The sequence below is a fragment of the Lactuca sativa genome, chromosome 2 (assembly GCF_002870075.4).
Source record: "Lactuca sativa cultivar Salinas chromosome 2, Lsat_Salinas_v11, whole genome shotgun sequence".
Classification (NCBI taxonomy): Eukaryota; Viridiplantae; Streptophyta; class Magnoliopsida; order Asterales; family Asteraceae; genus Lactuca; species Lactuca sativa.
The window spans coordinates 226239123-226310186 of NC_056624.2; the positions used below are offsets into that span (position 1 = coordinate 226239123).

Consider the following 71064-nt stretch of genomic DNA (forward strand, 5'->3'; position numbering starts at 1 on the left):
AATTACATGAGATTATATGTATCTAATAAGATATGATTTATATGGACAATATTCGTTTTCACATTCTTGTTTAACGGTTGTTCTTGTACATTTAGTCACATATGATTTCTATACACTAGATTCATTTTCGCATTTTCAATTTAATAGTTTTCGTTTTCCACATTAATCATATGTGTTAAATATATACAATCACATATAATTAAATACATAAGAAAAAATATTGAATCAAAAATGCAAAAACAACTATTATCAATATAAATAATATATGATTTGATACATATAATCACACGTGATTAAGTACATGAGTACAACTATTGAACTGAGAAAGAAATAATGAATCTTGTCCACATAAATCATATGTTTTTAGGTACATATAATCACATGTGATTATATGTATATAATCACATATGATTTATATGGACAATATTCATTTTTGCGTTTCTAATTCAATTGTGTATTTAATCATATACGATTTATGTGAAAAAGATTTGTTTTCACGTTCTTGTTTCAATAAATCATATGTGATGAATATATATATATATATATATATATATATATATATATATATATATATATATATATATATATATATATATATATATAATCACATGTAAATATACACGAGAACAACTATTCAATCAAGAACATTAAAAGAAATTTACGTCCACATTAATCATATGCGATTGAATACTTATAATCACATGTGATTAAATATATGAGAAAAAATATTGAAACGAAAACTCAAAAATGAATATTGTACATATAAATCATATGTGATTGGATACATATAATCACATGTGATTATATTTATCTAATCACATATGATTAAAGTTGACAAAAAATAATTATTGAATCGAGAACACGATAATGACATATGTGATTAAATATATCTAATCACATTTGATTAAATATATCTAATCACATGTGATTATATGTATCTAATCACATGATTTATATGGACAAAAAAGAATATTGTCAATATAAATCATATGTGATTAAATGCACATAATCACATATGATTATATACACATAATCACGGGTGGTGGTGTGTAATGATGTTTGGTGGTGGTAGTTGGTGGTGGTGGATAAGGGTGGTGGGGGTGACATATGGGGTGGTGATTATAGTAGGTGGCAAGTGGTGGTGGCGGGCGGTGGTGATGGGTGGTGGAGAAGGATGGGGGTGGTGGTGGCGAGTGGTTGTGATGGGTGGTGAAGGTGGGTGGTGGTGGCTGTTGGTTGTGATGGGTGGTGAAGATGGGTGGTGGTGATGGGTGATGGTCAATGGTTGTCAGTGGTTAGTGGTTTTGATGGGTGATGGTGGAGGTGATGTTGGCGGGTGGTGGTGATGGGTGGTGGGTTGTGGTTGGTGGTAGTGACTGGTGTTGGTCATAATGGTGGGTGGTGGTTGTGGTGGATGGTGGTGATGGTGGTGGGTGGTGGTTTTGGTGGGTGGTAGGTGTGGGTGATGGTTACAGGTGGTGGTGGTCAATGGTTGTAGCGGGTGGTGGTTATGGGTGGTGGTGGTCGGTGATGATGGATGGTGGTGGTGGGTGGTGGGTAGTGGTGGCGGGTGATGGTGATGGGTGGTGGTAGAGGCAGGTGGTGGTTATAATGGTGGGTAGTGGCTATGTGGTAGTGATGGTGGGTGGGTGGTGGTTGTGGTGGTGATGATGATGATGATGGGTGATTGTTTCGGTGGTCGTGGGTGGGGGTGATGGTGGCGGGTGGTGGTGATCGATGGTGATGGGTAAGGGGTGGTGGTAGTGGCAGGTGGTGGTCACAGCGGTGGGTGGATGGTAACGATGGGTGGTGGAGGTGGATAGTGGTGGTGGGTGGGTGGTAGTGGCGTGTGGTGGTGATGGTGGTAGGTGGGGTTGGCGGTGGCGGGTGGTGGTGATGCGTAGTGGTGGTGGGTGATGTTCGTGGTTGGCGATGGCGGATGGTGATGATGATGTTGGGTGGTGGTTTTCGTGGGTGGTAGGTGGGGTGGTGGAGGTAGGTGGCGGTGACGTGTGGTGGTGCTGGATGACATTGTTTGGGTTGTGAGTGGTGTTGGTTAGTGGATTTTTTAATATTTTTTTCTTATTTCTTGGTTTATATAAATATTATATGATGATTTTAATTTAAAAAAAATTGTGTGGTCAAAATTTACTCTCAAATGTTCTCGCAATAAGAAATGTTCTCGATTGAACGCTATATATATATATATATATATATATATATATATATATATATATATATATATATATATATATATATATATATATATATATATATAAACGAAATCAGCAATTGATAAACAAAAATATCCACACTTATGCTTTATATATGTAATATCCCGAATCCCAATTATGAGTTTTAAAGCTTTTATATTCATAATTATAGACCTATTCGACGAGTTGGCTACCCCAACTCGTCATGTAGAGACTGATCAGGCCGCGTGACCTATGGAACCTACTCAACGAGTTGGAGGACCCCAACTCGACGAGTAGAGGCTGTGCATGAAAACCCTAATTTTTAGGGTTTGCACCCTATTTAAAGGACCTTAAGTCCTCCTTCCATCCTCCTTACCACCTTTTCACGTCCAGAAGCAATCCTTAATCGAGCTAACCCCTATTTTGAGTCTGTATGAGGCTAAAAGTGTGTGTTTGGTGCATTTCATGAAGAGATTTGAAGATTTAGACGCTTGAAACGCGAAGGGGCTAATAGATCCAGCATCTACATCGTTTTGGCATTCATTTGAAGATAAAAAGTCATTACCTTGATCATTTTTCTTGTTATATCTCTTCATTCAAGAGTTTAGGGTCATTTCTAGCTTATTCTTGAAGAATTTCTGGTTTTGAGCACGATTTGAAGTTGTAACTTCAGATCTGGACTCCTCTAGGCCCTCATGAACATAAAGCCTCAAGCTTTATGAAGCTTTGGCCCTTCTCCATGCCCTAAACCTCTTCCTAAGGTTAGTTTTAGTGTTTTACTCCCTTTGAAGGCTTGCATTCACGTAAAGATGGCAACTTTACGTGGTAACTGTCGGGTTATGAGCAAAACATCAATCCTATGGTGTACATGCAAACCCTAAAGCTTTGGATCTAGGTTTTTCTATTTGTACATGCAATAATCATCCAAAGCTCTCAAACCCTAATACTAGCATACTAAAATCGAAATTAACATCTAATAAACAAGTTAGAAAGTTACCTTTGATTGTAGCTTGATGATCTTTGATCTTTTGAGAACCTAGCACCTCAAATGTGATGCCTCTAATGAATCACAAACACCAAAACAATTAGAGAATCTTAGAGAGAGAGAGAGAGAGAGGGGAGAGCTAATTTCGGCTCTTGGAATCCTTCTAGGGTTTTGGTAGCCGAAAAAGTGAAGCCAAGGGGTTCCTTATATAGGTGAGCTACTAGGGTTTCAGTCAAAACCCTAACTAGATTGCTTAGGCCTTAAGCAGTCCACGGGATCCTTCCAGAAGGCCTCCTATGGACGATTTCTATGTGGGCTTCCCCATAGAATTCGTTCATCCCTTCTTTAGGGTTCCTCTTCCCATATTGCAATTATCACATAATAACAATATCAGTCCCCTTAATTTAATTAATCTCTTTTTACCACAAAATTAATTCTTGACCATTATTAATTAAATAATATGATTGCTCTTTTAATATATTAATAAATCATATTGATCCTCTGTTTCCATTATTCTTCCAATCAAGTTGCTTTGGTGAAGGCAACCCAAAAGGACCATGCCACAACCAGGTCAAGTACATACCAAATATAGTTATGGCTTAGACACCTAATCCAACAGTCTTCCACTTGGATAAGTCTAATAACTATAAATTCAAGTATGACTTCAAAATCTGATTAGCAATCATAGCTCTCAATAGCCGCTGTCGAACTCTGACACGTCCTTTAGATAAGGGATCGTATAGCCCTCCGTTCTCAAGATATCATGTGGACAATTACATGGAACATAGTTGTCCAACAGTTTTTTTCTCAATCTCTGATTTGTTTGACATAGAACTTAATTGAACACATCAACTCAGTCCTGACCGGGCCCGGTACATAAGTTAAAACAAAATCATTGAGGGTCCCAAGATATCGCTTTTATCCTCATGGGATAAAAGGAACAGATAAATTTCGACTTATATGCTTGTAGTATTTACTCATCAAATCGTACGCAATAATGCGTTTTATAACATCAAGTTACTGATGCGTTTACGCATTATCAATGCACAACCGACTCGTAAACAACAACTCATATATCTAGATTTAAAGACTATATGATATTATCGTCTCACAATCACTCGTGATTAAGTTCCATGAAGTGATTCATGTGAGCGCAGGTTTAATCCAATACTCAAATCATATTTCATAAGCACTCATTAGCGTTGCAGCAAACCTTTGATATGTCTAAACTCTTAGACAATCTACAAGCCAATTCATTATGGTCTTCTTTCATACTTACTTCCAATGTATGATCGACTGTGGATAGTTTAAATAATCTTATTATTTAGGAAGTCAAAACATGCAAAGTGAAACAATAGTAAACAATTGACACAGGACAGTAACATTACTTATAAATAAAACACCTTTATTTAATCATCAAAATGTCAATTACAATTTATCTATTACAAGTTTCTAAAGGCTATTAATCATTAAAACTAATATCGTCCTTCAGCCCACTGCTCCTAGCGTGCTACAAGTGCTTAACCCTACTCAGTCCCTTCATAAGCAGATCTGATGGGTTCTCCTATGACGATACCCTCTTAACTACAAGGAGTCCCTCTTCTACTCGACGTCTAATGAAGTGATATTTTTGGTCGATATGCCTGGATCTGCCATGATCCCTCGGTTCCTTGGTCAAGGCAACCGCACCTTCATTATCGCAGAAAATCTCCATAGGCTCCTTTATGGCAGGTACAACTCCAAGGTCTCCGATGAAGTTCTTTGTCCATATTGCCTCCTTTGACACTTCTCTCTCTGCTATGTACTATGATTTGCACGTTCAATCAGCTACGGTCTCCTGCTTGGAACTTTTCCAAGTTACTGCTCCTATATTCAGGGTAATGACCCATCCCGACTGCGAGTGGAAATTATCCTGGTCAGTCTGAAAACTAGTGTCACTATACCCTCACACTCTCAAGTCATCACTCCCACCGAGGATAAGGAACCATTCCTTAGTCCTTGGTAGGTACTTGAGAATATTCTTCACTACGGTCCAATGAGCTCTACCAAGGTTCCCTTAATATCTTCTTACCATGCTCAAAGCGAAGGCCACATCAGGGCGAGTACATGTCATATAGGGCTGGCAATTCTCGACACGACACGCGACACGACCCGCGACACGACACGAAATAAATGGGTTTGGGTTGAGTTTTTCAACCCGCCAACCCGCTAACCCGTCAACCCGCCAATCCGTTTATTAAACGGGTCATATATGGGTTTCTCAAAAAATAAACGGGTTGACCCACCAACCCGTTTATATTCTTAATAAAAAATTATTATATTTTTAAATGTATTTATGTATCAAGTATTAATATTTAATAAGTATTATATAATATATACAATTTATTCATAGACCATTTGATTGTTTTGACATTATTACTCGTGGTGGATGGTCTAAGGTCATAACTCGTAACCTATAAGACTAAGTCTGTAACATGTTTCTATGAATGTTTTTAATTTTCATTTGGATGTTTAAGACTTAAATATCTAAAATTTAGACCCACGAACCCAAATCTGACCCACGAACCCGCCAACTTGTGAACCCGTATAAATAAACGGGTTGGTGGGTCATATATGGGTTTAAGTTCCAAACCCGCCAACCCGTGACCTGTATATTTAAATGGGTCGTGTTTGGGTTGGCATATTTTGACCCGTCAACCCGCCAACCCGCGACACGCCAACCCGAACACGACACGATTGCCAGGCCTAATGTCATAGCATACATGATTGAGCCAAGTGCGAAAGTATAAGGTACTCTGCTCTTCTCTGCTATCTCGGCATCGGTACTCGGGCTTTGAGTCTTACTCAAATTGGTATTGCTTTGGATTGGTAACTCCCCTTTCTTGGAATTCTCCATGTTGAAACGTTTCAACACTTTATCCAAGTAAGTACTTTGACTAAGTCCTATTTGTCTTTTATTCCTATTTCTCAATACCCTTATCCCAATAATATAAGCAGCTTCTCCGAGGTCCTTCATAGTGAAGCACTTCCCAAGCCAAGACTTAACCTCCTGCAAGGTTGGAACGTTATTTCTTATGAGAAGTATGTCGTCCACATACAAAACGAGAAAGTTAACTATACTCACACTGGCTTTTACATATACACAGGACTCATCTTCTCTTCTCGAAAAACCAAACTCTTTAACTTTCTCATCGAAACAAAGATTCCATCTGCGAGATGCTTGTTTCAATCCATAAATGGATTTCTCAAGCTTACACACTCTATTAGGGTGCTCTGCATTGACAAAACCCTCTGGCTGACTCATGTAAACATCTTCAGCCAACTTCCCATTAAGGAAAACGGTTTTGACATCCATCTGCCATATTTCATAATCATGAAATGCAACTATGGCTAGCATAACCCTTATAGATTTAATCTTTGCTACTGGTGAGAAGGTCTCATCATAGTCAACTCCGGGAGTTTGAGTAAAGCCCTTCGCAACCAATCATGCTATATACGTGTCTACTTTCCCATCCATGTCGGTCTTCTTCTTGAAGATCCACTTGCACCCAACCGTCTTACGACCTGGCACATTGTCAACCAAGTTCCAAACTTGATTGTCATACATGGACTGAATCTTGCTGTCCATAGCCTCTTTCCATTTTCCATGGCTTCCTTGTAGTTGTTAGGTTCATCCAAATTTGTTAGTGTATTATCACTAATAAACGTATCACCCTCGTTAGTTATTTGGAGACCATATAATACAGGTGGAACACTAACTCTACTGGAACGTCTAAGAGTTAAGGCCTCGACAATCTGTTCAACAGTAGTTTCCTCCTCGGGTTGAGCGCCGGTGTTAGAGGTTCCTTTATCACTTGATTCTTGAAGCTCTTCAAGATTAATTTGCCTCCCACTGTCCTCTTGGCATATGAGTTCTCGCTCTCTGAAAACCTTTCTCCTCACAATGAAGACAACATTGTCACTCGGTCTATAAAAGAGATATCCACATGACTTCTATGAATAGCCGATGAAAATACCCCGCTCACTACAAGGTTCGAGATTGTCGTGAGTCTCTCGTCTTACGAAAGCCTCGCAACCCCAAACCTTGATATGTGCCAACAAGGGAACCTTCCATGTCCACATCTTGTGAGGTGTTTTGGCAACCTTCTTAGTTGGGCCTAGATTAAGGATATGGGCGGCAATCTCTAAGGCGTACCCCCAAAATGAGATAGGTAACGAAGCTTGAATCATCATGGAATGAACCATGTCCAGCAAGGTTCGATTGCGCCTCTCAGCCACACCATTCAACTGTGATGTCCTAGGTGGCGTCAATTGCAAAACAATTATGCATTCCTTGAGGTAGTCATGGAACTCAACACTAAGGTACTCACCACCTCGATCAGATTGGAGCATCTTAATTTTCCTGCCTAGGTGATTCTCCACTTCTTGTTTAAACTCTTTGAACTTTTCAAAGGTTTATGACTTGTGCTTGATTAAGTAGACATACCCATATCTGCTATAATCATCGGTGAAAGTCACATAGAAGCGGTCCGCATCCCTTGTGGTGGATCTAAAGGACCCACATACATCGGTATGTATGAGATCCAATAAACACTCACCCCTTTCACAAGTACCAATGAAGGGTGACTTGGTCATCTTTCCAAGTAAACAAGACTCGCACGTGTCATCGTCCCAAAGGTCGAATGAATCCAACACTCCATCCTTTTGGAGTTGGGCTATGTGCTTCTTGTTGACATGTCCAAGACAACAATGCCACAAGTATGCTTTATCCAAACCATTGGAAGAATCGATATGCAACACATCATTTCCTAAGTTGTCTATAACCATCACAGTTTCATATATACCATTACAAGGCAATGCTTCAAAATAGAAAGTTCCATTAAAGAAAGCATTAATAGAACCGGTTTTATTATTAAATGAAAATCTAAAACGTTGTTTATACAAACCATGAAAATAAATAATGTTTCGTGTTATTTCTGACGAATAGCAACAATTATTCAAATCTAGACCTAACCCACTACTAAGCACTAAAGAGTAAACTCCAATCTTGGTGACAGGTGGTGCTTTCCTATTCCCCATGATCAAGTTTATCTTCCCATGCTCCATATCCCTACTTCTTCTTAGACTCTGCAAATCAGAACAAATGTGAAAATCACATCCTGTATCAAGAACATACTCTTTGTCCTCGTAGCGGGTGACCATGCGAATGTTGTGGATCCAATCATTAAAATTGGACCCATCGAATATCACCCTCCCACACAAGTTCATGAATGAGAATGAGTCGGAAGGGGTCGAGCCAGAAGCATTGTTGTTGTTCGAAGTAGACATCTGAAATAGTAAAGGAACAAAGTTTAGATTAGATAAGAATCCCCAATTAAACTCCTAAATGAGAAATTAGGGCTAGGACCCAACACAATTATTTACAATTCAGAAGAGGGATGCTGTAATCTAATTGCAAATAATTTGAAGGTATGTAAATGACGATTTACCAATTTCCACCATGAAAAACGTAAAGGACAATTAAGTTTTAAATGAATTGAAATTCCTAGATTCTTTTGAGATTCACTTAACTTTTCAATGGCATGTTTAATCTCGATATGCCCTTCAAGTTTGTGACTAGGATACCGAGGATCACAAACAAGGTGTTAATAACCATGCAAATGTAGTTGGTACTCTCGATGTCATTTACCACCTAATCAATGTGTCGGTTAGCCACACACGCTCCATTGATCTATGTTAAACATCGATCTACCCTTTGCCACCTTTGCTAGTCCCAAATTAGTGTGTCGGTTATCCACGCACGCTCCACTAATGACTTGGCAGGGTGCAAAGTTTAATTTCATGGAATAACATCATTTCACATTTTTTCCTAAAGTAACTAAGATTGGGAATTTTATAAAAACATTTAGTTACTTTATTAAAATCATTATACTTATTAATGAGGATTTAGTTGCCCTATCCTACCCGTTTGGCTACCGACCCTCCACCAATCAAGGAAGTGGTGGGTGAGAGTGGAAACCCATTAAACCACTATTTTATAGGCAGTAACCTTATACCCCCTTATAGATCGGCTTCGTGAATGAGGCCTACTAACGGTAAGACTAGCTTATCTTTTATATATATATATATATATATATATATATATATATATATATATATATATATATATATATATATATATATATATATAGAGAGAGAGAGAGAGAGAGTTAGGTTCAAATGTTTTCACTATCTATTGTGTGCATTTATGATTGATTATGGACCAATCATTTTAGTTATTTTAAGAAAGTAATTAATACATATTAAATGCTGAAGATGTAATTAATATCCATTATATTTTCAACATTTAACATGCATTAATTACTTTATTAAAATAACTAAAATGATTGGTCCATAATCAATCATACATGCACACAATAGATAGTGAAAACAAAATAACCTAACCCTATATATATATATATATATATATATATATATATATATATATATATATATATATATATATATATATATATATATAATTATTAATCTTATAATATTATAATAGTATAAGGGTTGAATTTTAAACTTGTAAAACTCTAGGGTTTAGGATTTAAGTATTTCAAAATTAAAACTTTTAAGTAAAATTTTAAATCCCAAAATTTAAGGGCAAGTTTTGAAACTTTTCAAAACATCTTATAGATCAAATTTAAAAAAATAATTAATTAATCATATTATTAATCTTTTATCACATAATTTGACACAATCTATTTTCTTGACAAGATAATTCAAAACAAAATACAAATAATTAATATTTATCATATAAAACAAGTAATTATCTTATTTATGACAATTATCTTTGAATTGCATTAGGATAATCAATACCTTATTGAAAAAAACGGATTTTATCACTCAAAAACGTTTTTGGTAATTATCCTAATTTTATGTCAGTCAAAATCCCGAAAAATCAGCCACCAGACGACCCAACTCGCCGAGTCACTAAATGGACTCGTCTAGTTCATCAGGCAGAGGCACAAATTTTTCGATTTTCAGCTTTGAACAAATTATCAATGCATCAAATACAAAAGAAAAATGACCTAGGCTCTAATACCACTGTTGGGTTATGAGCAAAACATCAATCATATGGTGTATATGCAAACCCTAAAGCTTTGGATCTAGGTTTTTCTATTTGTATATGCAATAATCATCCAAAGCTCTCAAACCCTAATACTAGCATACTAAAATCGAAATTAACATTTAATAAACAAGTTAGAAAGTTACATTTGATTGTAGCCTGATGATCTTTGAGCTTTTGAGAACCTAGCACCTCAAATGCGATGCCTCTAATGAATCACAAACACCAAAACAAATGGAGAATCTTAGAGAGAGAGGGGAGAGGTAATTTTCGGCTCTTGGAATTCTTCTAGGGTTGTGGTAGCTGAAAAAGGTGAAGCCAAGGGGTTCCTTATATAGGTGAGTTGCTAGGGTTTCAGTCAAAACCCTAATTAGATTGCTTAGGCCTTAAGCGGTCCACAAGATCCTTCCAGAAGGCCTCTTATGGACGATTTCTATGTAGGCTTTCCCATAGAATTCGTTCATCCCTTCTTTAGGGTTCCTCTGCCCATATTGCAATTATCACATAATCACAATATCACTCCCCTTAATTTAATTAATCTCTTTTGACCATAAAATTAATTCTAAATTAATTCTTGATCAATATTAATTAAATAATATGATTTCTCTTTTAATATATTATTCAAATAATATATTAATAAATCATATTTATCCTCTTTCTCCATTATTCTTCCAGTCAAGTTGCTTTGGTGAAGGCAGCCCAAAAGGACTATGCTACAACCGGGTCAAATACATACCAAATATAGTTATGGCTTAGACACCTAATCCAACGGTAACTACATCCTAGGAGGTTAGATCTATAGTTTGGAGCCTTGGTTTCGCTTAAAAGCATCTGAATGAGAAAAGGACCGAAGAAACTCGACGAGTTGCATAGTTAACTTGACGACTTGGATGAGGGTTTCACGCTTTCTGGATTCTACATGAACTCGGCGAGTTAGTGAGATAACTCGATGAGTTGGTTAGGGTTTTTCCCGATATTCTGGATGTTGCATGGACTCGACAAGTTACTTGGTAACTAGGCGAGTTGACTGGGGTTTCCACGATTTTCTGAGTTCTGAAGGAACTCGGCGAGTCTATAAGCTGCACTCGATGAGTTTAGTCAACATGGACTGTTGACCTTGATCGTTGACTTTGACTTTGACCAAGGGTTGACCAATTTTGACTTTTGAGGGTATTTTGGTAATTTGGGAATTGATGGAATTGGATCAATGGTGGTTGTATGTGAGTTGTCCTCACTATACTAACAGGGTCGAAGGCACCAATGTGAGGTGAGTTGGCATCAATGGTGGAATTGGAGCCGTGTTTTGGGAGTTTGATCTTTTCAGTTTTGTTCGACATTGTGAGGTGAGTTGTCCTCACTATACTAACAGGGTCGAAGGCACCAATGTCGGCCCTTTTAGATTGTTATCCTGGTTATCGCATGATGATATGCTTAGTGACCTGTTAGGTCGGTATCCTGGTTTATAGGATGATGCTATATTTAGTGACATGTTAGGTCGGTATCCTGGTTTATAGGATGATCTTATGATTAGAGATCTGTTAGATCAATCTGACTATTTATATATGCTAGAATTTGTTATCTATGTGTTGATTGTATGTTCAGGAGTGGGTTGAGGCGGACCTGCTTTGTGTTGTAGGCCAACATACCCAGGACGACCCGGATAGACCGCGGGCCCAATGGGGACTATCAGTCAGGCCGAAGGCCCAGAGAATGGTCCAGGAAGGCTGAAGGCCCGGAATGGTGGACCAGACATGCTGAAGGTTTTGAGAGTGGGCCAGATAGACTAAAGGCCCGGTGAAGGCGATCCAGTCATATTGTAAACTCTATATGCATGTTGTTTATTATGATATGGTTATGGTTTGTATGACGTTGGTATTTTGGGGGAACTCACTAAGCTTTGGGCTTACAGTTTTGGATTTTGTTTCAAGTACTTCGGATGATCGCAGGAAGGAGAAGGCTTGATTGTGCACCTCCTCGCATTTTATGATTTTGATTTCTAGGATACTCTGATATGAAACTATTCTGAAAACATTTTGTAATAAATAATGGTTTTTGAATGCTTGAAAAAGTTTTAAATTTTCATGAATTTTATGGATGTTACACTTTAAGGATATGAGTTCTACCCTTGTTCCTCACATTTTCTCGCTTTTGTGGTTTATTTTTTTTTCAACTTAAGATGCTGGCGTGGCATGCCACATACCACTTCAGTAATGCTTTCACCATAGGAAGTGATATGGGTAGGGATATCAAAAAGTATCGTGGGGTCCCGTCCCGTTTGGAGGTATTTATTAAAAAAATTAAGGGCGGAGACGGGGGCAAGGGCAAGGTTAAACCCCGTTTTAATTTTGGGGGTGGGGCGGGGTGGGCAATCATGTCCCGAAACCTCTATGGGGACCCCATTAATAAATTATACATATATTTACATATATTAATTATATAAATATAATAAACAATAACATAATTTTGATCTTCCAAAATTCAACAAAAACATGTTTTTAAGTTATCAGTATAATGTTTTTAAGATGTCATAACTTTTTATTTTTAACATATAAATTCTGTTATAAATAATTATTTGTTACCTAAAAAATAATTATTTTAATGCTAACAACTTCTTTTAGCATAAAGAAGGCAGTCCAAAATCAATCGGGGACGGGGACACGGGGGTGAGGGCGGAGGTAATATGGGGGACTCGGGGACGGGGACGGGGACGGGGGCGGGGGTAGGAAAGTTGGACATTTCGGGGACGGAGATGGGGATGAGGAACAGGAAAATTTCGGAGACGGGGAATGCACTTTTCATCCTGTTTGTTCCCGTTGACATCCCTAGATATATAGAGGCTATTTACTAAAAGGGTCAATAAAGTATGAAACTGAATAATTTAGCCGGTTTTCTTATTCGAAAAAAATATATATGTGAATTTTTGAAAATATTCACCAAAATATTTGGATTTTACTCTAATACCCTTATAAATAATAATAGGAATTAGAAAAAAAAAAAATACCCGATGGACCATTTATGAACTTTACACAGATATATATTGAGATCAAAAAGGACCAGCAGAGGGCAGTAATTCACATCCCTCGATCGTTACCTCTCCTGCAGTCCTGCTAATCCCAAAGCAACATTCTCAAGTCTCGCCCATAACAGTCAACACAACCAACACTCTTGCCACCATGGTTAAAGCAATTAGAGTTCATCAGAACGGTGGCCCTGAGGTCATTGGTCACCTTCTTTAATTACATTGCTTTTTTTCTTTGTTTATTTGAATGGAGACTTAACGGTGTTCATTTCTCTTACAGGTGTTGACATGGGAAGACGTTGAAGTCCCCAATCCAAAAGAGGGAGAAATCAGGTTGAAGCAAAAGGCAATTGGTCTAAATTTCTTGGATGTGTATATGCGTCAAGGTCTGCACAATACGTCTCCACCCTTGCCATATACTCCTGGTATGGAAGGAGCCGGAGTTGTAACAGCGGTGGGTCCCGGAGTAACCAGCTGCAAAGTTGGAGACGTCGTGGCTTACGCTAGCCCGGAGGTGGGCTCTTACGCCCAAGAGAGAATACTTCCCGCAGATCTAGCGGTGCCTGTTCCTTCTTCCGTTGATCCCGTTGAAGCAGCTGCCATCATTTTTAAGGGACTCACTGCGCATTTATTGATCCATAAAGGCTTTAAAGTAGGTGACCCATTCAAATCTTGATATTTATGTATATGTACGTCAACGTGTAGATAATTAAAAGTTTCTTAATTTGAGATTTAGTTTTAAATGGTCAAGGGGGTTGTCTTGTCGATATATAGGTTGAACCTGGGCATACAATCCTGGTACACGCAGCGGCAGGTGGAGTCGGATATTTGCTCTGCCAATGGGCAAGTGCGATCGGAGCCACCGTGATCGGAACAGTGTCGACCAAGGAGAAGGCTGTGCAGGCGAAAGAAGATGGATGTGAGCATGTGATTCTTTACAAAGATGAGGACTTTGTGGAACGTGTGATGGAGATAACATCGGGCAAGGGGGTGGAAGTAGTTTACGATGGAGTCGGGAAAGACACCTTCAATGTACCAAAATCAATTCATTCATTATGATCGATCTTTTAATTAACTTGTTAATGCAACTAACGATGACAACGCGTTTGTTTCAAAATGAAGGGATCGTTAGCATGCTTAAAGAAGCGTGGATACATGGTGCTTTTCGGGGTGGCATCAGGTGCACCAGAGCCTGTACCTGTTGTTAAACTTATACCCAAATCACTCTACTTGACGTTTGCATCGATCACAGAATACACAATTGATAACCGAGAGGAGCTGCTTGTAGCTGCTCAAGACTTGTTTTCCAATCTTGCAAATGGAGTGTTGAAGGTTCGTGTCAATCATAAGTATCCTCTGTCTCAAGCAACCCAAGCTCATGCTGCTATTGAGAACCGGGAAACAACTGGTTCGATTGTGTTGATTCCCGATGAAGAGTGATTTTTGTTTTTTAGATCAAAGAATTTGCATGTGTTAAAAATACACTTCGATCGACTGAAAATAATTTTGATAGAGTACTCTGTACAACGCCAAATGATCATAAATAGACGTATTTAACAATTACTTTTGATATAATAAATGTTTCTTTCCTTATTAAGTATTATTTTCACCAAATCTGCCGCTGGTCGAGAAAAATAAAATAGGGGAAATGCAATATTGTGGTAGCGTAATTACTCGGGGGCAGGTAGCGACCCATAAACCAATATTTTTATATTTTTATATACATAAAAATATGTGCATCGTCTTCACATGACGGTTTTGGCGGATCAAAACTATATATACATTACATTTCCACTTAAATATCTTTTTGATAGCTATATAAACAATTATTTGTTGTAGTTTACATTGTGGAAATAATAGCTAGAATATTTAAAACCGGTTTAATAAAAACAAACCATTCATAAAGAGTAACCATTATATTACTATAAAGTTACTATAGAGTGATGTCTTTTCTCGCTCATTTTCAGCTGTGGGCTCTAGAATGTTGTAACATATTTCTAGCGAGATATCAAATTAAATGTGTTACCTTCTAGAAGATGTCCTTTAAATGCTGTTAGATTGAATATTTTGGGTTTTTGGTTTCCTTTATTTCCAAAGAGATCCTATTTTCAGGTAATCCATCCTAAAAGAGAGTATAATATTAAACTTAAAAGAGATTCTATTTTGATTCTTTTTTTTTTTTATAAATTTTAATTTTATCTCTTTTTTGTAATTGATTTTTTGTTATGCTTTCATTTTGGGGGTTTTGATTTAATTTGATTTTGTTGTAATGAATTCTATAAAAACAAATAATAAATAATCAAGGCTAATAAAATATGGATGAAAAAGTCGCAAAGGAAACACAAACACAACAATCATTTAACATGCTTTAATGGCTTTGATTATCTTTCTGTTACTGTTGAGTCTAAAGGCAGACCTTGGCCCTCTATTCTATTTGGAATTTTCTTTTTTATTTTCTTTTTTATGAAGTGATCACAAGCAATTTTTTCATTTTAAATACTTTTTATTTATTAAGAGATAAAATGTTTATATATATTTACAGAAGACGGAGTGTACCAAACATATATAGTTTGAAAAAGAAAATTGTATTTTAAAGTATACTTTTAAAATAAACTGATTTTTTTAACTTAAATAGTTTTCTTAGTTATTTTTTATCGATAGTTATCTATAGCAATGTTTTAAAAACCGGTTTGAACCGGCCGGTCGAACCGGTTGGATCGGGAACCAGAAGAGGGAGCGCTTCAACTATCACCGGTTTTACATTGATTTCTGAACCGAATTGAACCGGCCGGTTTTTAGAAAAAACCGGTTGAACCGGTCAAAATAACCGGTTCACCGAATAAAAACACATGAAAAAGAACCATTTACATAATAAACTTTGGTGATTTTTTTTCAAATCCATGTAGTTTTCTCTAAATAAAAACATATGGTAAATGTTATAGATTTTTTTGATGTGTTTGTATTCATCAAAAACTATATTTCGTTTTGGTATTATACTTTATTGTCTTTTTGACGTATATGGATTGATGTAAAACACTAAAACTTATGGTTATGTGTTATTTTAATGTATTTAGATTCATCTACAACTTATTTTTATGTGTATTTTTAATGTTTGAACTTGTAAACATCAAATTCATAATTTTTATATGTATGTATGTGTATGAAAATAGAAAAAAAATGAAAAATATAGAAACCGGTTCACCCGGCGGTCGAACCGGTTGAACCAGGAATCGGTCACCTTACCGGTTCAACTAAAAAACCGGTTTTTAAAACATTGATCTATAGTTAATAAAAAAACTAAATTGCAAATTCAAAATAATATTGATGCATAAATAGAATCTATCAATTGATTTAAACCATTTAAAAAAAATTAAAATGCTATGTATGAGAAAATTCATGAAACCATCTACGACAAATCATCTAAGTGCAAAAGTAACATGTAAAAATAACATGTAGAAATGGTGGAATATGAAGGAAATTGATGCTCAGAAGATCAATTTGATTGAAAAAGTACAATAAAAAAGAACACAACGAACAATGATAACTTTAAAATTAGATTCTTTATTAATAATCGAAAAAACTGTCTAACAAACAAAGAAAATGAGATACTTATAAGGATGACCAAATAAGATTCATTCCTTAACCCTTGGAGACCATAATTTATTAGGAAAAAGATCTTCAACCAATTATCTAAATAAAAAGTTGTCCCAAATAATGAAAACATAAAAAAAAGGGATGAGCAGTTTGTCCCAAATCCCAATCACGTATCAATACCGTATCGGAACCGGTACCGAACCATATCGAATTTGAAAATATGGGACGGTACTCGGTACTCCAAATACATGAAATTTGGGATTCGATACCACCGGTACCGGTACTAGTATCGAAAACCGGTAACATTCCTCGTACCGGTATCGGTGATGTTAATTCAGTTCGGTACTTGGGATTGACTTTCAATAAAATTTGGTTTTCGGGAAATCGGGAACAGTACGGGTCGGTATCGGTTCCGTCTCATGCTCATCCCTAATAAAAAATGTGTTTTGAGGCCCTTAATGATCCTGAATAGCCAAAAAACACCACACATTATGTCGAAGCTATGAGTTCTCTTAATTGTACCATTTTACATGTCGTGTGTGAATTTCGTCTAATCCCAAGCTAGTGGATAACTTCGATAGATTTTTAGTTGATGTCATCATACTTTCATCCCTACGAGTGTATACATCATCAATTAAGCCATGCATCAGCACTTGTACCACCTATATAATCCTCCCCCTCTTGAATAAGACTCAACCTCGAGTTGCTTCATCATTAGAATCCCCAACGAATGGTGACAAATATGCAACATTGACCGTAGAGAAAACATTGTAATGACCCGGTAACTCGATTTTGTACGCATTATCGTTGATTTTCTTCAAAACAAAAAAAGGACCATCAACTCTTGATTGGAGATTGCTAAAAAGTGTATAGGGAAACCTCTATTTCCTCAAATGTATCCATACAATATCATCGTAACTATAAATAACCCGCTTGCGATATTTATTGGCACGATCAACATACTGTTTATTATGCTTCTCAATCTACATTCGAAACTGTTGGTGAAGCTCTTTAATTTGACTTGATTGCTTGTCACCTTCAACATTAAACTAATCAACAATAGCTAGAAGAGCTAAGTTAAGCAGGGTTTGGTATCAGAGCTCAGCCGAGATGGTTAATTGTGGAAGATCTCATGTAGTAGCCGACGCTAAAGACTCACAAGATATGTAGATAGAGCAAACAACATTATGATCGAATACATGCGACGATAAGTGCAAAAAATCGATTTGGTCCATCAAGAGTCATCGGGAAAAGAGACTAAATCATAACCGAACATTTGGGATGACGGATGCGAGGAGGTCAATCATTTTTCAGTGTTAAGACGAGATCCTCGCGAAAGAGGATACCATGATGATTCATTGAGGAACATTGATGTAAAGATCGAGAATCCTAAACTCATTGGATTAGAAGTATGCCTCTAGAGTTTGTATGAAGCTAGCCCAATCTTTTGGGACGAGGAGGATAGAGGCAAGAGTAGTCTTTTTTGTGACACTGATTTTGTTTATGGCAAGGAACCCGTCTACAACACCGAAGATGAAGGCGAAACGTTTAAACAAGAAGTTGGTGTTCAAAATCAAATATCATCACCAAAGTTTGTGATTACAGAAACCAATGGATATAATGTCCACAAAGTGTTTTCAGGTTTTTACATTCTTTATAGACATAATCTTAATCTTATAACTACACAAGAAGTAATTTAAGCAATTAATAAGTATACTAGAAACATCTTTGATTGAGAGTGTTTTCCCATTTTGCTACATTTATGTTCATTTTAAAGTTTTGAAGATGTTTTCCCTTTGGAAGTCATAGGTAAGAGTAATTATAGATGAATACTTGGGGTTAGAGATGAAGACTCTAAGATGAGTCTTTTTGAAAAGGGGAGAATGATGTAGGGAATTTCAAATATAATTTGAAGATTTATTTTTCTTAGATTTATTTTATTTTAAGATTTTCCCTATTTTATTAAGATTTATTTTAATTAGGAATTGTCTCCTAATTGGATAAAATATTTTGAATTTATATTGTTTCCTAAATTAGATGATTTTTGTCTTAATTATAAGTCATATTAGGGTTTCTATATTATTATAAATAAGATATTTGTCATAGGATTATGTAGTTTTTGAGATTCAATAATTTTATGAAAGAATTTGTTTGTTCTTGTTGTTCTTTGTTATCGTTGAGTCTGGTTATTTCCGGTCTATGTTAATTTTGCTTAAGAAATTATGTCTTTTTAATTTTACCATGAATACATATGCAGACTTGAAAAGAGGTAAGTACATGCCTTCTCTAAGAAGAGGACACACATGGCTTATTAAGTTTGCGGTCTTCGGAAAAACATACGGTCTATTGGAAGAAATATTTGCACGTTATTTGCATGACGCAAACCAAAGATGTCAGGAAGCTCTTCTTGAGAAAAAAAAACAACACCTTCATGTCTCGTACTGGAGTGGTGTTCCGGAGAAGATGAACTTTATACATGTTTATGCCCCCACTGATATTGATGAAAGACCGCGGTTTTGTTATGATTTATTACGTATTAAATAGGATACACAAGTTATGAGGAAATTGTTGCTAATAGACATTTTTTGGGGAAATTCCAAAATATGGACACAAAAAATCAAATTTTCGTGTATAGACATGGATTTCGCGGAGATGAGCTCCGAGGGCTCCACTGAATCAGCTTAATCTCCGAGGAATTGATGTGGCAAAAAGAATCTCAAGATCCATTACGCGGACCTACCTCCGAGGAATGGATCTTCAGATTTTTTTTCACATTGATTTTTCGGGGTTTATACTCATTTCCCAACTAATTATTTTCAAGAAAAGAGTATGATGGTATGAATTTTTCAGGACAATGTTTGGAATGAATGTGAGGTGGGAAAAAAATGTCTTTTAATCGGAGTATAAGCCCAAAGAATCAATGTGGTAAAAAAATTCTCAAGATCCATTCCTCGGAGGTACCTTCGTGGAATGACTTCATTCCTCAGAGGTAGCTCCGCAGAATGGATCTTGAGATTTTTTTTTGCCACATCGATTCCATGTCTATACCCAGAAGTTTTAGTTTTTGTGTCTATTTTTTGAAACCCCCCCCCCCCCCCCCCCAATGTCTATTAGTTGTAATTTCCCCAAGTTATGTGGCATCTTTTGGGAGATTTTAACGAGGTTAGGTAAAATAGTGATAGGTTTTCAAAGAATGATTATGCTATGATCATAGAGGCTTTCAATGTATTCATAGGGGTAGTAGAGCTCTTTGATTTTGTCACAATGGTCTATAACTTTGGTTACTATTTTTCCTTGGTTGTATTTAGACCATAGTTCGGTGATTCTTGTGAGTGAGTTCTTTGACTATGGCCCGATTCTTTAAGATTTTTCAACTCACGGTTGTTACCAGAAGGCATTCATGACATAACTTTGGACTCTTAGAATGCTTTGGCGGTGGAGGATAAGGCAAGCAAGTTGTTATTGAAACTTAAAACACTAAAAGTCAATATTAAAAGTTGGAGACATTGTATACAGATCAAAGAATCTAGAGATCTCTTTTCTCCTTAAATCTGTGCTAGAAAATAATTGAAAAACAAAGTGTTAGATATTGATACCTTCAAAAGGTTGGATCTTAGACAAAAAGCAAGAATATGGGCAAGGGAAATGCCAATGGATATGAAAACATTAAATTTTATCACGTAGGTTTAAAAGGAAATGGAAAGGAAAAAAGATAAACATGCTCACAATTAATGGTGAATGATCGACGAATCTTGAAAAAACTAAAGATGAGGCTTTGAAGTTCTTTTCTTCGAAATTTGATCAGAGTGTCCCAGATAGATAGGCTGAAGTTGATAAATTTAAAATTCAAAAAGTTTGACAATCAAAGATCGTGATAGTTTTTATTGTCCCTTCTCACTTTTGGAGATAAAGGAAATTATTTGGTGTTGTGGAAACGAAAAAACTCCAAAGCCTGACGACTTTACTTGTAAATTTATAAATGTATTTGGGATATTCTGAAAAGTGATATTTTTAATTATATCAAAAACTTTGAATTAACAGGGTAGATCAATGGGGTAGCAACGCATCTTTTATCTCGTTTATCCCTAAAGTTAGAGATCATTTATCTCTTAAAGACTATAGGCTAGTGAATCTAATTAGGTACATGTACAAAACTTTATCTAAAATCCTCGCCTTACATCGCAAGAAAGTGATAGGTAAAATTGTGGGACCAGATCAATCGAATTATATTGAGGGGAGAAGTATATTTGATGATCCTTGGTGATCAATGAGTTGTTGATATAAACTTATTTATACATTTATTTTAGCTCATTATTTTAATATTATTATACTTCACTGGTATATTTAAAGATAAATGATACTTAATATGCTTTTTGAATCGGATAAATATAAGAAAATTCATAGCTAATGAGCAAAAGGAAATGATTAGGACAAGAATGGAGTTAATAAAGATAAAGATCAAAACTTACCAAAAATCAAGAAGACGAGACGCAACAAAACTATGTCTGATCCATGAAAAAGCCTCATAAGTTGAGCACGATGAGGATACTTAAGGAAACGCAACACGAATTTGTACCTTACATGACACAAATCTGAAGATTTTTAAATGTCTATAAATAGATGTCCTCTTCTATTAAAAAACAAACATCGACTTGGGAGACAAGTTATATTATGAAAAATCAAATTTTAGAAGGGATTTGAAGTTGAAGAACATGAATGTAGTGTTGATTTTGTTGATACATGAAAGTGACCCTCGACAGATAAGGTAATTATTGTGGATGCAAAGAATTGGTTAGATGATGAAGCGAAGAGATGTTTTGTGTTGACATGCTGAAGAGATGCTTGTTTTGATAAGCGGAGAGTTTGTAAAGACCATATATGCTAAAGAAGACTTGGTGAATAGTTAAATGGAGTTTTTCTTTTGCGATATCGCAGTGTCAGGGTAATAAACAACTTTTACTGACAAAGAGTGTTAGGTTGGTTTTGCCCGTTCCAGACGTGGGAAGCATGGTCGTCAACGTCAGTATTATTTTTATATTATCCAGTTGTAGACATGTACTCTTTTCTCCTATAAATAAATGATCTTGTTGATCGATAGGAATGTGTCTGATCTTACTTCCCTTTGTAATTTGCTGCTAGGTTTGCCTCTCCTTGACAATGACACTTTATGCCCTGCTTGTGAGTGTGAAAAAAAACCGAAGGGAAGTCATTCATTGATCTTAGGTTCCTCAATCATTAAGCCTTTGGAATTACTTCACACTAATCTTTGCGGCCCATCCATTATTGCCAGTATCCATTATAAGATGTTCATTTTAGTCATCGTTGATGATTATATTCGCTTTACATGGGTTTTCTTCTTGAGACTAAAATCAGATACACCACAAACTTTGATCAACTTCATCAAGGAAATCAAATTACAGATCAAGCTTCCCATTCAAAAGATACGAAGTGACAATGGAACATAATTCAAAAATCGATTTCTAAACGACTTCTTGGTGTCTAAAGGAATCAATCGCAACTTCTCGGAACCATACATACCATATCAGAATGGTGTGGTAGATAAAAAGAACATAAATCTTGTAGAAGTTGATAGATTTATGCTCAACTTCGCAAATTTGTCCCTCTACTTTTGCGCAAAAGCAGTTGCAACAACTTGTTTTATTCAGAACTGAAGCATCATCACCAAACGCATCAATAAGACTTCGTACGAAGGTTTGAACAATCGTAAACCCAATGTTCATTTCTTTCATATTTTTGGTTGTAGGTGTTTCATGGTCAACAACATAGAGCATCTAAGCAAGTTCACACCCAAATCAGATGAAGGAAACTTTTTTGGGTTATTCTACAAACAAAGTTGCATACACAACTTTGATCCGATGAACAAGAATAATTGAAGAAACTTCGATGTGAAATTTGATGATTTCTAAACCCGGGAGACTGATCCAATCAATGAAACAAAGTTCATTATGGAGAATGACATTTATATCCAATCCAGACCTCTCAACATCGTTGAAGTTAACTATGATACTCTTTTTGATCATCTGTAAATGGCAAGACTATCCGAGATCTTAGTCTCACCTTCTATACAATTACAACATATTGAAGACTCTAAACCCTCCTTCTCTAAAGACTCATCGTATGTGACTTCCACATTGCTGGTTGAGGGGGAAATCATGCCCTCTGATCCATCAATAATGTTGGGGTTCAAAAATGGCTCGGTCTTCGCGATGCGTAAGGAAGGTTTCCTAGTTGCAGTCGAATGTCGTAGGCTAGAGGGTTGAATGTGTTATATGTATAACAGTTGTGCCTTTCCTGAAACCAATTGGTTTTTGGAGATTTGGTAGCTCCCAAGGTCCAATAAGTGGTCAGAGCTAGGTTCGTGGGTTCGATTCTCTCAGGGAGCAATTTTTGATGGGGGGATTGTTGGGGTCAGAAATGGATTAGTCTTCACGATGCGTAAGGAAGGTTTCTTAGTCGCAGTCGAATGTTGTAGGCGTTAGAGGGTTGGATGTGCTATATGTACAAAGGTTGCGCTTTTCTGAACACCAATTGGTTTTGGGAGAGTTGGTAGTGCCTGAGGTCCAACAACTAGTCGTACCATCGAGGTTCCAGTCAGAGACGAATTTGTTCCAATAGTTCATAATCGATCGCATGTCTCTGAAGAATCAGAAGAATTCGAAGAAGATGTTGAAGAAATAGAAACATGTGAAGCTCCCATAATTCCCACTGCTTCAATCTAGGGGGAACCATCAACTTCGCAAGGGGGACCTTCATCATAGTAGAGCAACCAGCTCCTAAGGTTTAAGACTTGTCTGCGGGATGTTCTAAAATCGAGGGGGGACAAGTTCAAAATGTTCAAAGAGAAGTACCTCTCGAAGTTAAATACATTTCATTCAATGCAGTTGTTGAACATCATCAATCATGTCTATAAAACTAGACTAGAGATCATCCACCTGACCAAATAATAGGAAGTCTTTTGCAGGTATTAGAACTCGGTCCTTTGAAGACTTAACCAAGCATTGTCACTATGTGAAATTTATGTCATCAACTGAGCCCATAATCATCAAATAAGCCCTTATGGATCATGACTGGATCATTGCTATGCAAGAGGAGCTTGCATAGTTCAAGAGAAAAAAGGTTTGACAACTTGTTCCCAAGCCAAAGGGACATACCATAGTTGGAGCTCGTTGGGTATTTCACAACAAATTGGATGATACATGTGTGGTAATCAGAAACAAATACAGACTTGTAGCAAAAGGTTATAGTCAATTTGAAGGAATTTACTACAACAAAACATATTCTCCAGTTACGAGGCTAGAGGACATACACATCTTCCTAGCGTATGCGCCACATAAAAATGTTAAAGTACATCAAATGTATAGAAAAAGTGCATTCCTCAAGGCTAGAGGACATATGTATCTCTCTTTCTCTCTTAATATCACTTCTAGTTATTTTTTGTTATGAGGGCAATCCAAAAAGGATTTTGCTTCTATTTACAAGTTTATACAAATTTAGTTATGAGCTTAAACACCTTATTCCAACAGGAACTTAGGTGTAATATACTTCTATCCTATTTGGCATTAGAAATTGTTTATACTAGGTGAGTTACTCAAATTAACAAGTAAAACTCAAGTTCATGCCCCTAGGATGCAAAAAAAAAAAAAAAAAAAAAAAAAAACCATTTGTAACAAAAACGATAAGTTGGTTGGACAATAATAACAATAACCGAGGTTGGAGAACTCGCTACTCGGCACCTACTCGGCCGAGGGGGGAGCAGCGAGTACTCGGATATGGTAAATCATGTAAAAAATATATTTTAAAGGAAATTATACATGTCAAATATCATAATTTAAAATATTAGTTGATTGAAATTCATTACAAAATTAGATGAAATATCAACAAAAGATACATTTTGAAATGTTAAATTGTTTCAAAAATAGACACCATATATTCTTTACTATTATTTATTTAGATTAATCATTTAATCTTCCTCTTCCAATGTAGCTCCAATTTGTTCGTTGATGTTAACTTCATCCGATTCATATTCAACATCTTCATTTAGTTCTTCTTCATCCTCCGACACAAATTCTTCCTCATCAAGTTCTCTTAATCTAGAACTTCTACGATTTTGTAAAAACTCCTCGTCACCCATAGCTTCATTGGACTCAACTTCATCCAACAATACATCATTTTCGACAATCCATTCTTGAGCCTCACTTGCATATTTTGCTAAAAGTACTTCCATATCCTTAGTCTTTCTTTTCTTGTTATTTTCCATCAAATTTGCATTAAATTGAACAAAAACAAGATTGTTCAATTTTGACGTCTCTAATCTATTTCTCTTCTTTGTATGTACCTACAAATTTAAATAAGCAAAAGAAAAAGTTTGATAAATATACAAGTTTTGAATAAACTACTTAAAAATTATAATTAAATTTAGTAAACTACCAACCCCTTCAAAAGTGCTTCAATTTCTTTCACACCCCGAAGAACTAGTTGTTAAAGAAAGTATCCTTGTAGCAATCTTTCTCAATTGTGGAGTTGAGGCACCATAAGCTACCCACCAATTCGCTACAAGTTGAAAAAAAAACATTGTTAAATTTATTATTTTGGAATTTTATAAAATAAATACAATTTAAAAATATATTACCCGGATCAAATTTGTCGTTGTTCAACTCACATCCTTTAATTGCAATTTCTCGACTAATTTTTTCTTGTTTACCCATGTAAACCGGCAACTCAACCATCACGATATGGTTTTGCAAAGAATGATCTCCCGGATATATTGTATCGACAAAATCAACAATCGCATCAGTCACATCAATATCATTTTGGATCTCCGGATTCTTATAAAGATAATATGGATTTAAAAGGTAAGCCGTCAAATGTAGCGTTGTATCAAGTCTTCCTTTCATCTTTTTCGAAATGATATCCATAATAGGCTCATACGCTTTTTTATTGTTGCCCAAAGCATTAATGATTTCTTGTTTCGCATTTTGAATCTCACCATATACAAAACCCATTGATGGCTTTCGATCCGCATCAACCATCCGAAGAACTTTGACCAAAGGGGCAAAAACCTTTAAACATAATGCTACACTGGTCCAAAATGTGGCATTTACCACCGTGTCTTATGCGGCTTTCCCTTTAACGGTGTTGCTAAGTCTACATGATTCCCATTCATCGCTTGTAAACATTTGTTTTAGTTGGGCCTTTTTATCGGCCAAACTTTGCAAAGTAAGAAATGCGGAAGCAAATCTCGTGACTCCCGATCGCACAATATCTCTTTTCTTGGTAAAGTGTCTCATCATGGCCAAAGTTTTATGATGAGCATAAATAAACATTGTGAGTGTTTTGGCATGGTTGAGAATTTTCTAATACCTAGGTAGCCCGCCAATACCTTTTAAAATAAATAAAACGTTAATAATATTATTAAAAATTAAGAAAGAACACTAAATTATAAACTTAGCGCAATTAAAATGAATACCTTCAAGCATAAGATTGAGGGTATGTGTTGCACAAGATGTCCAAAAAATAGTTGGTCTTTTTTCCTTTAACAACTTGGCCGCTCCCATATTATTTGATGCATTGTCGGTCACAATTTGAATAAAAATCTCGGGGCCAACTTCTTTGATGCAACTTTCAACATACTCATGTATGTGTTCACTTGTGTGAGCTTCATCCGATGATTCTTTATATAACAAAAAAAATGGTCCCCATCTTTGAGTTAACACATAAGTTCATGATGCTCCTTCTCTTTCTATCGGACCATGCGTCCGTCATAATCGAGCATCCATTAGATTTCCATTCGTCTTTGTATGGTGTCAACAAATTTATTGTTCTTTCTACTTCTTTCTTTAGATATGTTTCTCCCATCTCATATCTAGTTGGAGGTGGTGCCCCACGTCCAAATTGGCCAACCGTCTCCAACATAATTTTAAAGTTATCCTTTTCAAAGGCATGAAAAGGAATGGCACATTCATAGGCCCATCTACAAATATATTCTTTCACACGAATCATGTGTTCCTTACGAATAACATTTGACATATTTTCTTGTTTGCTCTTTCCCATGTTTGAAACATCTTGGGGGTTGATAGTGTTTGGAAACCAATCCATAGGCCCAAAAGAACATTTAGCCTTCTTAGAGCCAAATGAATCTTCTATCAAATCATCATCGATGGTAATGGTTTCATTCTCACTACTTCTAATATTCACTTGTGCACTTAAAGACTCATTTTCATCTACCTTCCCCTTTTTTTATTTTGGTTATCAAGAAGAGCATCTCTACATTTTATTTGGTCATGTTTTGTGGTCTTTGGGCATGAAGAAACATTTCCCTTAATTTGTGCAATATGTTGTTTTAGTCTATTGATTCCCCCGCCCATCTCTTTATTACATAAAATGCATTTCACTCGCTCCAATTTCTTAGGATTCACACACACTACATATTCCCATCCAGGATCATTTGATTTGCGTTTAACATTCTCTTGAGTTGCAGTTGATCCAGTAGACGGGGTTGTTGTGGTTGATGTCATTACTCCAGTTAGAAATCTATCTAACACAAAGTGAGTTAGTGAGTCTAAAACACATACATTGTTTCAGAAAATAGAAAACGGGAAAAACAGGAAATTGAAAACAAGGAAAAAATACATACAAACTGTGAAACTAATATTGGAAATCTGAATTCTGAAATACATTCAAATCTATAAAGTCACGTAAAGTGATAAAATAGAATAGCATACATATTACACAGAAAACAGGAAAAAAAAATACATACAAAGTTACAAATTGTGAAATCTGAATTCTGAAACAGGGACAATCAAATACATATCCACTGCCTCTTGTTTGTAGTTACCTCAGTCTCTACTCTAGTAAAGAAATCAAATAAACTAAATGTATACATTGAATCACTGATACACCTGTGTCCTGTAAAGAAATCACGAAATAGATACACTGATACACACCAAGTCAAAAACCAACAATCTTAAGGGAAAAATGAGGAACAGCCGAACAAGGACAAAATTCTTGATGAAATACATACTCCCACTGTAACAGTAGGACATTGTGGGAGTTCTTAAATAAAAAAAAACGAGCTCTTGATGAATCAATCCAAAATCGACAGTGAGATAGATTAACAGACTAACAGTACACTATAGATCATTTGCCATTGTAAAAACTCAAATCTGAAATACATACGGTTACACCAAATCAAATAAAAAAACCAAGTTCTTGAAGAAGAAATCCAAAATCGACATAAAGAGATACAGTAAGAGTGAAGAGAAAACCTTGATCGCTATTAAGGATCTCGTCAGTCTACAATCGATCGCTATCGCTGGTAGTATCATGACTCAGGAAGACAGGAACACATTATTGCTAGTCGAACTGTAGAATATAACCTCAATCGTTGCTGCTGGTAGTATTCGATTCGCCAGAAGAAGAGAAAGACGAGAGAGAGCACAGGAGATCGAATTCTCATAGAAAAGAGGGGGAACCAAATTTGGGAATGTCGCCTGTTTTTTAAGTTTTAGGGTAATTTTTGTAAAGTCAAAAATAAGTTTTATGATTTTGTCAATTTTTGCCCTCGTTGACCGAATTTGACTTTGTTGACCGATTTTGACTTGTTGACCGAGTAGCCCGAGTAAGGCCGAGTTGGAGCGAGTTTGACTGAGTTTGAGCAAGGTTGACCGAGTTTTGACCGAGGTTGACCGAGTTTTGACAGATTTTGACTTAGTCCGATTTTTTTTCCCCGAGTTGACACTACTCCCCTCAGTAAAGGCCCAATTCCGAGTACTCGACCGAGTTTTGCAACACTGACAATAACCCTTGATTTTTAGATGTTTTAACTTTTAACATTCTTCTAACATTTATTAATTTTAAAATAAAATAGGCTTGCAACTCATTGCTTACCCCCAACCCCACACATCAACGTTCATAAAATGTTTGCATTGGTTCCCCTCTCCTCCGACACCACCATTCTACACAACCACCCCCTCTAAAATTGAATTGATTGGTTCTTTGATTTTCATGTAATCTATTTTGGTCCTTACGATGTTTGGATGAAATCAGTGGCGGACCTTAGTGGTGCCCAGGGGTCCCGGGCCACTGCTTCGACGCCGGCACGTAAGGTTAAAAAAATGTTAATGTTTTTTTAATGTTTTTTCTATTGGGTGCACCGACTTAAAACATGAGTGACACTACTAATATAGATTTTTTTAGATTTTTTTTTAGTGTCACCCATACGAAAATGTTTTGCGTCCGCCACGGGATGAAATCAATCGATCCGGAAGCGTTTTAGTGTTAGAAATGTTGTGTATTTTTAGGTTAATATCAATGCTTACAAAACCCTATATATATTTCTTACTAGGATTTTAAACCTTTTCGCTATCAACTAAAACATGCTCTATTAGATAAGAATAAAAACAAATGCAAACAAACAATTGTTTAGTTTCGCTGCTTGTGTTATCTCTATCAATCAAATTTGTACAATGCTATTTCAGTATATTTTTGAAGATATTCTAATTATTTGACGTGCATAACGAAGTTTGTAGTAGTTTCAAATGATCAATTCCATGATTTTTTTTTCATTGGTAGATTTATTGCGTGTAAAAAATATTAGCAATTTTTTTTTCTAGTTTAAAATATCTTAGCAATTTATTATCATTATTATTATTATTTTGGTAATTTTTAGTGTGATGTAATTTTATAGGAAAGCTGCAATTCTTTTCAATGGAGACACCCCGAAGGCTAGAACCACCATGGTCAAAGTAATTAGAATAATTCTTCATGGGAACTTTTAGACACCAACTATCTGATCATTATGCTTCTCTAATTCAAAGAACGCTGGTTAACAAAGACCCGTGTGCGGGAAAAGCGATTCATGCTAGTATAATCAAGTCGGGTATCCATGTTGGTGTGTTCCTTACGAACAATCTGATGAATTTGTATGCGAAAACAGGGTTTCTTGTAGATGCTCGTCGGTTGTTCGATGAAATGCCTGTTAGGAACGCATCTTCTTGGAACACGATTATATCTGCTAATGCGAAACAGGGAAGGGTTGATTATGCACGCCGCCTGTTTGACGAAATGCCCGAACCTGATTCTGTCTCATGGACTGCGATGATGGTGGGTTATAATCAAATGGGTCGCTTTGAAACTGCTGTCAGAATGCTCGTCGACATGATATCTTCCAAAGTAATGCCAACACAGTACACATTCACTATCGTTCTTGCCTCCTGTGCTGCCATGAACAGGTTAGATATCGGGAAGAAAGTTCATTCATTTATTGTTAAAGTCGGGCTCAGTAACTACACCAGCGTTGCTAATTCTCTGTTAAACATGTACGCAAAATCAGGCGATCTGTTGACAGCAGAATCTATCTTTGGTAAAATGAAATCAAAAAGCACATCAAGTTGGAATACTATGATATCAATGCATATGCAATGTAGACGGTTTGACCTTGCACTTGCTCAGTTTGACCAAATGTCCAATCGAGATATAGTTACATGGAATTCAATGATTTCAGGGTACAATCAACACGGTTTTGACTCCGAATCTCTTCATATGTTCTCGAATATGTTAAAGATCAAGAATCCAACACTCAAGCCAGATAAATACACGTTAGCAAGCGTTTTATCCGCATCTACAAACATTAGCAGCTTAAAATTAGGGAAACAAATCCATGGTCACATTATCAGAATCGAATTCGATCTATCTGGAGCTGTTGGAAACGCTTTGATTTCAATGTACTCTAAACTTGGTGACATCAAAACAGCTCAAAAGATTGTAGAAAAATATAAAACATCAAATGAAAACAACATAATCGCATTCACATCTCTGTTAGATGGATACATCAAAAAAGGTGAGATGGGGCCTGCAAGAAAAATATTCGATTCGTTAACCGATCCTGATGTGGTAGCATGGACAGCCATGATTGTAGGTTACATGCAAAACGGGTTCAACAATGAAGCAATCGATCTTTTTAGATCAATGATCAAATCGGGTCCACAACCTAATAGCTACACTCTAGCAGCTATCTTGAGTGTAAGTTCGAGTCTTGCTTCTTTAAACCATGGGAAACAAATTCATGCAAAAGCTATAAAAACAGAAGTAGCATTATCGGTTTCTGTAAGTAATGCTTTGATTAACATGTATGCGAAATCGGGAAGTATTGGTAACGCGAAACGTGTGTTTGAAATGATAAGTGGTTTAAAAGATAATATTTCTTGGACTTCCATGGTTATTTCTTTAGCTCAACATGGCCATGGAGAAGAATCGTTGAAATTATTTGAGAAAATGTTGGATTTTGATATAAAACCGGATCATATAACTTATGTTGGAGTGATTTCGGCTTGTACCCATATGGGTTTAGTGGAAAAAGGTCGCGGGTATTTCAAAATGATGCAAGAAAGACACGGGATTGAACCGACTCATAGTCATTACGCGTGTATGGTTGATTTGTTGGGACGTGCGGGGAAGCTTCTAGAAGCTTATGATGTCATCAAGAACATGCCGATTGAACCGGATGTTATCGCGTGGGGTTCGCTTTTATCTTCAAGTTTTGTTCATAAAAATATGGATCTTGCTAAAATTGCAGCCGAACGGGTCCTACTGATGGATCCGGATAACAGTGGGGCCTACTCGGCGTTGGCCAATGTGTACTCGGTTCATGGGGAATGGGAGGAATCTGCTAAGATACGAAGGTCGATGAAGTTTAAAAAAGTTAAGAAAGATCAAGGGTTGAGTTGGGTTCAAATAAGGGATCAGGTTCATGTTTTTGGAGCTGAAGATGGTGTTCATCCTGAAAGGGATGGGATTTATGAGATGATGGGGGAGATTTGGAAGGGGATTAAGAAATTAGGGTTTGTACCGAAAACTGAAGTGGTTTTGCATGATCTTGATGAAGAGGTGAAAGAGGAGATTCTTATGCATCATAGTGAAAAGCTTGCTATTGCTTTTGCGTTAATGAAGACTCCTAAGAATAGTAGTTTGACGATTATGAAGAATTTGAGGGTGTGTAAAGATTGTCATTCGGCTATTAAGTTTATTTCCAAACTTGTTGGTAGGGAAATTATAGTTAGAGATGCAACTCGGTTTCATCATTTTAAAGATGGAGCATGCTCCTGCAATGATTATTGGTAGCCAAAATAGCTTCTACTGCATTTGATTAGGACCGAATGTGATGTTAAAAAAAAAAAAAAACATAAATTATAATATTTTAGCTCGCCCAAAAGTTGGAATTGTGTGGGAAAGATAATTTGTGTGGTCTTTCTTATTCGGCTGTGGTTATTTTACATCGCAAAATTCAACAAATATTGTTATTTTCTTAATGTTTCATAGGTTTTGACTTGTTCAAGCATTCAACTATATGTACTCTATTGATATTTTTATTGCTTTATGCAAGTGAAAAGCTGAAAAATAAAAATTAAAAAGAAAAATAACAAAAATCCATCCCTTCAGAGTTTAGACCAAAAGTTTGAAACCAAAAAAAACGGAACTAAATCGATTTTTGGGGGCAAGAAACCCAGACTTTTTGGATACAAAATTAAGAACTCATAGCAAGGGTAGTTCCGTCTTTTGACATTGTGTGATGGTAACGGTACTCAACGGCCAAATTAGCCGGAAAAAATCATGGATTTTTGGTAAAAATTGATGATAAAAAATATAGGACCGATATAGTAAAAATTACAAATGCGAGGACTACTAGCTTTCGTTTTTTAAGACAAGCAACATATCTGCTTTGGAAAACGTGGAAGTCGAAGAGAGACCATCGAATTTTCCGTCTTGCAGCTTCCGTTATAAACAAAATTTTCTTTTATTGATCTGAAAAGGGTGTAGAGGTTCAATTCCACCCGACAAAGTCTAAGAAAATTTCATCAACAGGACTCAAAAGAATGGTAAAAGCCATTAGGGTCTACGAGCTTGGTGGCCCTGAGGTTCGACCCTCTGTCTTCTAATGTCTGCACCCTACATGTGTTTTGTGTTAAGTTATGTTTAATTTCAGTTATCATTAGTCGAAGAGAAGTTTTGTTGTGTTTCATGATAATTTCAGTTATCCTAGATTTTGTTGTGTTTGTAGTTGTTGCTGAAGAAACTGTTTTACAGGTACTAAAATGGGAAGATATGGAAATTGGGGATCCTAAAGAAGGAGAGATCAGAGTGAAGAACATGGCCATCGGTGTGAACTTCATTGATATATATTACCGGACCGGAGTTTATAAGGTGCCTGAAATTCCTTATACACCAGGTTTCTCTTCCGATTCCGACCCCTTTAATTAAAGATAACCCATCCATAAAAACTATATATAATTAAGTTGAAGTTGATACGATTAAAGTTCCGATTTTAGGAGTGGAGGCAGCAGGTTTGGTGACAGGGGTGGGGTCTGGAGTAAACAATTTGAAAATCGGAGACGTTGTTTATCATAATTCAATGGGAACCTACACGGAGGAGCAGATTGTTTTGGCTGAAAAAGCGTTTCTCTTACCTCTCATCGATCCTTTAGTCGCCGCCTCTGCCATGGTCAAAGGTCTAACTGCTCGGTTCCTAGTCCGAACATGGTTCAAGGTATTATGATGACTATTCATAGCTTTCACGCAATTTACATTATAATAATAAAAGAAAATCATAAAAAATAGGTAGAACAAGGACACACGGTGCTCGTCCATGCAGCAGCAGGTGGAGTAGGATCTTTGTTATGCCAATGGGCAAATATGCTGGGTGCCATTGTTATCGGAACTGTGTCAACTAAGGAGAAGGCTTTGCAAGCAAAAGAAGACGGATGCCATCATGTTATTCTCTACAAAGAAGAGGATTTTGTTACCCGTGTTAATGAGATTACATCCGGACAAGGAGTCGAAGTTGTCTTCGACTCCGTAGGGAAAGACACTTTTCAGGTATGTCTTTCTGTATTAAGTCAAAAAGAAACATTCATATATAAGTTAGCTTACCAGATTAAGTCTGTGTGTTTTAGGGATCATTGGCATGTTTGAAAGCTCGTGGATATATGATGAGTTATGGTCAATCTTCCGGGACGCCTGACCCTGTTCCTTTATCTGCATTGGCTGCAAAATCCCTGTTTTTGACGAGGCCTTCTCTGAGGACATCTAACATTTCTAAGGAGGAGATGCGTGAAGCCATTGGAGATGTAGTTAGTAAGGTGGGGTCGGGTGCCTTGAGGGTCCGTGTAAATCATACGTACCCATTGTCACAGGCTGCTCAAGCGCATGCTGACATGGCAGCTCGGAAAACTTCTGGCTCCATTGTGTTGATACCTGATGGATCAGGGCACTGAAGTTTGCCACATTTTAGTCCTGCTTTTGCTTGGTTTGCATGAAAGAAAGAATTGATGCAAGTTATTAGACATTAGTTATGGTGCAATATTTATACTTGTACTTTTACACAAATAATAATCTGTAAAAATTAATTTTCTTTTTTACTCCTATTCTCATATATTCTTGTATCTGGAATCCCGACTCCTGATTTACGTTGTTATTTGTCTTGAAAGGACACGCCCATCTTTGCATGCTAAGAATGAAACCCAGGTTAATTTTTAATTTCGACAATATATTGTTTGGCCCTTTTTAGGTGATCTGCTATTTTGTCATGCATCGTAAGTAACGTAACTTTTTATTGCTTATTTTAAATTTGCATATTTTAGTTATTTGAAATGATATATCTAAGTGGTTGTTTGGTAAATCTTTTATTGGTTTAATTAAGAGGTCAACTCTAAGTAACTCAGCATTCAGCTGATTGGTAAAACAAGCTTTTACCTCTGACCGAACCAGAGGGCGCTGAATGAATCAGTCTTCAATCTAAATAACTATTTTCTGTGAAAAACACCAATGTCGTCCTCATAACCTAGTAGGCTAGTACCGTGTTCTTTACTTTCATTTTTCTTAAGAGTTAGCCTTCCTTACCAATGAAAGCCACCTACCCGCAGCCCTCGTGCCACCCTCCTCGCATGGAGAAGAGGAATTCAAAGGATGAATACAAGTTTCATGGGCCATAGAAAAAGAGCTTTGATCTCCAAGGCGCACCACTCTATTTTTCATGATGTGTTTGTATTGCGTTTCGAACGATGAGGGAGCTTATGTATTTATGGCCAAGGGATTTAGGGTTTTATGTTATAACGTTTTATGGATTCTCGATTGTGTATACCATTTACATAGGTATTTGAAAACCGCTTTTTATTTGGTTTATGCATTGTCTTTGACATTTGAATATGATTTTCGTCTGTTTTCTTTTGTCGGATATTGTGGAACTTTTAAAAAAGTCCAATTGATTGTGGATAGTAATATTATGATCCTAAAAATTATGAATATAGTTTTTTTTAAATAGTTTTGTCAATGGTGTTTGGATAGGAAAAAAAAAAGGTGTTTATTGCTTATTCCCACAATAAGCTAATTTGAGTGTTTGGATAAAATTCAGTTTATTAAGTTAAATAAGCTAATTTTAATAAGCATCCCTCCCCATTCTTATTGTTTATTACTTATTCCCACCATAAATAAACTATAAGCAATAAGCTAAAAAGCTAATCCAAAATCCTCTTAGAATCAATTATTAGTGCAGCTAGTTACCTATTTGCCTTTAAAAAAAATTTAGAGCTTTGTAACTGTTCGCTATTTTCATAAAATGACATAAATTGTTTATAGAACTAGTGGAATTATTTTCTGAACCCAATTTTTAACGAAAACTCAAGAAAAAGGGCTAAAATTGCAGGCCCACCCAGAAGACATTCAGTTAAAGCAGCCCAATTCATGAGCCCCGTTTTAATCAACATTCAACACAACCGGCACCCGCGAACGGCCAATCCCATCCGATACCAGCACAACCAACGGAAGATATCACGCATCACTCAATCTGTACATCTGTTCTATCTTCACGGCTCTCTCCGGTATCCCCTGACACCACCGCCTCCGCCCTCGACGTTGAAGAATCTTATGGAGACTCTAGAGGCGAACTATATCGAATCTCTGCCAACGGTGAATCCTTTAGAATCTGAAACCCTAGTTTCGTCCTGCGATTTTCAAAATTCTGACTCAATTAACCATAATCAGACCCAAGATGCTGATACGAAGAATAATATTCAGCCTAACGGGCAGGCGGTTGGTACCTCCTCGAAGAATCCATTAATTAAGATTATTCAGAAACCGTTGTTGTCTGAAACTGGTCCCACAAACAACACGAATAGTGGCACGGATAAAGATTGTTCAGGTGGCGAAGAGGAAACAACCAGCAGGAGACGGAGGAAAAGCCGTTGGGATCCTCCGCCAAGCGAAGAAACCGGTGCCGTCAGCGATGGAACCGGGACATCGGGCACGAGAAAGAGGAAATCGAGATGGGCAGATGATGAACCGAAGCCACTCATACAGCTTCCTGATTTTATGAAAGATTTCACATTAGGTATTGACCTTGATCCCGAAATTCAAGCACTTAACATTAGGCTTCTTGAAATAAGTAGAAAATTTCAGTCAGGGCTTCCCTTGGATGATAGACCTGAAGGTGCTAGATCCCCCTCTCCCGAACCAATTTATGATAACTTGGGCATTCGAATTAACACAAGAGAATATCGAGCTAGGGAAAGATTAAATAAAGAGAGACAAGACATCATATCACAGATTATAAAGAAAAATCCATCCTACAAGCCCCCAGCGGACTATAGACCACCAAAACTTCAGAAGAAGCTTTACATACCTATGAAAGAATATCCAGGCTACAACTTTATCGGACTCATAATTGGGCCAAGGGGGAATACACAGAAGAGAATGGAAAAGGAAACAGGTGCCAAAATTGTAATCCGAGGTAAAGGGTCAATGAAAGAAGGCAGAATGCAGCAGAAAAAGGACTACAAACCCGATCCCTCTGAAAATGAAGATCTGCATGTTTTGGTGGAGGCCGAGACACAGGAATCACTTGATGCTGCTGCAGGTATGGTAGAGAAGCTTTTACAGCCTGTTGATGAGGTCCTCAACGAGCATAAAAGACAACAACTTAGGGAGCTTGCTGCTCTTAATGGAACCATAAGAGATGAAGAGTATTGCAGATTATGTGGCGAATCAGGGCACAGACAATTTGCATGTCCTTCACGTAATTCGACTTTTAAAAGTGATGTTCTTTGTAAATTATGTGGAGATGGTGGGCATCCAACTATAGATTGTCCAGTCAAAGGGTCAACAGGTAAGAACATGGATGATGAATATCAAAACTTTTTAGCAGAATTAGGAGGAACAATCCCTGAATCTTTGACCAGTCAAAGCTGTTCGACTCTTGCTCTTGGTCCATCTTTGAAGGAGTATGATGAAACAAACTTGTATATCGGGTCTTTACCACTTGCTATGGATGATGAAAGTTTGCTCCAACTGTTTGCACCTTTTGGTGAAATTGTGATGGGTAAGGTTATTAGGGATAGAATGAGTGGGGCTAGTAAAGGGTATGGTTTTGTGAAATATTCAAATGTTGAGCAAGCTAATACTGCTATTGCTAAGATGAGGGGTTATTCTCTTGATGGAAGAACAATTGTTGTTAGAGTTGCTGGAAAGCCTCCTTCTCAAGTGGGTGTGGGAGTGACCCCACAAATGCCTCCTTCATATTCAAATTCAGCTCCTAATTTTGTTCAGTATTGTCCACCTCCACCTCCTACTTATTCTCCTTACCAACCTCCACCTCCATGTTCCACCATGCGACCACCATTACCGTTATTACCATTACCCTCTACTTATGGAGGAGTACAATATCCTGCAACTGCATATCCAACAACTACATTCGCCTATGCACCTTATTATGGTGTACCTCCTGCACCTGCACCTTCACCTAGTAGTAATACTATCAACATTGCAAATGCTCCCTGGGCTTCAAATTCAACTGTTCCTCCCCCTGGTGTTGGTGTTGGTGTTTTACCTGAGACAAATAACACATCTAGTGGGGACATGGCATATGAGAAATTCATGGCAGAGATGAGATGAAATGATGATGATACTGGAGGAAAGGTATCATGCTATAAACCTTTGTCTTTGTGTGCTGTTATTTTTAAGATTTCAAGTGTTTCTGTCGAGTGGGAAATTAGCATGTGTGATATGATGATTTTTGTTTTAGCAATTATTTTTTTTTAAATTATAATAAATAATATTAACCAGCTTTTTTGTTTGTGATGATATTGTTGTAGCTTTGGCAGGGGATTGAAATCTTGGAGATGAGATTATAAACCAACCAGAACCAATCACAATTCACAACTTTAACTTGTTATGCTGAGTTTGGTGTTGTGACATGTGCAGAAAGCTGGTGCGAAAGTCATTGAGACACATAATTATACTTGTTTTGTGGTTTTTTATTATGTTTTCTCATTTTGCAGCTGTTGCTAACAACAACTTTTGCTTTTATTACTTTTTGTTACTAATGTAGTCATCATTTCAGTTAAAAGAAGACCCAGGAATCAATGTATGTTCCCAAAATGGTGCTATCTGCCATCAAAGAGTGCAGACCCTAGACCATGTTATATTCCCATATGATATGGAACTATCCAGTAACCAACCATATTGGATAACATAATATGCATGTTAATGACTTTATTTTGTGAATTATAATTTTTTTACGAATTGATTTGAATGCATCAAAACTTATGAGCCTATTAAGTAAAAACTTACACTTGCATGGATACATACAGACATCGATTGTGCCAACAAGCTTTTTTGACCATTTGGCAGTAAGCTGTAGATGGGACCTAATTTCTAGCCCGATGGGATATTGACATGATAAATACAGTATATGTTAAATTTATTTACTTTTAATTATAAGACTAAAAAATTCAAAACATTAAATGTGAACCATATTTTTAATACTTGCACTTGATTGTGGATGTTTGGAATCTTGTCGGGCGATGGTGGGATTTGAATTACCCTAATTCCAATTCAGTTAGTGATTAAATCATCGAATCATGTGGGAGGATGCTTGAAGCTAGATGCGGTGCAACATAAATATTTCGATGCGGTGATTATTATTAATGTTTGGGTGGTATGGAATTTTCGAAAATCATTCTTTTTTGAATAACTAAAGTTACAAAGTAGATATTTTGATGACATTGTACCACAATCTTTTTTAATGTATTATAATAGGCATAACACTACAAGATGAACTGGGTTGTACCACACTTTGTTGTCATCTCGTGGTAATTTGGTTATACTAGCTTCTTGCTATTGTTCCAAAATAAATCCTTATATTTTTTTGACACATCTCTTATTGACGTTTTTGCAACTATCTATATAAATCTTCATATAATGGAGCATCATTAGTGGTAATTATCTACTGGATAGAAGTCTTTATGGCATGAGCCAATATCGGAGATTGGGTTGTAGATCGATCAATTTCGTTCATTATTGTCGAAGTTGTAATGATAACCAATTTTGTTGGTATTGAACAAACGTACGACTTTTTAACCCAATTACCTTTATTAACCGTTGTAAATGATCTAGAAGACATTTTTTTGAAGAAAAAGAAAGAAAATAAATAATTGATTTGAGATTGTAGGAAAATAATAAAAGTCTTCTTTTTTGTAGGCAAAAATAAAAATTGGTTAGCAACCGTAATTAATATCAAAATAGAAAATATAGGTCAATGTTCCTTTCGGGCAACTCCAACCACAAAACATTAAAATGATGAGTTTTTAATACAGAAAGACATTTTTCATTCCAACCACCCACTAAAATTTTACACTAAAAACATATTTTAATGTCATTATATTAAAAAAACCAATTTCGTTATTATTATAATTCAATTTAAAGCCACTACATTGAATATTATATTAACATATTTGATGTTGGATGAGAAGCACCTCTATAATTGAGCCAGATTTTTTCCACAAAAATAGAGGTCAATTTAACGGCTGATTGAAACAAAGTTTAACACCATTCCACTATTTTAGTGGCCGGTTGGATTTGGTCTTAGTAACGTAGTGAAGGATTTCATAGCAGTCTATTATAAAATTGGTAATCATTTTTGTTAAAACTGAAAAATAGGTCCCTTGTTTCTTCACAAATTTTGACCCATTTTTATTATTTTCTTGTTTTATTATATATAATGTTGTCCATGTAACTTATTAACATTACAATTTGAAGTTGCGGCTTCCTGGTTTGTTGCAACTCCAATATCGCCTGGTTTTGAGTCGGACTTGCTTCAAGGCACCCACATTATCCTTCAATCCATCTCTTTCGTCTCTTATGTTTACCATCATCTTCTTTTTTTCTTCTATCTGCTCCAAATTATTATCATCTTCTGCCTATTTTCGTTGTTATTGCTTTCTCTCAAAATTCTACCACAATCCTTGAGACCACCTCCTTGAGGAAGAGAGGTTTATCAAGTTAGGTAGTTCTGATTTGAAGCTCAAAAACATTGGGATTTAAGTTTGTTGACGATAGTGGCGGTTGGAACAATTTCAAATGAATGGTAGTTTGATTAAATGTTGAAACGTTTTTCTTGTTTTTTTAGAAAAATTCAGTGAACTTCTTAAAGTATGATTATGATTAAAAATGAAATTATATAATATAATATTGATCAGAAATAAAATATGATACTAGTTTTACAATTTACACACTGATTGATTATTCTTATTGGCAATTGACTTCCCTTTAAATATTTATGTTTCTAAAGTTCTACAAAACTCTTCGGCTAGCCTAATGGAAGAGTCTCATTTGCGTTCTCCGTTTTACCCAGGTTCGAAACTCTTTGCATCATTTTTAGGTTATTTTTTTGTCTGTCAAACCCTAACCCTAGATTCTACGTCGTCGTCGTCGTTGTTTTTCAGGCAGATCTCCGGCAAATATCTCACCTCCGGTGTCGATCTCTGCTAAGCAGCACCCATGGACATAGACCCCCCAGTACCACCATCCTCAGCTCCCAAGAAGGTCTCAACTTCATATCATTTCTTATAGTTCTAATCGCAGATCTGAATCAAAAGTTTCAAAGCTAAAAGAACGACGACCGGAATCTAACTTATATTTCATATTACAGCCGAAATTCACCCCCAAAGCACCGTCTCGCAGGAAAAGCGGTCGCCTTTTGCCTAAAAAGTATGTTTTCTGTCTACAATTTTGGATTCTCTTTTACTTCTTAAAAGTCGTCGTAGTAATTTTAAACATTTATGTGGCGATGGTAGTGACGATGATGTTGAAGCCGATCCAGAATTACTCCGCAAACTCCATGTAATCCCCCCCTCTCTCTCTCTCTCTCGCTTTTAATTTACAAGTCATCATATTCTTTCTTTAAAACGCACGCAAATATCTTCATATGAGCCACTCGCATTTTTTTAAATGGTTAACTATTCGATTTTCACTTTCCTTTCAATGTTGTAGAGATTTTAAATTCTTTAAGTTTGAGTAATCCATTAGGAACATTTGTAATTTTTTTAATACTATCTAGTCTAGTTGAAATATATTAAGTTCAAATATTAAATTCGAATACAAAATATATATATTCAGTAAGACTCATTTGTTGTTATCTTTGTATCTTACAGGAACGCCATGGCACACGAAAGCCTAAACTCGAAAAAAATTGTAATTATTATTAAATCATTTTTTAACATAAATCGATTCATGATTTTTTTTGTTTCTTGTCTTGACTTGTTGAGTCTCGGATTGAAGCTTCAGGCAATGTTACAACATCACATGGAGCTGGATCATCATCATCATCAACAACCCCATTGAGAACGATAGACGGGAGCAGTAAAATCAGCTCGGATTTTAGAGATAATGTTCATAAAAACAGCACAATTGGTAAACAAGATGGAGATGTTGATGATATGTTGATAGATGATAAATTTAAATCCTCAAGCAAGACCAAAAAGAAGTATAGAGAACGATGGGTGAGTGAGACATACCTCTGTTATTACCCCGTCTTAAATGTTAAGTTATATAATTATTAGTGTGAATCGCAGGATCCCCATTCATACTATCCTATCACTCTTCCTTGGAGACCCCTTGGCTCTGGAGATCCAGGTACGGTTTTAAAAAATATATATTCTTTTTTTTAATAATATATATATAATATTAGCTAACTTTTGTTATTTATTTATTTTGTAGAGATTCTTAATGAACAAGAATTTGGAGAAGAAAAGCAATATGATGAAAACAAAATCAACTCCGCCTCTGAACTTGGACTGTTGGTGGGTTGGGCCATCTTGTTGTTTATTAACAAGATTTTGATTTTCTTGTTACATTTTCACCAATTTGAACATTTGTTTATGGTCAGGAGAAAAATGACGATGAAAAAAAGATGATCCTGTTCAAGTTCCCTCAAAAACTCCCCTTAGATAACAAGCAATCAAAACGAGTTCCAATTAGCACAAAGGGCAAAGAGAAAGAAGATGCTTCAAACAAATTTGTTTATGGAGGTTTAAATGAGTTGCCAAATGGACACATAGGAAAAATGCTGGTTTACAAAAGTGGAGCAATCAAGCTCAAGCTTGGTGACATCATCTTCGATGTAAGTTGAGTGTCCCAATTAACTAACTATTCCCTCTGTATTTAACTATATTCCAACATAATAATAATAATAATTTGCTATTTTCTATAGGTTTCATCTGGTGTACTTGATGAATGTGCTCAAGATGTTGCATTGATGAATGTTAGAAGCAAGGATTGTTGTGTGGTTGGACAAGTTGATAAACAAGCCGTTATAGTTCCTGATTTGGATTCCATCTTGGACAACATTGCCAAGCAGTAAATGCTACACAAGGGCATTATGGTAAATTTGTCAACTCGTGTGCCAGTGTATATCTCTAACAATTAGAACCTGCCTAAGAAACGTAGGAAGCTCATCCTTCATAGTAGAGTGAAAAAGGAGTTATATAGCTTAACTGATCAAGATTCAAGGGCTTAATGGGACAACTATACATGGTTGTTGGTTTGTGACTTAATCTGGACAAACTGATTTAATGGTTATTGTTATAAAAATGTTGAAATGAAAGGGTAAAAGTGTTATGTAGTACTATCAGTTTATTCATACAAACATGGTTACTCTATCAGGCAATCCTATCACTTGTTGGCTCTGCTCACAACTACAATCAGAAGTACCATAACTGAAAGCAAGAAAGAACTTGTTAGTTTTTTCTCAAAGGATTCTTCCATGGCTGCATCTTCATCTGTGGCCTTCTTCCTGTCATTTCTTGGAGACTGGAACAAGCTGTTCATCATCTCTGTGATTTTCTCAAATATTTCCATGGCTTTTGCCTTGATGTTGATAAAGATCCAATTTAGAATACCAGAAACTGGAAATGAGTCATCACAACCTTCAATCTCCCCTGGAATAATACTCTTGTTGGCTGCAAAATTTTCCAGATTAACTATTTAAATGTCATTATATATGTGTATATAATATTTCAGTTTTGTTATTCATCATTATTTTTCATGGGTAAAATAATTATCTACTTATAAGTTCAATACAAATTAACCTTCATAGACTGAATCTCTAAGCTCACGAACCACCTCATTGTTCATAACAGCGTCCCAAACGGAATTATCAGATGCCAACGAAATCACCATTCTCTGAACGATAAGCAACATATAATTTTATAACATAAAATTAGAATATTATTGTAAATCAATCTTAAATCCAAGTAAGTACCTTAACAGAAGGCTCGGTTTGTAGTAAATGGAAAGCATCATAAACACTTTCATAACCAGGAGACTGTAGCATACTTCTTGAGGGCTCAATCCAGTCCAACTCCGGAGGATCAATAACCCTAATAAAGTTTCATAGATTACAAGCTAATTAAATTCACACTGATTATTTACCGATAATTTATAATTTGATATATATATATATATATATATATATATATATATATATATATATATATATATATATATATATATATATATATATATATATATATATATATCGAATACTTACTGTTGAAGAGAAGAGACCGCATCATGAACTTCATCCATGGATGGAACAGTACAAAAAACATAATCATCATAAAATCCATTTACACCATCATATTCCTCACCGGTCGTCGGAGATATTGAGTTGGCCCTGTTCCTGTTAAGCTGGTTCACGGAGGAAGAAGAATAGGTATTGGAATTATAATCAGATGAGGAAGGTTTATAACTGGGTCTTGATGTGGGAGAGGTAGTGGTGTTGCTGCTATAATGAGTGGTGGCGCAGCGAGAAAAGGATTCTTGGGATGAGCCACGGCCACCGGTGCCGGCCGAAACGGCTTTGTGAAACGTCTTCATTATCCCTCCGCCGCCGCCGCCGCCACCTCCGCCCATTGGTCCGCCAGCTCCCTGCCCGAATGACCTCCACATATAGTACTTATCTCTTCCTACTTTTTTGGTTTTTCAAGGGTGGTCGAATAGATTCATTGGGGAAGTATTTATGTCTTTTGGTTTTTGCCAGGAAGTTAAAGTTTTGTTGAAATTTTGTAGTAAGTCCCTGAAACTTGTAGTATTTAACTATGCAGCCCCTGGATACTTTATGCTCAAATGGATCACCATTCCTACTTCGGAATTTGGAAGCGAAATTCGGCTAGTCTCAAAGGACTTTGACCCAAAGACCATGGGTTCTCAAAAGCGCACCATGACATGCGTCAAGCCATGGTGTGGCTACATATATGGTGGCTATGTTAGCCTCTTAGTTATGACACATATCAAGACGAGTTAAAGCAAGCCAATACATATTATATCGCGAGTTTTTTTTAGACTCGTCATGTTTTGGAAAACGTAATGACTCGTCATGCCTTGTAAAGTTTGAAGTTTAACATTGTCATCACATCACGGCTCAGCCATTTAGAACTTTGTTAAAGACCGATCTTAACTTTGTTAAAGACCGCCATTTAGAACTTTTTTAAAGACCGATCTTCAACCAAAAAACACCAAAAGTCACTAATAAACTCCAAACTCTCACAAACGAGGCATAAACTTGAGATTAGGGTTTTTGAGGGAAGGTGGCTGATAAGGAATGTCCAAGGGAGGCATAAGGTGACTTAAATAGGGAAGCAAACCCTTAAAATTAGGGTTTTGATGTTGAACTAGTAGCTTGACGTACCATACGTACGCCTAACATACTAGCATGCCCTCCGCGATTTGATCACATGAGTATGATGCACGTACCCACATGTACGCCAAATGTATGGGATGAGATGCAAAACTCTCTAAATGGGACCAAATGCACAAACTAAAATAGGTTAAGGCTAGAAATAGAAATATCTGATATTCGGATGCTACGGTTATGTTCAATTTTTTTAGTTGAAAATTTATGTGTTATTATTAATTTTAAAAGGAAATAAAAGAATATAGATTCTGGCAAACTGTTATGGCCAACGTTGTAGATGAAGAAGAAAATAGAGTTTTTGAACAAAAAAAAAAAAGAAAAAAAAAGGCAACTATCATTGTTTTTATTGTTGAATCTTCAACATTAAAGTTAAGTCGTATTCATAATATGTCCATTCTTAAACTCATATTGAAAACATGTTAAAATATTTTGGTTGTTATAACTTTCATCGTTAGATACGCTTGCATATTACTAGTGATGATATGCTTAATACGATTATCATTGTCCTTCAATCTCAATCATACAAATAAGTATTTTTTGTATCGATGTAAAGTCATACTCTAATATTGCTAGTGGAAAAGCTTATAAATGCAAAGTTATAACAACAAATTTTCTTTTAGCACATTGAAATGTGGTTTACTATCTTTAATCTTGTGATTAAATTTCTCAACAACATTCAATGATAAGTTGCATTATATTTGACAACATACTTAACCATCATAGTTGATGTAGTTGTCATCTTTTACTTATGAATCTTCAATGATATTGGCTGATTGATAACATAAAGATGTATCTCAGTAATGACTTGTCATATTTACATTTTGCAAAGTCGTAGTCAAAAATCACTTCACCTCATAGTTGTCACTATTTTAAACAAGTTTTTAATTATTAGTCCATTGTAAATATCACAAAACTTTCTTGGTTGCTTTTAGTGATCTAGACAATGATTTGATTGATAACAACCTGATATTCTAGCAACTTAAATGATGGTGAGATAAGTATGAACTTATGTATATTTAAGTTTCCAACTATGGAAGCATATATGATTAACTTCATTTAATCTAATTCTACATTTTTTTTGTAAAAACCCAATTTTGACCACTTTTTGTTGTGCCATGCAACACTTTTTAAAAGTCTTCTAAATAAAAACCTCTACTTGTGTGCTTCTTGGTACAACATTGAATCAACCACTTCAAAACTCTTCTCAACCCTAATAAAAAAATATCATAATAAAAAAACACAGGCGCCACTCCTTCTCCATCCTCTTCCTTTTCCACTAATCATCAGCCTCAACCCATTCGTCGGCGCACCACGCATGGATCGTTTCTTGTCGGCGCATACTGCAAAGCTTCAGAATATCATCGACGGGTATGATCATCAGCAAACTGAAATCAATTTTCTGAACTGAAATCGATTTGTTAAACTAAAATCCATTTTCTAGTATGCTAAAATCGATATTCTGGTATGCTGATTTCTTGTTAAATGATTGTCCACTTCTGATCGATTTTCTGATTTGCTTCACCTTTCATGGATTTTTCTTATTTGCTTAAATGTTTGTTGATGTTGTTGTTATACTAATATCCTATAATGTTTGCTGAAATGCTCATATTTGTGTCTTGAAATGATATTATTGTTTAATCATTCTTGGATTGCTTTATTTGCGTGCTAAAATGCTCATATTTGTGTGCTGAAGGATATCATATTTGTGTGTTGAAATGTTATTATTGTGTTCTAATTTCTTCATATTTATGCTGATTGTTGGAAAAATCTTATAAGGTTATATTTTTTTGTTATTATGAATGAGAGATAAACATACATGGACCAACGAACAAATAAAATGTTTATTCGAAACATGAATTGAAGAAGTAAACAATATAGGTAGAAAAAGATTGAGTTTGCAGAAACACTCATGGAACAAGTTATGAACAATTATTAAGGAAAAACATAATGTGATTGTAACATCCATAAAATTCAAGCCAATTTAAAACTTTTCAACTATTCAAAAATCATTATTTATTACAAAGTGTTTTCAAAATAGTTTCATATCAGAGTATCCCATAAATCAAAAATCATAAAATATGAGGAGGTGCACGATCACACATTCGCCTTCTCGCGATCATCCGAAGTACCTGAAACAAAATCCAAAATTGTAAGTCTGAAACTTAGTGAGTTCCCCCAAAACACCAATGTTATATAACATAACCATATTATAACAAATAAACAGCATGCATACTGAGCCATCAGCCTGACTGGACCGCCTCGCAGGGCCATCAGCTTATCTGGACCGCATTTTAAGCCATCGACACGTCTGGACCACCTCGCGGGCCTTCAGCCTATCCGGATCGCTCGTCGGGCCTTCGGTTTAACTAGTACGCCCTTACCGGGTATGCAGTCTATCCGGTCTGCCCTAGGTTTGTTGGCATTCAGCACAAAGCAATTCCAACTCAACCTATCCCCAATCACATAATCAACACATAATCTCAAATGCTAGCATATACAAACAGTCAAATTGATCTAACATATCACTAATCATAACATCATCCTATATACCAGGATACCGACCAAACAGATCATTAACATAGTATCATCCTATATACCAAGATACCGACCTAACATGTCACTAAGCATATCATCATGCAATAAACTCGGATAAAAATCCAAAAAGAAGGGCCTGCATTGGTGCCTTCGACCCTGTTAGTATAGTGAAGACAACCCACCTCGCAAGTAGTGTTGAACTGGACTGAAAGTCCCCGACCGCTGTCTCACCGAAAATCCTGAACTATCCAAAATAACGAATACTAACTCAACACATGGGATACCAATCTTGACTAAGGGTCCACATAGTCCATTTTGCCTTTTCTCTAATTGGGCCAACGCCCAATTTCAAATCCGTTATCCAAAAGTCCATATACATAAGTGATAGGTTTTGTACAAACAATCCTATGTGTGCATGCAACCCTAGAATTGGATCTATGTTTTCACTATTAGATACACAACATTATGAACACATATAGAAACCCTAATATGCTTCTAGGAATTTCAAAATCCACAAGGAAAGATGAAATACATACCTCTTGTTGTTATATTGTAATAACTGATGGGTTTTGAGCATTCTAACACTTCCTAAGTGTACATGCAACCCTAATAACCTTGGATCTATGTTTGTCTAATTATCATGCAAAGTTGAATTCCAAGGTTATATTCCTATCTAGCATACATGGGGAACAATTTTAACTTCAATCATAGATAGAATAACTTACCTTGTTGTTGCTTGTGTTCCTTGAAACCTTGTGAGCCTAGCACCCCAAGTGTGATGCCTCAAATGCTTCACACAACACCAAATGCTCTTGGAAAAAACTCTTGAGATAATACACACTTCTCAAAATCGGCCAAGCCCTCTAGTTTCTTAGTGTTCAACTTGTGTAGCCAATTTTGTGGAGAATGGGTCTCTTATATAGTGTTGACACATCTAGGGTTACACCATGTAAACCCTAATGTGTCATGACTCTTCATTTCCATGACCCATGGGTTTGTAACTCCCATGGAGCATCCATGGAGCATCCTATGGGTAGAACCCAACTTGATAATCCATGGAGCCTCTTAGCCCACTATATAAGATATAGATGATTTACATAATCAACCCATATATTTAATTAGTTATCCTTTGATCACTTAATTAATTCCAAATTAATTCTTTGATCAACTAATCAAATAATATTATTAATATATTAGAACTTATAATATATTAATAATCTCCAAGTGTTATTTCTCTCATTTAGTCTATCCAATTGCATGGTGCCATGCAACCCAAATGGACCATGCCGGGTCGGGTCAAGTACAAGCCCGAAATAGTTATGGACTTAGACACCTTATCCAACAGTCTCCCACTTGGATAAGTCTAATAACTATATCTCTAGTACTTCAGGAACCGATCGGCAATCGTAGCTCTTTCAAGGTCTCTCGGAACTGAGAAGATGATGGTACGCCATTTAAGATAAGTGATCATATAATCCTCTGTTCTAGATATCAGCCGGACAAATACATGGAACATTATCTTGCTTATTGTCCAGCATTTGTTTCCCGATTTCCGATTTGTTTGACATAGAACTTAATTGAACACATCAACTTAGTTCTGACCGGGCCCGGTACATGGGTCAAAACAAAATCATCGAGGGGCCCAGATATCAGCTTTTAATCCAAGAAGGAACAGATAAACTTCGACTCATATGTTTGTTCTACCACTCATTGAATTACACACAAAAGTACGTTTTATAACATCGAGTTACCAATGCGGTTTCGTACAGTCAATGCATAACCAATTTGTAAGTAACAAATCATATCTCTAGGTTTGAAGACTTATATGATATTACCGTCTCACGATCACTCGAGATAGAATTCCATGAAGTGATTCCAGTGAGCGTGGGTTGAGTCCAATGCTCAGAACTTATGAGCACTCATGATTGTTGTAGCCTTGTCCAAGACCTCTACAACCAAACATGACAGTCTTGATTCATATCTACTTCCAACATATGACCGACTGTGGAGGTTTGAATAATATGTTATACCAAAAAACATGCAAAAGAAATATAGTAAACGATCGACAAGAGATAGTAACACTTTACTCATAAATAAAATACTTTTTATTCATCATCAAATGTCAATTACACTTTACAAATTTCGAGATTATCTAACTACTAAATCTAATATCATCCTTCAGCCCTATGCTCCGAGCATGCTGGAGATGCTTAACCCGAGTCAGTCCCTTTGTGAGGGGATCTGCCGGATTCTCATCTGATGATACCCTCTTTGCCACGAGGTGTCCTTCTTCGATCCGATGTCTAATGAAATGGTATTTTCTGTCGATGTGTCTGGATCTCCCATGATCCCTTGGTTCCTTGGCTAAGGCAACAGCACTTTCACTATCACAGAAAATTTCCATTGGCTCTTTAATAGCTGGTACAACTCCAAGGTCTCCAATGAAGTTCTTCAGCCATATAGCCTCCTTTGCTGCTTCGCTAGCTGCAATATACTCTGATTCACAAGTAGAATCTGCCACTGTCTCTTGCTTGGAACTCTTCCAAGAAATTGCTCCTCCGTTTAGGGTAAAGACCCAGCCCGACTGAGAGCGGAAATTATCCCTATCAATCTGGAAGCTAGCATCACTATACCCTACAACTCTCAAGTCATCACTCCCACCGAGGGTAAGAACCCAGTCCTTAGTCCTCCGTAGGTACTTGAGGATATTCTTTACCGCAGTCCAGTGTGCCTTGACAGGGTTCGCCTGATACCTGCTAACCATGCTCAAGGCAAAAGCTACATCGGGTCGAGTACACGTCATAGCATACATGATCGATCCTACAGCCAAAGCGTAAGGTGTTCGACTCATTTCTGCTATCTCAGCCTCAGTGCTAGGGCTTTGTGTCTTACTCAATCTGGTGTTACTCTGGATGGGTAACTCTCCTTTCTTGGAATCCTGCATGCTGAATCTCTTCAGCACCTTATCCAAGTAGGTACTCTGACTAAGTCCAATTAGTCTTTTACTCCGATCTCTCAAGATCCTTATCCCTAGAATATAGGCAGCTTCACCAAGGTCCTTCATAGCGAAACACTTTCCAAGCCAGGATTTTACTTCCTGCAGGGTTGGAATGTCGTTTCCTATGAGTAGTATGTCATCCACATACAATACCAAAAAGCTAACTATACTCCCACTAGCCTTGACATAAACACAAGATTCATCTTCACTCCTAGAAAAGCCAAATTCCTTGACCTTTTCATCAAAGCAAAGATTCCATCTGCGAGGTGCTTGCTTCAATCCATAAATGGATTTCTCAAGCTTACACACTCTATTAGGGTACTCGTTGCTGACAAAACCCTCTGGCTGACTCATGTAAACATCTTCAGCCAACTTTCTATTAAGGAAAGCGGTTTTGACATCCATCTGCCATATTTCATAATCATGAAATGCAGCTATGGCTAACAGAACCCGAATAGACTTAATCTTGGCTACTGGAGAAAAGGTCTCATCATAATCCACTCCAGGAATTTGAGAGAAGCCCTTTGCAACCAGTCTAGCCTTATAAGTGTGTACTTTACCATCCATGTCGGTCTTCTTCTTGAAGACCCATTTGCACCCTACTGTCTTACAACCTGGTACATTTTCAACCAAGTTCCAAACTTGATTGTCATACATGGATTGTATCTCGCTATCCATAGCCTCTTTCCATTTAGCAGATTCGGGGCCTGCCATGGCTTCCTCGTAGCTGTTAGGGTCATCTTGACTTACTAGTGTCTCATCACTAATAAGTGTCTCACCTTCTGCAGTAATATGGAAACCATAGTAATGCTCAGGTGCACTCCTAACTCTCGTGGAACGTCTCAGAGGTACAGATTTGTCAATTTGCTCAACAGGAGTTTCCTCCTCAAGTTGAGGGCTAGAGTTTGAAGTTCCTTCACCGCTTGATTCTTGAATTTCTTCAAGATCAATGTGCCTCCCACTGTCTCCTTGGCTTATAAACTCTCTTTCTCGAAAGACTCCTCTTCTTGCTACAAAAACCACATTGTCACTAGGTATGTAGAAGAGGTAACCAAAGGATCGCTGTGGGTAACCGATGAAAATACACCTCTCGCTTCGAGGTTCGAGCTTATCATGAGTCTCGCGTCTCACGAAAGCCTCGCAACCCCAAATCTTGATGTGGTCTAGTTTAGGTACTTTACCAGTCCACATCTCGTGAGGAGTTTTGGCAACTTTCTTTGTAGGGACTAGATTAAGAATATGGGCGGCAGTCTCTAAGGCATACCCCCAGAATGAGATTGGTAGCGAAGCTCGACTCATCATGGAACGAACCATATCCAACAAGGTTCGATTACGCCTCTCAGCCACACGATTCAACTGTGGCGTCCTGGGAGGTGTCAATTGTGAGACTATCCCACATTCCCTTAGATAGTCGAGGAACTCTGAACTAAGATACTCACCACCACAATCGGATCGAAGCATCTTAATGTTCCTGCCCAATTGATTCTCGACTTCCTGTTTAAATTCCTTAAACCTCTCGAAAGTCTCTGACTTATGCTTGATCAAGTAGACATATCCATATCTACTATAATCATCAGTAAAAGTCAAATAATAACGATTAGCATCCCTTGTGGCATGTTTGAATGGTCCACACACATCCGTGTGTATAAGGTCCAACAAACCTTCACCCCTCTCACACGAACCTGTGAAGGGTGACTTTGTCATTTTTCCAAGTAAGCATGATTCACAACTATCATCTGACTTTAGGTCAAACGACTCCAAGACTCCATCCTTTTGGAGTTGGCCTATGCGTTTCTTGCTTATATGTCCAAGACGACAGTGCCATAAAGATGCTTTATCCAAGTTATTATTAGTAGAATCAATACACAAAACATTATTTCCTAAGTTATCTACAACAGATACAACTTCATACACACCATCACAAGGTAATGCTTTAAAATAAAGAACATTATTAAAGAAAGCATCAATAGAACCAACTTCATTATTAAATGAAAAGGTAAACCCTTGTTTGTACAAAGCATGAAAGGAAATAATATTTCTTGCCATTCCTGGCGAATAACAACACTTATTCAAATCTAAACTAAACCCACTACTTAGCGATAAAGTATAAACTCCAATCTTGGTAACAGGTATAGCTTTCCTATTCCCCATGATCAAGTTTATCCTTCCTTGCTCCACATCCTCACTTCTTCTTAGTCCCTGCAAGTCACAACAAATATGAATACCACAACCGGTATCAAGGACCCAAGAATTAGAATGGGGTGAGTTATTAGAAATGATAGTGTAAATACCTGCATGGTTGGGTTTAACTTTCCCATCCTTCACATCTTGCTGGTATTTTGGGCAGTTCCGCTTCCAATGAGCCTTTTCATGGCAATAGAAGCATTCAGCCTCTTTTGGGTCAGAAGAAGGAGTAATGAAACCTTTCTTGGTTCCACTTGAAGAAGAGCCATCAAGGGTCCGAACCTTGGTACCCTTAGAAGAGCTCTTTCTCTTCCTCCCTCGACTTTTCCCGATTGCCAAAACCGGAGTAGAGTTTTGAGTAGGAGTGATAGCAACCGACTTCCCCTTAAGACCTGATTATGCGGTCTTGAGAAGTCCCTGAAGTTTGCTGAGGGTGACTTCTTCCTTGTTCATGTGATATGTCATGCGGAATTGATCATAGCACGATGGTAAGGAATGCAAAATAATATCTATTACAAGATCCTCCAGGAAGTTCACATTAAGCTTCAGCAAACGATCCACATACCTTTGCATTTTCTGCATGTGGCTCGTGACGGATTCCCCGTCCTTCATCATGGTTGTTATCATGGAGCAGATGATTTCATACCTCTCTTGTCTTGCACTTTGATGGTATCTTTCCATCAAATCTTGGTGCATGTCATAAGGGTAGAAATCCTCATAAGACTTTTGGAGTTCCGCTGTCATCGTGGCCATCATGATGCAAGCCACTTTCGTAGCATCCCTTTCATGTGCCCGAAATTCAGCGATCTCCTGAGGAGTTGCAGTGGACTCATTAATCTCCTTAAGCTCCTTGTCAAGGACATATTCTTTGTCCTCGTAGCGGGTAATCATCCTGATGTTTCTGATCCACTCATTGAAGTTGGATCCATCAAAGGTGACTTTCCCACACAAGTTCATAAGGGAAAAGGAGCCATTAGGATTAGAGCCAGAAGCACTGATACCACTGTTGGGTTTTAGCCATAAGAACTTTCCTATGTGCGCATGCAAAACCCTAATGCTTGGATCTAGGCTTTCTAATAAACATGCATTGAATCCAAGTCTTCTAATGACTAATTAGGTTAAATAACAACATTGAAACAGATCTAGAATCATACCTTTGAGTTCCTTGTTGATCTTGAGGTCTTGGAGCTTCTAGAGTCACAAGTGTCACTCCTCTAATGGCTAACAAACACCAATAGCAATAAGAATGATTTAGGAGAGAGGAGAGGGGAGGAATTCGACCAGAGGTTCCTTGCTTTAGGAGATGTGTCGAATTCCTATGCTATGGGGTCTATTTATACTTGTAGACTCCTTAAGGGTTACAACCTAAACCCTAATTGGATAATCTTCTCTTAAGGTTATCCAAATCCATTCCATAGATAAGTATATGGACGATTTTAGCTTTCCTAAACCTCTTAGAATTCGTCCATACCATATCCTAATGGATTTACAGTCTAAAGCTTAACTATCAAACAATTGACAGTTTATACCCCTTTATTTAATTAATCTCTTTAAGTCACCAAATTAATTCTAATTAATTCTATGACTTATATTAATCAAATAACAATATATTATTCATTATATTATTCACATAATATATTAATAATATTAATAATATTTACTCTCTCTTAATAAATCATCCTATCAAGTTGCTATGGTGAAGGCAACCCAAAAGGACCATGCACAACCGGATCAAATACTTGCCTAATATAGTTGCAGCCTTAGACACTATTCCAACAGTCTCCCACTTGGATAAGTCTAGCAACTATACAAGTACAATTCGGTTTGCAATCATAGCTCTCAAAGACGCTGTCAACTCTGATCTAATCAATCTTGTCCTTTAGATAAGGGAACGTACAGTCCTCTGTTAGATATCATGCTGACAATCCTATGGAATGGTTAGTCAAGCATTTAGGTTTCTCGATCTCTGATTTATTCGACATAGAACTTAATCGAACACATCAATTCAGTTCTGACCGGGCCCGGCACATAAGTCAAATCAAATCATCGAGCGGCCGAGATATCGTTTTTATCTTCTTAGATAAAAGTTACAGATAAACTTCGACTTATATGCATTTACTTATTCATTAACCAACTATACACAACAATACGTTTTATAACACCAAGTTACTGATGCGTTTTCGCATTATCAATGTACAATCAATTAACAAATAATAAACCATATATCTAGGTTTTAAGACTATATGATATTATCGTCTTGCGATCACCTTTTATATCGTATTCCACAAGGTGATTCCAGCAAGCGTGGGTTTATTCCAATGCTCAAAACTAGTTCATAAGCACTCATGAACGTTGCAGCAATCCTTTGCTATGTCTAACACCATTTAGACACTCTACACACCAATTCATGACAATCTTCTTTCATATCTACTCCCAACATATGAACGATTGTGGACCATTTGAATAATTCGATTATTCCTAATAACCTCAATTATTCTGGAAGTCAAAACATGCAAAGTGAAACAATAGCTAAACAATTAACATAAGATAGTATCATTACTCATAAATAAAACTCATTTATTTAATCATCAAATGTCAATTTACATTTATCTATTACATGTTTCTAATACTATCTAATCTATGCTAATATCATCCTTCAGCCCAATACTCCTAGCATGCTGTAAGTGCTTAACCCTACTCAGTCCCTTCGTAAGCGGATCTGATGGGTTATCTTCTGATGATATCCTCTTCACTACGAGTTGTCCTTCTTCTACACGATGTCTGATGAAGTGATATTTTCTGTCGATATGTCTTGATCTACCATGATCCCTCGGTTCCTTGGTTAAGGCAACCGCACCTTCGTTATCACAGAAAATCTCCATGGGCTCCTTTATGGCAGGTACGACTCCAAGATCACCGATGAAGTTCTTTAGCCATATTGCCTCCTTCGACGCTTCGCTCGCTGCAATGTACTCTGATTCGCACGTTGAATCAGCTACGGTCTCTTGCTTGGAACTCTTCCAGGTCACTGCTCCTCCATTTAGGGTAAAGACCCAGCCCGACTGCGAACGGTAGTTGTCCCTGTCGGTTTGAAAACTGGCATCACTATACCCTCGCACCTTCAAGTCATCACTCCCTCCGAGGACTAAGAACCATTCCTTTGTCCTCCGAAGGTACTTAAGGATATTCTTCACCGCAATCCAATGTGCTTTGCCAGGATTCCCTTGATATCTGCTAACCATGCTCAAAGCGAAGGCTACATCAGGGCGAGTACAAGTCATAGCGTACATGATTGAGCCAACTGCGGAAGCGTATGGTACTCGGCTCATTTCTGCTATCTCAGCTTCGGTACTCGGACTTTGAGTCTTACTCAATTTGGCATTACTTTGTATTGGTAATTCTCCCTTCTTTGAGTTTTCCATACTAAAATGTTTCAGTACCTTCTCCAAGTAAGTGTTCTGACTAAGTCCAATTAGTCTCTTACTTCTTTCTCTCACTATCCTTATTCCCAAAATGTAAGAAGCTTCTCCGAGGTCCTTCATAGCGAAACACTTCCCGAGCCAGGACTTAACTTCCTGCAGAGTCGGGATGTCGTTTCCTATGAGCAATATGTCATCAACATATAGGACGAGAAAGCTTACTATACTCCCACTGGCTTTGACATATACACAAGACGCGTCTTCGCTTCGTACAAATCCAAACTCTTTGACTTTCTCATCAAAGCAAAGATTCCATCTGCGAGACGCTTGTTTAAGTCCATAAATGGACTTCTCAAGCTTACACACTCTATTCGGATGCTTCGGATCCACAAACCCTTCGGTCTTGACATCCATTTGCCAAATCTCATAATCATGAAATGCGGCAATAGCTAGCATCACTCTAATAGATTTAATCTTCGCAACTGGTGAGAAGGTCTCATCATAGTCAACTCCAGGAGTTTGAGTAAAGCCCTTCGCAACCAATCGTGCTTTATATGTGTGTACGTTTCCATCCACGTCGGTCTTCTTCTTGAAGATCCATTTGCACCCAACAGTCTTACGTCCGGGCACAAAATCAACCAAATTCCAAACTTGGTTATCATACATGGATTGGATCTCGCTATCCATTGCCTCTTTCCATTTTGCAGACTCCGGGCCTGCCATGGCTTCCTTATAGCTATTAGGTTCATCAAGGTTTACTAGTGTACCATCACTAATATACGTGTCCCCTTCGGTAGTTATATGAAAACCATAAAACTGGGGTAGAACTCTAATTCTATCGGAACGTCTAAGAGGTAAGGATTCGTCAATCGGTTCAACCGGAGTTTCCTCCTCGGGTTGAGTGCCAGCGGTAGAGGTTCCTTCATCTATCGACTCTTGAATTTCTTCAAGCTCGATTTGCCTCCCACTGTCTCCTTGGCTTATGAGTTCTCGCTCTCGGAAAACTCCTCTCCTTGCAACGAAGACAACATTGTCCTTCGGTCTATAGAAGAGATATCCAAAGGATGTCTGCGGGTAGCCGATGAAAATACATCGCTCACTTCGAGGTTCAAGCTTGTCGTGAGCATCTCGTCTTACGAAAGCCTCGCAACCCCAAACCTTGATATGTGCCAACGAGGGAGCTTTCCCTGTCCACATCTCGTGAGGTGTTCTGGCAACCTTCTTAGTAGGGACTCGGTTAAGGATATGGGCGGCAGTCTCTAAGGCATACCCCCAAAAAGAGATTGGTAGCGAAGCACGACTCATCATAGAGCGAACCATATCCAATAAGGTTCGATTACGCCTTTCTGCCACACCATTCAACTGCGGTGTCCTAGGAGGCGTCAATTGTGAAACTATTCCACACTCCTTGAGATAATCGTGGAATTCAAGACTTAGGTACTCTCCTCCTCGATCGGATCGAAGCATCTTGATTTTCCTGCCCAATTGATTCTCCACTTCATTCTTGAATTCTTTGAACTTTTCAAAGGTGTCTGACTTTTGCTTGATTAGGTAGATATACCCATATCTACTATAGTCATCGGTAAAAGTCACATAGAAGCGGTTCCCATCCTTCGTGGTTGATCTAAATGGTCCACACACATCGGTATGTACTAGGTCCAATAGACCCTCGCCCCTTTCACATGTATTTGTGAAGGGCGACTTAGTCATCTTCCCAAGCAAACAAGACTCGCATGTGTCATCTTCCCTAAGGTCGAATGACTCCAACACTCCATCCTTTTGGAGTTGGGCTATGCGTTTCTTGTTGACATGTCCAAGACGACAATGCCACAAGGATGCTTTATCCATACTAGTGGAAGAATCAATATTCAAAACATCATTTCCTAAGTTATCAACAATCATAACGGTTTCATATATTCCATTACATGGTATAGCTTCAAAGTAAAAGACACCATTTAGATAAGCCAAAATAGAACCATTCTCATTATTAAAAGAAAATCTAAATCCTTGTCTATATAAACCATGAAATGAAATGATGTTTCTTGCCATTTCTGGCGAATAGCAACAATTGTTCAAATCTAAAACTAAACTATTCCTAAGCACTAAGGAGTACACCCCAATCTTGGTCACAGGCGACGATCTTCTGTTCCCCATGATTAGATTGATCCTTCCTTGCTCCACATCCCTACTTCTTCTTAGTCCCTGCACATTAGAACAAATGTGATAACCACAACCGGTATCAAGAACCCAAGAAATAGCATGATTAGAATCGTTAGATTTGATTGTATATATACCTGCGAAAGATGGCTTGATCTTTCCTTCTTTGATTGCTTGCAGGTAATCCGGGCAGCTTCTCTTCCAATGTCCTATCTTGTGGCAGTGGTGGCACTCTGCCTCCTTCGGGTTAGAGCAGGGCTTGGCGGGATCAACTTTGGTCCCACTAGAAGAGGCACCATCTCGGGCTTTCACCTTGCGATAGTTCTTCGATGAAGCTTTCCTCTTCTTTCCCTTCCCTAGTCCAATAGCCAAGACAGGAGCAGCGGGCGGATTGGGAGTGGGTGCAACAGACTTGTCCTTGAAGTTGCTCTCAGCAACCCTCAAGAGACCTTGGAGCTTGCTTAGGGTGACCTCTTCTTTGTTCATGTGGTAGGTCATCCTAAATTGGTTGTACATCGGAGGCAAAGAGTGAAGCACCATGTCGATCGCCAAGTCTTCACCGAAGTCAACATTTAACTTGCGGAGGCGGTCAACATACCTTTGCATCTTTTGCAAGTGCACGGTAAGTGATTCTCCATGACCCATCTTCGCGGAAATCATGTTAGTGAAAATCTCGTACCTCTCTTGTCTCGCGTTTTGGTGATACCTCTCCAATAAGTCTTGATGCATCTCGTATGGGTACATGTCCTCGTAGGACTTTTGGAATTCGGAGTTCATGGTGGCGATCATGATGCAATGTACCTTCGTTGCATCTCGCTCATGAGTCTCAAAGGCGGTGATTTCGGCGGGAGTAGCAATTTCGGGGTTGATTTTCTCGAGCTTCTCATCGAGGACATACTCCTTATCCTCATAGCGAGCAATGGTGCGAATGTATCTTATCCATTCGCTAAAGTTTGTTCCATCGAAGGTGACCTTTTGGCAAAGGCTCATCAACGTGAAAGAACTAGCAGCAGCGTTGTTTGCGTTTGACATCTATAATTAGAAAAGGACAAAGATAGATTAGAATAAGAATCCCCAATTATCACCCAATAAGAAAATTAGGGCTAGGATCCAACAATAACATTTACATACTAGAAAAGGGATGCCGTAATCTAACATGCAAATAAATTGAAGGTAAGTGAATGACGATTCACTAATTCTCCATCAAAAGCTTACACTATTAGTCCTAAGTGTTTTTTGAGAATTCCTAGGTTCGTATGAGATTCATTGAAACTATTCAATGGCATGTTTAAATCTCGATATGCCCCTCTCGTTTGTGACTGGGATGCCGAGGATCACAAAGCGGGTGTGAATTACCATGCAAATTCACATGGTGCCTTCATTGTAACAATCACCTATTCGATGTGCCGGTAAACCACACACGCTCCATCGAACTATGATAAACAATGAATCACCCTTTGCCACCTTCGCTTAGAATCAATTAGTGTGCCGGTAAACCACACACGCTCCACTAACATCTCAGCAAGGTGCAAAGTGTAATTTCATGGGATTGCATCAATTCACTTTTCCTAAAGTAACTAGGATTGGGAAATTTTAAAATATATGTAGTTACTTTATATTTCTTATTATACTTTTAATGAGAGAATGAGGTTGCCCTATCCTACCCGTTCGGCTAACGACCCTTCACCAATCAAGCAAGCGGTGGGTGTGAGTGTACACCCATTAAGCGCCATTTTATAGGACGCAACCTTATACCCACCTTATAGATTGGCTTCGTGAATGAGGCCTACTAACGGTAAGACTAGCATTTAGTTATACATATATATATATATTATTCTAGTAATATCATATTTGTATAGTGTTGTATTTTAAAACTTTTAAAATCTAGGGTTTGAAATTTAAGTTGTCTAAATTAAAACTTTTAATCACAAAAGTAAATTTCAAAACATGAGGGTAGGTTTTAAACATTTAAAACATGGAGGATCAAATAACAAATAATTCCAATTAACAATTAATATCCTAATTATCTATATTTGATTTATTCAAGATTTCTTTGAAAGATAATTACCAAAAATAGTTAAATAATTAATTAATTATCATATAAGGAAATTAAATATTTAATTAGTTGATAATTACCTTTTTCTAGATCAAGATAATAGTCATATTTATCATAAAATCGGATTTAGGTTGATCTATTATGATTAAGGTAAGTTTCCATAAGATAAGCACAAAGAAATCCCGAATCTGGCCATTCCTGACGCTTTGACTCGCCGAGTGCACAAGGGGACTCGCCGAGTCAGGCCTACTCGTCGAGTCCACCTTGGGACTCGCCGAGTCAGTGACACAGAAACCAAAAAATCGAATTTTGCAGGTTTGTTTCAGTTAATCAAGCAACAATTTAAAGAAAACCAAGCTAGGCTCTGATACCACTGTTGGGTTTTAGCCATAAGAACTTTCCTATGTGCGCATGCAAAACCCTAATGCTTGGATCTAGGCTTTCTAATAAACATGCATTGAATCCAAGTCTTCTAATGACTAATTAGGTTAAATAACAACATTGAAACAGATCTAGAATCATACCTTTGAGTTCCTTGTTGATCTTGAGGTCTTGGAGCTTCTAGAGTCACAAGTGTCATTCCTCTAATGGCTTACAAACACCAATAGCAATAAGAATGATTTAGGAGAGAGGAGAGGGGAGGAATTCGACCAGAGGTTCCTTGCTTTAGGATATGTGTCGAATTCCCTATGCTATGGGGTCTATTTATACTTGTAGACTCCTTAAGGGTTACAACCTAAACCCTAATTGGATAATCTTCTCTTAAGGTTATCCAAATCCATTCCATAGATAAGTATATGGACGATTTTAGCTTTCCTAAACCTCTTAGAATTCGTCCATACCATATCCTAATGGATTTACAGTCTAAAGCTTAACTATCAAACAATTGACAGTTTATACCCCTTTATTTAATTAATCTCTTTAAGTCACCAAATTAATTCTAATTAATTCTATGACTTATATTAATCAAATAACAATATATTATTCATTATATTATTCACATAATATATTAATAATATTAATAATATTTACTCTCTCTTAATAAATCATCCTATCAAGTTGCTATGGTGAAGGCAACCCAAAAGGACCATGCACAACCGGATCAAATACTTGCCTAATATAGTTGCAGCCTTAGACACTATTCCAACAGAAAGACATCTGAAGAAAAGAGGACAAGATTAGTTTAGATAAGAGAGTCCTTAATAAAACACCCAAATGTAATATTAAGGCTAGGATCCAATCACAATATAATATAACTTAGAAGAGGTATGCAGTAATCTAAGCTATATCATATTTGAAAGGTAGGTGAATGACGATTCACCAATTTCCACCACGAAAACCGCAATATTTTAGTATTAGGTTTTTTGAATGGTTCTTAGAAATTCCTAGATTCTTTGAGATTCAATGAACTTTTCAAAGGCATGTTTCAATCTCGAGTGTGCCCTCCAAGTTTTGTGACTGGGATACCGAGGATCACAAAACGAGGTGTGAAGTAACCATGCAAATCACTTGGTACCCTTAAAGTTTATCACTCAATCGATGTGCCGGTTAACCACACACGCTCCATCGATACTATAATAAACCCTAAGTCACCCTTTACCTACCTTGTTAAGTCCAAGTTAGTGTGCCGGTTAACCACACACGCTCCACCAACGACTTAATCAAAGTGTAAAGTGTAATTTCATGGAATAGCACCTTATTCACATTTTTCCTAAAGTAACTAAGATTGGGAATTTAATAAAACATTTAGTTACTTTATAATATTCATCATACTTTGAATGAGAATTAATAAGTCCTTGTCTTACCCGTTCGGCTAACGACCCTCCACCGATCAAGCAAGCGGTGGGTGAGAGTGGACACCCATTAAGTCACCATTTTATAGGCAACAACCTTATACCCACCTTATAGACCGGCTTCGTGAATGAGGCGTACTAGCGGTAAGACGACTTTGTTCTTATACATATATATATATATATATATATATATATATATATATATATATATATATATATATATATATATATATATATATAATTATTAAATCATAATAATATAAGTATAAGGGTTGAATTTTAACTTTTAAAATTCTAGGGGTTGGAACTAAAGTTTTAACTTAACTTTACTTGTTCCAAAACTTGAGGGCAAGTTTTGTAAACTTTCAAAACTTTTCATTTCTTGTAACTTATGAGTTTAATAGAGTAATAAAATGAGGACTTTTCATTTTTCCTAACTCTTGTGTTCTTTTAATGGTTTTTAATCCAAGAGACTTTTGGTTTTCCATAACTTGAGGACAAGTTATGGACTCCATTAAAACACATTATGATCATGAATTAATCTACCACATAGGTTACAAATAATTCCTATGATCATCTAAACATCATAAGAACAAGAATATGAATATGAACACTTTCAAGAATCAAAATCACATTTAATCTTTGTAATTTTGATAACTAGTTGTTGTAAATGAGTTAGAAAAGACATTACACCTTCTAAAATAAGTTTTCAAGTACCAAAACATTTTAGGGTAATGATTCTAATCCATTTCCAGCAACTCAAGTCGAAATTCTGCACTCTGTCGACCCTACTCGCCGAGTGCATAAACCTACTCGCCGAGTAGGTTGAAGATACACATGAACTCGACGAGTCCTCCCCATGGACTCGCCGAGTCCATCAGTCAGACAACAGAATTTTCGACTTTCTTCAACTTTTAAGCACAAATAACAAACAAACAAGCCTAGGCTCTGATACCACTGATGGGTTTTGAGCATTCTAACACTTCCTAAGTGTACATGCAACCCTAATAACCTTGGATCTATGTTTGTCTAATTATCATGCAAAGTTGAATTCCAAGGTTATATTCCTATCTAGCATACATGGGGAACAATTTTAACTTCAATCATAGATAGAATAACTTACCTTGTTGTTGCTTGTGTTCCTTGAAACCTTGTGAGCCTAGCACCCCAAGTGTGATGCCTCAAATGCTTCACACAACACCAAATGCTCTTGGAAAAAACTCTTGAGATAATACACACTTCTCAAAATCGGCCAAGCCCTCTAGTTTCTTAGTGTTCAACTTGTGTAGCCAATTTTGTGGAGAATGGGTCTCTTATATAGTGTTGACACATCTAGGGTTACACCATGTAAACCCTAATGTGTCATGACTCTTCATTTCCATGACCCATGGGTTTGTAACTCCCATGGAGCATCCATGGAGCATCCTATGGGTAGAACCCAACTTGATAATCCATGGAGCCTCTTAGCCCACTATATAAGATATAGATGATTTACATAATCAACCCATATATTTAATTAGTTATCCTTTGATCACTTAATTAATTCCAAATTAATTCTTTGATCAACTAATCAAATAATATTATTAATATATTAGAACTTATAATATATTAATAATCTCCAAATGTTATTTCTCTCATTTAGTCTATCCAATTGCATGGTGCCATGCAACCCAAATGGACCATGCCAGGTCGGGTCAAGTACAAGCCCGAAATAGTTATGGACTTAGACACCTTATCCAACAATAACAACTTAAATCTTGAATCTTCTTGTCTTTGAAAGCAAGTACCACAAGTGTAGTACCTCTAATAGCTCACAGACACCAAGAGCAAATGGAGAGGCAAGAGAGAGAGAGAGAGAGAAAAAAAAAAAGATATGAAATTCATCCCTAAGAACCCTAGACAAGGCATGGACGAATTCTTATGGCCTTAGGGGTCTTTATATAGGTGTATAGATTAGGTTTTCAGTCCTTATCCTTATCTAGTTGCTTGCCCACCAACTAACCATAAGATAAGCCTTGAATGACCTTATCTTTGGATGATTTCAAGGATCCTTATCCCCTTTAATTCGTCCAACCCATATCTAGGATAATCCTTACCCTACTTTGTAACTATCACATAATTACAATTCAGCCCCTCTAGTTTAATTAATTACACTTTGATCACTAAATTAATTCTTAATTAATTATTGACCAATATTAATTAAACAAATATGATTTCTCCTTAAATATATTATTCTTATAACATATTAATAAATCATAATAACCTCTTTCTCTATTATTTCTCCAGTCAAGTTGCTTTGGTGAAGGCAACCCAAAAGGATCATGCACAATCGGGTCAAGTACTTGACAAATATGGTTACGGGCTTAGACACTAATCCAACAGTCTCCCACTCGGATAAATCTAGTAACTATAATAGCAAGTACTACCCGATTAGCAATCGTAGCTCCCAAAGACGCTGTCGAAATCTGATCTTATCAGTAACTTGTCTTTTAGATAAGGGATCATATATTCCTCCATTCTAGATATCGTATAGACATGATGTAACAACTCAAATTTTTCAAACAAATTTTTCATTTTTAAAACATAATTAATTCCATTTAAAACAAGGCATAAGTAGTTAAGTATTCTGTCAAATACATTTATTCAAAATCCCAAGATCATAAAGACAATCTTCAGTGTGTATCGATCATGTCGGCGCCTTCCCACGGTCCTCACTAGTACCTGAAATACATGCACAACAACTGTAAGCATAAATGCTTAGTGAGTTCCCCAATATACAACTTACGCACATACGCCTTTCCAGGCCCGACCTTCCGGTCCATGTGTCTCAGGGGACTTCCGTCCCTGCTGGGTAAACCTTCCGGCCTTACCCACGCCGACCTTCCGGTCCATCACACATCATATCGCCTTCCGGCCCATAACATATTGCCTTCCGGCCCATAATATAATCGCCTTCCGGCCCATAACATACATAGCACACATAACAAATAACTTACCACATATAGCATACATATCACATATCATATCCGACCTTCCGGTCACACAGTCAAACCCTTCCGGGTACAGTATAGTGAGAAGACTCACCTCGTAAACGCTGAAAGCTAGCAACTCCTGAAATCACTCGTGCACAATCCAACGAGCTACAACCCTCCTATAACATTACATATCTCATTAGCACTCATATCTTCTAAATGTGACTATCCCTAAGAAGTCAGACTTAGGTCAACTCTGGTCAACGGTCAATGGTCAGCTCGACCGGACTTGGCGAGTACCTTGGCGACTCGGCGAGTCTAGCCGTCCTCCAACTTTCTGAGATTCCTTATCTACTCGTCGAGTACCCTCCTCGACCCGACGAGTTACTCCTGGAAGAATCGTGGGGCCACCCCGACTCCACTCGCCGAGTCTGAAGAACAACTCGGCGAGTCCCAGTGAATCTTCAAGCTACTCGCCGAGTCTGTTCATCGGACTCGGCGAGTCCACACCATGCAGTCGATCAAACTGCTTCCTGAGATAGGTCTCGTCCCGAAATACACATGCATGGGACCTTCTGGACCTCTAAAGGTCCTACTACAAGATTATAGTCGTTGGGTAACAAGGCACTAATTCATTTAATCACCAAATGGGTTCTCTAAACCCTAAACTCATAAACACATCAAACAACAGAAGGGAATCCGAAATATTACCTGGAATATGTCCTCTCTGTGCCTCCAAACCGCAGAACTCGAATCCCTTTCTGTTCCTTTAGCCAAAACCCTTCTCCTCCTTGCCCAACAATTTCTTCAAGCCCTAATATCCTCCAATCTTGCCCTAGATGTCCACAGCCGTTTAGGGTTCCTCTCAGTCGACTAAAGACGGACAATGACGGCCTATAAGAGCATTAAATACGATCCAAAATTGAACGGTTAGGGTTTCTGCTGAACAGCGTCGACTCGCCGAGTCCATATCTGGACTCGTCGAGTCCAGTCGCGGACCCGCGACCAAGTCTGCGATCCTACTCGGCGAGTCTAGGCTCCAACTCGCCGAGTCCCCTCTTAAACCACCCAAAAACATAGTTAAACAATACCTGAGATTTCGGGCTGTTACAACTCTCCCCCACTTGGATTAGACTTCGCCCTCGAAGTCTCACTCTGCAAATAGTTCCGGATGCTGCTCCCGCATCTCACGTTCCGGCTCCCAAGTCATTTCCGATCCCTTACGGTGTTGCCATTGAACCAACACCAGAGGTACTTCCTTGTTCCTCAGAACCTTGATCTTCCGATCCCTGATCGCCACTGGTCTCTCCGCGTAATTCAGGCTCGCATCCACCTGAATATCCTCCAATGGAACCACTGCCGACTCATCGGCTATGCACTTCCTCAACTGCGACACATGAAAAGTGTCATGGATCTGACCCAACTCCGCTGGTAACTCCAACCGGTAGGCTACCCGACCTATCCTTGCAATCACACGAAATGGCCCAATATACCGGGGCCCCAACTTGCCTCTCTTCCTGAACCGAATCACTCCTTTCCAAGGAGAGACCTTCAGGAGAACGAAGTCACCGACCTGAAATTCAAGCTCGGATCGGCGCCTGTCTGCATAACTCTTCTGTCGGCTCTGGGCAGTCAATAACCTTTGTCTCACTCGCTGAATCTGCTCTGCCGTCTGGAGCACGATCTCCGTGCTGCCATCACTCTCTGTCCCACCTCTCCCCAGCAAATGGGGGTCCGACACCTCCTACCATACAACAGCTCGAAAGGTGGCATACCAATGCTCGAATGATGGCTGTTGTTGTAGGAGAACTCTGCCAATGGTAAATACGCATCCCAACTACCCCCGAAGTCTAATACACACGCTCGGAGCATGTCCTCCAGCGTCTGAATCGTCCGCTCGCTCTGACCATCTGTCTGGGGATGGTATGCGGTACTAAAATGCAATTTAGTACCCAACTCCTCATGGAATTTCTTCCAGAATCTGGAAGTAAAGCGCACATCACGGTCTGACACAATCGAGATCGGCACCCCGTGCCGAGATACCACCTCTCTCACATATATCTCCGCCAACTTCTCCGCTGAAGAACTCTCACTGATGGCAAGGAAGTGTGCACTCTTCGTCAACCTATCCACGATCACCCAAATTGCGTCAACTCCCCTAGCAGTCCTTGGCAATTTGGTGATAAAATCCGTAGTGATCTATTCCCACTTCCACTCGGGGATCTCCAATGGCTGTAACTTGCCATGCGGTCTCTGGTGCTCGGCCTTAACCCTACGGCAGGTCAAACACCTCTCAACAAACCATGCCACGTCCCTCTTCATACAGGGCCACCAATATTCTTTCCTCAAATCCAAATACATCTTTGTAGCACCGGGATGAATCGAGAATTTCGATCTATGAGCCTCTTCCATCAAAGTAGTACGCGTACCGCCCGCGAACGGTACCCAGACCCGACCCTGAAACGTCATAAGCCCCCGACTATCCTTAACAAGCTCTGAGATTAACCCCACAACCCGCTCTTTCTTCTGCATTTCTGGTCGTACAGCCTCAGCCTGTGCCCTACGAATATCATCCAATACCGGAGTTATCACAGTCAGTCTCAAGCATACGTCTCGCAATGGAGTGCTCTCCGCCCTGCGGCTCAATGCATCGGCTACCACATTAGCCTTGCCTGGGTGGTACAGGATTTCACAATCATAATCCTTGACCACATCCAACCACCTCCTCTGACGCATATTTAGGTTGGGCTGATCCATCAAATACTTCAAACTCTTATGGTCCGTGTAAATCGTACATCGAACCCCATACAAGTAGTGACGCCAAATCTTGAGAGCGAACACTACTGCCCCCAACTCTAAATCATGCGTGGGATATCTCGCCTCATGAGGCTTCAGCTGCCTCGACGCATAAGCTATCACATGACCCCTCTGCATCAACACTGCACCCAATCCCGAAATCGATGCGTCGCAATATACCACGAAATCTTCCATCCCTTCTGGGAGAGCTAATACCGGGGCTTCGCACAATCTCTGGCGAAGTGTCTCAAAGGAGGTCTGCTGCTCGGGCCCCCATGAGAATGCCACACCCTTCCGGGTCAATCTGGTGAGTGGCACTGCGATCTTGGAGAAATCCTTGATAAATCTCCGATAATACCCTGCCAACCCAAGGAAACTTCTGATCTCAGAGGGTGACTTCGGCACCTCCCAACTCATCACCGCCTCAACCTTGGTTGGATCGACCAATATCCCTTTCTGATTAACCACATGTCCTAGAAACTGGACCTCCCGCAACCAGAAGTCACATTTGGAGAACTTTGCATAAAGCTTCTCCGTCCTCAATACCTCCAGGACCTCCCTCAAATGCTCCTCATGCTGCTCTCTAGATCTCGAATACACCAGAATGTCGTCGATAAATACGATCACTGACCGATCCAACATCGGCCTGCAAACCCTGTTCATGAGATCCATGAACACAGCCGGGGCATTGGTGAGTCCAAAAGGCATCACCACAAACTCATAATGCCCATATCGCGTCCTAAACGCTGTCTTCTGGACGTCTTCATCCCGTACTCTCACCTGATGGTATCCTGACCTCAGATCGATCTTGGAAAACCAAGATGCTCCCTGCAACTGATCGAATAAATCATCGATCCTCGGCAACGGGTAACGGTTCTTGACCGTTAACTTGTTCAACTCCCGGTAGTCGATGCACATCCGGTGTGAACCATCCTTCTTTTTGACGAACAGAATAGGTGCTCCCCATGGCGAGCTGCTCGGCCGAATGAATCCCTTCCCCAGCAACTCCTGGAGTTGCGAGGACAACTCTTGCATCTCTGGAGGTGCAAGACGATAGGGCACTTTAGCAATAGGTGCGGCCCCCGGAACCAGATCGATACTAAACTCTACTTGCCTCACAGGAGGTACTCTCGGCAACTCCTCGGGAAAAACATCTGAAAACTCGCACACCACAGGAACTTCCTCAACTGTTTTCGGTCTCTCGGCGATCTCCCGCGTATCCAACACATACGCCACAAAACCCTTACAGCCCTGCTGTAGACATTGCCTCGCCCTAGCGGCCGAACAAAAAGCTGATCCCGAACGGGTACCCTCGCCGTACACCGAAAGAACTCCCCCCTAGGGTCTCGTATAGTCACCAACTGACGCTCACAGTCGATGACCGCGTCGAATCGGCTCAGCCAGTCCATGCCCACGATGACACAGACATCCCCCATCACGATAGGAATCAGATCAATTGGGAATCCAACCCCGAAAATCTCTAGTACACATCCCCGAAGAACCTCCGTAGCACAAATCACCTTCTCGTCAGCTATAGAAACTCTCAAAGGTCGACTCAACGACTCACGACTAACACCGATATGCTAACTAAAGGCTAAGGACACAAAGGACCTACTCGCACCCGAGTCAAATAACACTAAGGCAGGCACAAAGTTCACAAGGAAAGTACCTACGCGCATAATAACATAAGCATAACATATCGACATTAAAGTAATTACATGAATTACAACATACCTGCCACAACATCGGGCGCAGCGCGGACCTCTTCTGCAGTCAGCTGAAAGGCTCTTCCCCGAGCCCTCGGGGCCTCGGCCTTCACCGGTCGAGTCGCAGTAACTCCGGCAGCAGGTGCAGATCCCTGAAGAAGCTGAGGGCACTCGGCCTTCCTATGGCCAGTCTGGTTGCAATGAAAGCAAACCGTAAATCCCTTGGGACACTCCCTAGCAATGTGCCCCTCCTTGCCACACTTGTAGCAAGCACCAGATCGACATACTCCATCATGACTCTTGCCGCACTTCCCGCAAGTGCGACTCTTCGAACCTCCCGTCCTCGAATCAGCGGACTTGGTCCGCTTGGCTGCCGGCTGGAACTGAGCCGGTCGCCGGTCCACCCGCTGAATCTCAGCCTCCTCCCGAGCCTGGGTCTCCAACTCGATCTCACGCTTCCTGGCATTCGCCTGAAGCTCAACAAAAGTATGGTAAGTGGAGTTTGACACAAACTCCCGAATATCCCTCCTCAAGACACCCAAGTATCGGCTCATCCGAGCCTACTCCGAGGACACCAGCTCAGGGCAGAACATCGCCCTCTCATGAAACTTCCGTGTAATCACCGCAACAGAATCGGTACCCTGCTTGAGGGTTAAGAACTCTTGTACCAATCGTTCCCTCTCCACCGGGGGAACGTACTCATCCCTGAACATGGCAGTAAACCCCTCCCATGTCACCGCTGTAGTCTCTACCAAAGTGAAATTCGCTGTCACGAACTTCCACCAGTCCTTCGCTCCCAGGCGGAGCTGGTTCAAAGCGAACCGTACCCTCAGGTGCTCCGGGCATGAACAAGTGTAGAAGCACCCCTCTATATCCGCGATCCACCTCATCGCAGCAATCGGATCCTGCGTCCCATCGAACTCCGGTGGCTTCATGTTGCTGAACTCTCGGAACAGCAACGAATCACCTCCCTGTGGCCTAGCAGCGGCCACAGCTGCGGTAGCTGCAGCGGTTGCAGCCTCAGTCAACGCGGCGTACCACTCATCAAATGTCTCCATCAGGGTGGTCTTAATAGACCCAAACATCTCCGGGATCTCAACCCGGATCGCCGCCGCCACCTCCTCGTGAATCATCTGACGAATATCCTCGTCACTCACACCGCTCGTACTCACTCCGTGGCGTGGTCTAACCATGATGTCTCTGAAATACAACATAAAACTATCAGAGACTCCATCAAGTGTAATTGCACTCGATAACGCGACCCTACCCCGTCCCCGATATCCAGGGATTCTTACTTGGGTTTCCCACTGACCCGGTGTCCTCGGTAGTACGGGCCCAATACTCCGACCACACCGCATCAGTGTTCGTCCCAAGTCCTCCTCCCCAAACTCCGGATAGTGAGTACTCTACTTCTGATATGCACTATCTACCCGCATACTAGCAAAGCATCTCATATAAGCAAACTTCCCTAGACTAAGGCATCATAAATCAGGCCACTCTAG

General features: G+C 38.2%; 8 protein-coding genes across 11 annotated transcripts; 5 read left to right on the top strand and 3 right to left on the bottom strand.

The window, feature by feature from the left end:
- Positions 1-1625: 1625 nt before the first annotated feature.
- Positions 1626-2791, bottom strand: LOC128132489 (uncharacterized). The gene is made up of 2 exons (XM_052769089.1): positions 2612-2791; positions 1626-2021 (listed from the first exon to the last, which is right to left on the bottom strand). The coding sequence occupies exons 1-2, from the start codon at positions 2789-2791 to the stop codon at positions 1626-1628; spliced, it is 576 nt and encodes a 191-aa protein (XP_052625049.1).
- Positions 2792-13143: 10352 nt separating this feature from the next.
- On the top strand, positions 13144-14910 carry LOC111889961 (uncharacterized). Its single transcript, XM_023886111.3, has 4 exons — positions 13144-13509; positions 13594-13965; positions 14088-14345; positions 14436-14910. The coding sequence occupies exons 1-4, from the start codon at positions 13468-13470 to the stop codon at positions 14751-14753; spliced, it is 990 nt and encodes a 329-aa protein (XP_023741879.1). The 5' UTR covers positions 13144-13467; the 3' UTR covers positions 14754-14910.
- A 9974-nt stretch (positions 14911-24884) lies between these two features.
- LOC128132127 (uncharacterized) lies at positions 24885-26304 on the bottom strand. Its single transcript, XM_052768180.1, has 3 exons — positions 25558-26304; positions 25360-25478; positions 24885-25263 (listed from the first exon to the last, which is right to left on the bottom strand). The coding sequence occupies exons 1-2, from the start codon at positions 25955-25957 to the stop codon at positions 25375-25377; spliced, it is 504 nt and encodes a 167-aa protein (XP_052624140.1). The 5' UTR covers positions 25958-26304; the 3' UTR covers positions 24885-25263; positions 25360-25374.
- Positions 26305-29327: 3023 nt separating this feature from the next.
- On the top strand, positions 29328-32351 carry LOC111889958 (pentatricopeptide repeat-containing protein At2g22070). The gene is made up of 2 exons (XM_042899617.2): positions 29328-29494; positions 29614-32351. Exon 2 carries the CDS (start codon positions 29691-29693, stop codon positions 32043-32045), a length of 2355 nt encoding a protein of 784 aa, XP_042755551.1. The 5' UTR covers positions 29328-29494; positions 29614-29690; the 3' UTR covers positions 32046-32351.
- Positions 32352-32642: 291 nt separating this feature from the next.
- On the top strand, positions 32643-34353 carry LOC111889960 (uncharacterized). Of its 2 annotated transcripts, none has more exons than XM_023886110.3 (5): positions 32643-32839; positions 33009-33150; positions 33251-33468; positions 33540-33797; positions 33875-34353. In XM_023886110.3, the coding sequence occupies exons 1-5, from the start codon at positions 32798-32800 to the stop codon at positions 34193-34195; spliced, it is 981 nt and encodes a 326-aa protein (XP_023741878.1). In that variant the 5' UTR covers positions 32643-32797; the 3' UTR covers positions 34196-34353. The 2 variants fall into 2 exon arrangements, with proteins under 2 accessions (XP_023741878.1, XP_042755552.1); XM_042899618.2 differs by having other exon boundaries at positions 32760-32890.
- A 1339-nt stretch (positions 34354-35692) lies between these two features.
- Positions 35693-38554, top strand: LOC111889959 (splicing factor-like protein 1). Of its 2 annotated transcripts, XR_002849676.3 has the most exons (3): positions 35693-37889; positions 38066-38181; positions 38314-38554. XR_002849676.3 is itself a non-coding variant. In XM_023886109.3 (2 exons), the coding sequence occupies exon 1, from the start codon at positions 35844-35846 to the stop codon at positions 37863-37865; it is 2022 nt and encodes a 673-aa protein (XP_023741877.1). In that variant the 5' UTR covers positions 35693-35843; the 3' UTR covers positions 37866-37889; positions 38066-38554. The 2 variants fall into 2 exon arrangements, 1 of the variants encoding a protein (XP_023741877.1); XM_023886109.3 differs by having other exon boundaries at positions 38066-38554.
- A 1958-nt stretch (positions 38555-40512) lies between these two features.
- Positions 40513-43289, top strand: LOC111889944 (uncharacterized). 2 transcript variants are annotated; one of them, XM_023886092.3, is made up of 10 exons: positions 40513-40605; positions 40697-40796; positions 40903-40961; positions 41048-41093; positions 41405-41444; positions 41532-41752; positions 41825-41885; positions 41970-42052; positions 42139-42372; positions 42463-42910. In XM_023886092.3, exons 2-10 carry the CDS (start codon positions 40752-40754, stop codon positions 42610-42612), a joined length of 939 nt encoding a protein of 312 aa, XP_023741860.1. In that variant the 5' UTR covers positions 40513-40605; positions 40697-40751; the 3' UTR covers positions 42613-42910. The 2 variants fall into 2 exon arrangements, with proteins under 2 accessions (XP_023741860.1, XP_042755553.1); XM_042899619.2 differs by lacking the exon at positions 40513-40605 and adding an exon at positions 42915-43289 and having other exon boundaries at positions 40614-40796; positions 42463-42633.
- LOC111889946 (uncharacterized) lies at positions 42817-44252 on the bottom strand. The gene is made up of 4 exons (XM_023886093.3): positions 43801-44252; positions 43513-43630; positions 43340-43433; positions 42817-43210 (listed from the first exon to the last, which is right to left on the bottom strand). The coding sequence occupies exons 1-4, from the start codon at positions 44199-44201 to the stop codon at positions 42924-42926; spliced, it is 900 nt and encodes a 299-aa protein (XP_023741861.1). The 5' UTR covers positions 44202-44252; the 3' UTR covers positions 42817-42923.
- Positions 44253-71064: the final 26812 nt, after the last annotated feature.

Bases quoted from the DNA above. Each gene is read 5' to 3' on its own strand.
- LOC128132489 (XM_052769089.1), bottom strand. From the start codon at position 2,791: ATGAAGAGATATAACAAGAAAAATGATCAAGGTAATGACTTTTTATCT. The intron at 2,022-2,611 runs GTTAGCTCGATT...AATGTCATCCAG, and splicing joins CATACAGACTCAAAATAGGG to CACCACCACACGTCACCGCC.
- LOC111889961 (XM_023886111.3), top strand. From the start codon at position 13,468: ATGGTTAAAGCAATTAGAGTTCATCAGAACGGTGGCCCTGAG. The intron at 13,510-13,593 runs GTCATTGGTCAC...TTTCTCTTACAG, and splicing joins ATCAGAACGGTGGCCCTGAG to GTGTTGACATGGGAAGACGT. The intron at 13,966-14,087 runs GTAGGTGACCCA...GTCGATATATAG, and splicing joins TGATCCATAAAGGCTTTAAA to GTTGAACCTGGGCATACAAT.
- LOC128132127 (XM_052768180.1), bottom strand. From the start codon at position 25,957: ATGGTTGATGCGGATCGAAAGCCATCAATGGGTTTTGTATATGGTGAG. The intron at 25,479-25,557 runs GTAATATATTTT...TTCAACTTGTAG, and splicing joins CAACGACAAATTTGATCCGG to CGAATTGGTGGGTAGCTTAT.
- LOC111889958 (XM_042899617.2), top strand. From the start codon at position 29,691: ATGGGAACTTTTAGACACCAACTATCTGATCATTATGCTTCTCTAATT.
- LOC111889960 (XM_023886110.3), top strand. From the start codon at position 32,798: ATGGTAAAAGCCATTAGGGTCTACGAGCTTGGTGGCCCTGAG. The intron at 33,469-33,539 runs GTATTATGATGA...CATAAAAAATAG, and splicing joins TAGTCCGAACATGGTTCAAG to GTAGAACAAGGACACACGGT. The intron at 33,798-33,874 runs GTATGTCTTTCT...TGTGTGTTTTAG, and splicing joins TAGGGAAAGACACTTTTCAG to GGATCATTGGCATGTTTGAA.
- LOC111889959 (XM_023886109.3), top strand. From the start codon at position 35,844: ATGGAGACTCTAGAGGCGAACTATATCGAATCTCTGCCAACGGTGAAT.
- LOC111889944 (XM_023886092.3), top strand. From the start codon at position 40,752: ATGGACATAGACCCCCCAGTACCACCATCCTCAGCTCCCAAGAAG. The intron at 40,962-41,047 runs GTATGTTTTCTG...TGGCGATGGTAG, and splicing joins GGTCGCCTTTTGCCTAAAAA to TGACGATGATGTTGAAGCCG. The intron at 41,753-41,824 runs GTGAGTGAGACA...TGTGAATCGCAG, and splicing joins AGAAGTATAGAGAACGATGG to GATCCCCATTCATACTATCC.
- LOC111889946 (XM_023886093.3), bottom strand. From the start codon at position 44,201: ATGTGGAGGTCATTCGGGCAGGGAGCTGGCGGACCAATGGGCGGAGGT. The intron at 43,434-43,512 runs GTACTTACTTGG...CTTATCGTTCAG, and splicing joins AAACCGAGCCTTCTGTTAAG to AGAATGGTGATTTCGTTGGC. The intron at 43,211-43,339 runs GTTAATTTGTAT...AAAATTTTGCAG, and splicing joins TAGAGATTCAGTCTATGAAG to CCAACAAGAGTATTATTCCA.